Source organism: Emydura macquarii, unplaced genomic scaffold (assembly GCF_026122565.2).
Source record: "Emydura macquarii macquarii isolate MOO-44397 ecotype Brisbane River unplaced genomic scaffold, CSIRO-AGI_Emac_v2 contig_3220, whole genome shotgun sequence".
In the NCBI taxonomy this organism is placed as follows: domain Eukaryota; kingdom Metazoa; phylum Chordata; order Testudines; family Chelidae; genus Emydura; species Emydura macquarii.
Window position 1 is genome coordinate 368,391 of NW_027133357.1, and position 70,072 is coordinate 438,462.

At 52.2% G+C, this 70,072-nt stretch overlaps 2 protein-coding genes across 3 annotated transcripts; one reads left to right on the forward strand and one right to left on the reverse strand.

Moving 5' to 3' along the window:
- Nucleotides 1-294: 294 nt before the first annotated feature.
- On the forward strand, nt 295-29,038 carry SHISA4 (shisa family member 4). Its single transcript, XM_067531649.1, has 5 exons — nt 295-759; nt 15,610-15,781; nt 19,731-19,864; nt 23,128-23,307; nt 26,159-29,038. The coding sequence occupies exons 1-5, from the start codon at nt 687-689 to the stop codon at nt 26,203-26,205; spliced, it is 606 nt and encodes a 201-aa protein (XP_067387750.1). The 5' UTR covers nt 295-686; the 3' UTR covers nt 26,206-29,038.
- A 9,473-nt stretch (nt 29,039-38,511) lies between these two features.
- Nucleotides 38,512-48,094, reverse strand: LOC137142345 (myb-related transcription factor, partner of profilin-like). 2 transcript variants are annotated; one of them, XM_067531655.1, is made up of 2 exons: nt 47,389-48,094; nt 38,512-39,954 (listed from the first exon to the last, which is right to left on the reverse strand). In XM_067531655.1, exons 1-2 carry the CDS (start codon nt 47,831-47,833, stop codon nt 39,395-39,397), a joined length of 1,005 nt encoding a protein of 334 aa, XP_067387756.1. In that variant the 5' UTR covers nt 47,834-48,094; the 3' UTR covers nt 38,512-39,394. The 2 variants fall into 2 exon arrangements, with proteins under 2 accessions (XP_067387756.1, XP_067387755.1); XM_067531654.1 differs by having other exon boundaries at nt 38,512-39,960; nt 47,389-48,090.
- Nucleotides 48,095-70,072: the final 21,978 nt, after the last annotated feature.

Below are 70,072 nucleotides of genomic sequence, written 5' to 3' on the forward strand. Positions count from 1 at the left end.
ACATGGGGGGCATGCGTGCCATGTCTCACACCCACTCACTGTAACCATGTACACACACAGTGGGGATGCGAGCGTGCACATGCCCCCTGTCTCAGACCTGCCCACTAGGGCACACACATACATACATACATGCTCGTGTCACATGTCCACACATTTGTGGCACGCCCTCCCACACACTGGGGGCAAACACACAGCTATGTACACACCTGGGGGCGTATGCACACACACTGGGGACACGCATCCACAGTGAGACCACACACGCACACTGGGCGCATGCACATACATTCTGGGTGCACGCACTGGGCACACACCCATACATACTGGGGACACATACACTGGGCACTTATGCACACCCACACCCGGGGGACGGTCGGGCATAGGGGGCGCACGCATGCGCGCGCGCACACACACACTGGGGACACACTGACAGCTCTCTTCTTTTTGGGGGTTTGACTCCGGATTGGCCTTGGGCACCGCTCGCGCCGGACCCCGCTCCCGGAGGGACCCGCAGCCCTGCGGCAGCGGCTGGGTTAAGCTGGCCGCCGGCCCCGCCCGGCCCGGGAGGAGGGGGCAGCGGGGCTGGAACTGCCTCCTTAGCTCGGGCCCCGCTGCGGATCGCTCCGCCTGGCCGCCGCGTCCCTCGGTGCCACCGGCCTCCTGTTGTTTTCTGCGGGCGCGGGAGGAGGATGGGGTGTGGGACCCCCAGAACCGCCTGGCCCCTGCTGGGCATGGTGCTCTTCAGCCTGACCGCTACTCTGGGTAAGAGCCTGGGGCCGGGTGAGGGGGTGAACTCAGAGCTGCGTGTGGGGCTGGCTGCAGGGGGTGAATTCCCACTCGGGGATGTGGGGCCGGGAGCATGGGGCTGTGAGAGGGGAAGGAAGAGTATGGGTCTGGATGAGCGGTGTGAACTCAGAGCTGGGTGTGGGGCAGGGTGCAAGGGGGAAAGTGTGGGCTGTGGGGCTGGGTGTAAAGCAATGTGGAGGTGAAAGTGTGGGGTTGGGTGCAGGAGGAAAACCACAGGGGGGGGGAAATGAGCATGGGGTTGGGTGTGGGGCAGCAGGAGGGAAGAGTGTGGAGCTGGATATAGGGGGAGAGAGCTGGGGGGCTATGTGCAGAGCAGCAGGAGGGAGCTCGGGGTTGTTGCGGGAGTGCTGAGTTACTGGAGGGCTAGGGGGGAGCGTGTGTGGGTGTGCTGAGGTAACCAAGGGAAGTCGGGGGGAGCGTGGGGCTGGGTGCCGGGGGGCGGGGGAGAGCATGTCCTGAGGTAACTCAGGGGCATGAGGTTGTGTGGGGCTGGGTGTGGGGGGAGTGTGTGGGTGTGTTGAGGTAACCGAGGGAAGTCGGTGGGGCGGAGAGAGTGTGCTGAGGTAACTGAGGGGCGTGGGAGAGTATGGGGCTGGGTGTGGGGGGGAGCGTGTGCTGCATAACTGAGGGGTGTAGGGGAGTGTGGGACTGGGTGATGGGGGAGTGTGTGTGGGGTGCAAAGGTAACTGAGGGGAGTGGGGGAAAGCGGGGAGCTGGGTGCGGGGGGAGTGTGTGTGGATGATGAGGTAATCGAGGGGAGTGGGAGGAGTGTGGGGCTGGATATGTATGTGGGGGGAGCATGTGCTGAGGTAACTGAGGGGCGTGGGGGAGTGTGGGGCTGGATGTGGGGGAAGTATGAGGGGGTGCTGAGGTAACTGAGAGGTAGTTGGTGGGAATGTTGGGGTTGGGTGTGGAGTCCTAGAAGGATGCCAGAAGAGGTGTTTCTTGGGGAGAGCTGTCCATAGCATCCACACGAGGTTGGGTGTTTATCTGGCTCCTGTGGATCATGGTGTCTACAGGGTCACTGCAGTCACCCCAGTCTGGGTGCTGTGGGCCCAGCCCAACCATGCTGCCCCACTGAGGCACAGCGCAGCTAAGAGATTGTCCCACTGATCACAGGAGGGGAGTGGGGAACAGTGACAATACCCCAGTATAGGGGAAGTCTTGTACCCCAATTTCAATATAAAATAAAGCTTCAGTTTAGCACTGGATTCTGGCACGACTTCCATAAACAGTCAATATGAACCCTACAGTAAGAAAACAGCTACATGGTTGAGCCAAGAGCATTTTGTATTCCATGTCCAGAAACTTGGAACAATCTGATTCCTACAGTATTCTTGGTAGCTATATGTGCTATTGCAAACCATGAACTGCCCTGAGTGAGCCTGGCATTCTTGCTCCTTATTCCCTCCATCAGAGAGAGTAAACAGGATTTATCTTAGCATTGTACAGGCTCTAGTTCCTCCTTTGGTAGTCAATCTCTCTGCCTCTAGCAGTGTCCTGCTGCTTATTCTTGGTGTACCCTCGTATTGTCCAGCTTTAATTCATTTCATATTTGTGATCACCTTAAAGTTCTGTTGCAAGACCCTAACTGATGTTTAATTTAGCTACTCTGCTTCCCCTTTTCCTACTTTTGTCTTAAGTTATTCAGCATTCTTCCAATCTCTTTCTCATCCATCAATTTCATTGGTAGAAATTAGGAGAGACTTGTTTAATCTCCATACCTGGTTTTAATACACAGGAATGGGAAAATCAGGTAAGTGAGGATGTAGTAATGGATAAAGGAACACCAGAAGATAGTCCTTTTGCTGTCCATACCCCTATGCCAAATCTGGCTAGGAAATTGGGTGAGATCAGAGAGAAAACAATTGAGATGTTTGTGTGCTAATATGAGGAGCCACGGCAACAAAATGGAGGAACTAGAACTATTAGTGCAGGACATTATAAGGGTAATGGAAACATGGTGGATTAGCACTCAAAACTGGAACAAAAGTGTTGAAGAGTACGTGCTGTTCAGAAGAGGGGGAAATAAAGGTAAAGATGGTGGTAGGGCCTGGATTATTCCTGGGTGTAATATAGCTGACACATTTCTTCACCAAACAGTCACTGAATCAATCAGAGGGGATGCTATTTTAGACTTGGTTTTGATAAGTAGTGAGGACATTGTAGAAGAGCTGGTTGTGGAAAATAACTTTGGATCAAGGGATCGTGAGTTGATTCAGTTTAAATTAAATGGAAGGATAATCAAAATCAGGTCATAACTAAAGTTTTCAATTTCAAAAGGGCAGAATTTGAGAAAATAAAGGAATTAGTGAAATCAACTGGACTGAAGAGCTCAGGTATTTTAAATGTGGAGGAGACTTGGAATTTCTTTAAGTAAAAGGTAGAAAAACTATCTGGAATTTGCATCCTAAGAAAGGGCATAACACTTGCGGAGAACGGCTCCGGACCTAACTGAATGAATAAACACACTTCAAAAATGATATCAGGAGTAAGCAGAGGATGAATGGATGAAAGGATTGATCAGCAAAGAAAGCTGTGTTTTGGGTGTCAGAAAGTGTAGGTATAAAGAGAGTTGCTGGAAGTCAAGCTGAGTTAGGAAAATAAAATAAATAATAAAAGGTTCTCTAGTCATATAAATAAAATAGAACAGGAACAGAAGAAGTGGGGCCCTGGTGCAGTGAGAATAGGTAGAGAGGGCATGTCTACATAAACAGCACTGCAGCTGTACCGATGTAGCTGCACCACTGCAGTATGTCTGGTGAAGATGCTCTATGCCAACAGAAGAGCTGTCCTGTTGGCAAAATAAAACCACCTCTTCGAATGGCAGAAACTATGTCAGTGGGAGAAGCTTGTTTATTCCACCCGAGTGATATAAATTATGCCGACATAGGCTGTAGTGTAGACATAACCTAAGGATAATCTAGGTACAACCCCAAAACTAAATGAATGGTTTTCCTCAGTTGTCAGTAATGATGGTGATGGAGAACACAGGGTCAAAGGCGGGATGGATGATGGGAATGAGTGTATAGAAATGGAAACTACCAAATCCATGGTGGAAGGAAAATGTAGTGCATTCAAGTTGGGGAGGAGGTGTCTCCAGACCAAAATACAGAAAGACCTAAAACATGAAAGTATAAATTCAGTGACAAAGATTTGTAATAAATTATCAAATCAGGGGAGGTACCATATGTTTGGAGAATAGCAAATGTTGTACCTATATTTAAGAAAGGGGTGAAAAAAGTAATCCAAAAAACTACAGACCCACTAGTCTGACCTAAATAGTATGCAAGGCTTTAAAACAAATTCTGAAGGAAAAAATAATTAGACATGGAGGTAAATGGAATAAAATACAGCATGGGTTTACCAAAGGTAGATCATGCTAGACTAACTTGCTATCTTTCTTTGATAAGGTAACTGATTTTTTAGCTAAGAAAAATGCAGTGGATGTGATCTGTCAGGACTTCAGTAAAACATTTGACATAGTATCACATGGGAAATTATTAGTTAAGATGGAGAATATTTGGCTTAGTACAGGCATTGTAAGATGGGTAAGGAACTGGCTAAAGGAAAGAACTATCAGGTTGGAGGGAAACTACTAGTCGAGGTCCTCAGGGAGTTAGGACAGAGCTTATTTAATAGTTTAATGACAGTGGCATACAAAGTAGGACATGTGCTAATGAATTTGCTGGTGACACAAAGTTGGGAGGCATCACTAATACAGAGAAGAATTGGAATATTGTACAGGAAGAATTGGATGATTCTTAGAGAACTGGAGCAATAGAAATGGGATGAAATTCAATAGTACAAAGTGTGAGGTCATGTACTTATAGACTAATAACAAGAATTTCTGCTATAAGCTGGTGCCTCATTATTTGGACATGGCAGAGGAGGAGAGAGACCTGGGTGTATTAGTTGATCGCAGGATAACTATGAGCCACAAATGTGATGCAGGTGTGAAAAAGGCAAATGTGCTCCTAGGATGTATCAGGTGAAGCATTTCCAGCAGAGACAGAGAAATATTAATGCAATTATAGAAAGCCCTGGTAAGACCTCATTTGGAATACTATGTACAATTCTGATCACCCACGTTCAAGAAAGATTAATTTGAAGTGGAACGGGTGCAGAGAAGAGCTTCGAAGACGGTCAAGAGAATGGACAGTCTATTTTTTGTGAGGAGATTGGAAGAGCTTGGCTTGTTTACTCTAGCGAAATAAATGCTGAGAGGAGATCTGGTTGCTCTCTATAAATATATTAGGAAGGCAAACACCAGGGTGGGTGAAGAGCTATTGAAGCTAAAGGACAATATTGGCACAAGAAGAAATGGGGATAAACTGGCCATGAGTAAAAACAGACTGGATATGAGAAGGTTTCTAACCATCAGAGGAGGTTAGGGGGCAAAAAACCTAACTAGTTTTAAAATGGAGCCTGATAAATTCATAAAGGGGATTATATGCTGGGGTTGCCTGTGATAGAAGGGACTGGACTAGATGACCCAGGAGATCTCTTTCCATCCTATGTCCCTATAATCTGAGCAGACACCGGGGGAGGGGGACTGGCTTGTTAAAGGGGAAGAATTTTGGATATGTAGTCATCATAAACATTAGTGCTGAACAAAAATTAAGGGAGAATGGTTGCTAATTTCAGAAACCACTTTTCTCTAGTATATGACTGTGGTATTGAAACAACCACAAGTTCGAAAGAGCTATTCTATTCCACACATCTATGTGAGTTTGTTTTGGTTTTTGCTTAAAATAGTCTCATCCGTTTCCTTTGGGGCTAGTATTTTCATACCAGGTATGAATAATGCTGAGAAATTGCAACAAACTTAATTTGGCCCCTTTTGAATTGTGTGAGTAAAAACAATCTTTTTGTGCATTTAAAATTTTGTTCAGTTGTGGTTTTGCACTTGGATAGCTAAAAACAGTTTTTTTGAGGTCCAAACGCCACATGTTCTTAAACATGAGTGAGAGACAGGCACCTCACTAAATGTGAGGATCTTTGCTTTGAAGAGAAAAGAGTTCTGAATGTTTGAAAATCTTGGGTCCCAAGCCCAACTTCCTTGGAGTGTGTGCATGCACATGCAGATTTTAAGATCTAGACCATCACCAGTGTAGGCAGGTGTCAGAGTTTTAAACATGTGCACACAGGTGTGTGCATTGGCACAAAGCTTTCTCAAAAGTGGGACTTGATCATCATGATGTACACTATTTTATTTTCCATAATAATAATTAATAATCAACAGCTTGCAGCCAAGTAATTCAAAGCATTTCACAAATATTACTATTTACAACTTCTAGGAGGTAGCTAAGTATCATTATCTCCTTTTTACAGATTAAGAAACAGGAGTACAGAGAGGACACAAGATTTGCTCAACTTAAGTGGCAGAGAATATAATTGTGATCTCCTGACTCCCACAGCTGAGTTCTAGTCATTGAACCAGGCTGCCTTTTTCCCAAGGTCTGAGGTCCAAATGTTTGCACTGTGATATTGGATTTTTCCTGTGGTTCCAGCTAATGATTCCAGGGGACTCTGTAGTCTAGATTTGTGGGGGGAGTTGGCTCTGCAGATCTTTCTGGACAGCAGACAACAAGATTCTTTCTTCTAACGAATGAAGAATCTTGCTCAGTTGTCTTCCTTCAGCAAATATATCACCCCACTTAACTATTGTACTTGTCACTGTGTTCAGTGTTGTAAGATGTTAAAGCTAGTGCTATAACAAACTCAGTTATTTTGCAAATGTGACAATGCAGTGTGTGTGGGAGGAATAAATTATGGGAAACACAGGACATTGCAATGGAAAAAGCTGCTTGGAAGAGCACACAGCATTTATCCCTTAGCTTCAGGTTGAAGGAACAGGACTGTGTTGGCTGAATGTGCATGATCTCCCTGCGTTTAAAAGTTAGGAATTGCTGGTTGTGGTTTGTGCTCGGCTAGGAGGCCTCCTTAGAGACAGAGTCTGTGGAACTGATGCAGGTCTTGGAACGCATACCAGTAAGCAGAGACTGAGACTGGGGAAAGTGAGTGGGAAGGGCCAAAGTAGTGCCCCAATAAGCAAAACTGCCCGCTGTTGTGAAGCTCCAGATGTGTCATGCCAGGCGCATTATATAGATATCTAACTAGCATTTTTGAACACTAGTTTGCCTATCTTCCAGTTCAGTTTTACAATAATAGTGTGGATATAGTGCTGGTAACTGCCCTGGGGATGAAGCCCTTGGTTTATCAACAGGGCAGCAACAGGGTGAGCTCCCAACCTCCCCACCCAGCCAGGCAGAGACCTGGAAGCCACCTTCAGAGTAGAGCTCCCTAGCCTGACCCAGCAGCAGTAGCGTCATTTATGGGAGGAGAAAACCCCTATAAGGGTCCCTCACACCCAGCCAGGCCAAGACTCAGCTGCGGAGTTTGGGTGTTGTGCCCCTGCAAGATTTACTTGATCATGGCCTGTGTCTTTCAGCTGGTGCTTGGTGCTTTGCCTACCTGAGGGGAAAGTCTTCTCCACATTTAGGTGGCTGAGAGACGTGGCAGGTAGATGGGTGGGTACCTCTCTCTATCCCCCTCCTCTGTGAGGATGCTCGCTGCTGTGAGCAGAGCTGGATACCCTGGTGCTTGTGAACCCAGCTCTTCCCTGGTGAGAGACTGGGATTGAAAGTGGTGGGGGATGTGTGTGGTATGTTTGGTGGGGGTCAGTGCACCTAGAAGGTGTGCATATATGGGGTCCCTACTTCTATGCCTCTGCGAGAAGGAAGCTGGGGAATTGGTGGTCACAGACCCTGCCTTGCATTTCCTGGTGTGTAGGAGACCCAGCTGTAAGTGTGGGTAGCATGGCTATTCGGGGGGGACATGTAGGATGGGGTCTTTTTGTGCCTCTGAAGGGAGCTCTGCAGAGGGATGCATTTGTTTGAGAATGAACTTTATGGCTTGCACTAGAGGTTCCTGCTTGGGTGCCCAGCTGTGCACCTTCGATAACCACCTCAGGGTGGAGAAGTGGAGGCCTGGGGGGACAGAGAGGGCTGGCTGAAAGTGAAGCAGGGCCCTCAATCCCTGTGGTAGAAGGCAGCAGGAGACAAGGTCATAAGAAATGTATGAGAAGGTCTAAGCCAGAGTCTACGACCTGGTCTACACTTACCCTGGATTTTGGCAGCAGTCGATGGGAGATATGCAAGTTACATAGAATAGCTTGTGTATCTCCCGTCAACTTCCTAACGTCTACTTACCGCAGCGTCTCCATTGCACTGTGCCGATGGGAAATGCCCTCCCATTGACGCAGTGCTACGCTTCTTGCCGGGGTGGATTATTGGCGTCGACTTCCATGTTCAATTGAGCGAGTCTTCACTGCCGCTCAATTGAACCTGCAAAATCGATCCTGCACTAGTGTAGACATAGCCTAGGTGTCTGGTCTCGATTCCTGCAATCTCTCTGCAAGATGAGGGGTTGGTGGACAGGGATCCCAAGTGGAGTAATTATTCCAGAATAAAATTGCTTTAATTCCAGAATGGAGCCATGTGGAGTCATAGCAGCATAGCTATAGTGTATAATTATTCTGTTATAGCTATACTGATCAATTCCCCCATGTAGACAAATCTTTATAGAGATGCTTCTCCCTGTGTCTCACTTCTGTAGCTCTGGTCAGCAGAGGCCCCTGGACTGAAGGCCCTTCAGTGTAAGGGAGAGTGGGCAACTAGCAGGAGTTTTCTGTAAGGACCTTTGTGACTTGCTTTTCTCTTCCACCCTGAAGCCCATCACAGCCCAAGTGTGTCAGCCTTCAGGGTGCTCTGCAAAGCCCACATTGTCTCCAGGCTCGTGAGGAAATGCGGACAGGGTGGGATTCTGAGCGTCGGCTCACTGCAGTCACATTTTCTTGTCACTGTGTGTCTGAGCTGATCTAGCGTTTACTTTAGTGTATTTTAAAAAACATTATCAAGGACACCAGAATGTGAGCAATAACTCTGTTATTACACAGTATACATCTAAACTCACCGCCCTGCCAATAGGCTTCCTGTGAGAGAGGCAGGGAAGTTGAGTCTCCATGCGCCATGAGTTCTTGGCCTCGACTGAGTCAGCCAACCAGGGCTTGTCATCACAAGGAAAAGGCATGTTTTGAAAATGTGATCACTGACAAGTTTTGAAATCCTAGCATAGGCTTGGCCCGTTGTAGTTTTCAAACTAGCTAATGTCTTAAAACAACAGTTAGACCTGTCTGTAGTAGGATTGAAAATGTGTAATCTATCACGTTCTCCAACAAACACATTTGTCTAGTGTGGACAAGCCCTTAATGCAAAGTAAGGAGGGGAGGTTGTGATGTAGAAGCTGGAACTGGGATCCCCTTCCCCCCATCTCATCTCATATGGGGCCACAATTACGTGGGAGTAATCTTTACTGAGTTGGGCTGAATTCGTGCTAGCAACCTCTGTGCCACAGCTCTGTAGTTCAATCCACTCCCTGTGGCATCCATTCACCATCAGCGCTAATGTGACATCTTCAGGAATGATGCTTGTCTGGGGGAAAGGGTGATTGATACCTGTCTCGCCTTATGGTAGGTGTACAGGGCCATGATTAATAAAAAGGATTGTGACGTGCACAGGAATTTTACCACCAGTCAGTGGAAGAGCTAGGACTAGGATTCATGGTCTGTGCACTTTTCTGTAAGTTACAAGGCACCTTTGAGCACTCTCACCTAAACAGTGATGTTTTAAAAGTAGACTTAGCAGAATTTAATTTTTATTTTTTAAATAATTTTGATGGATAATAGCTGGTTTTAAGCATCTTTTAAACCTGTATAGATTTAAATTTTCACAGCTGTGGGAAATTATAGGAGGTCAGACAATCATCTAACGGCAGCAGATATTTAATGGTAATAGATGTTGATATTCAAAAAAGTTAATGTTTTATAACTGTTAAAACACAAATTGTATATTTTGACATATGATGTTGACAAAGTAAATATCCTTAAATCAACAAATTATACCTGTTCTTACTATTCATTCAGTAGTCCATTTGTAACAATCCTAATTCAAAGTCTAAATCACTGGATTTTGACTCTGATAAGTTCTCAGGTGGCATTTTCCTACTTCGCCTGTCGGTAAATTGATTTTATTATTGTGGAAATATTTTTTCATTGATTTGTGTGTGTACAGTGAAATCAACATTTACCGATAAACATAAGTCTTCCAGGCCCATTTACAAGCTATGTGGGCAGGTGTGACAGCCCTGCCAAATGCACAAGGAGCATGCTATGTGGCTTGGCAGATCTGGAGGGGAAACCCACCTACCCTCAGAGGCTGGGAGCCTTATCAGGATACTGCCTGTTGGTGCTGCATGGGACACCCGACTTCCACATCTGCCTCTAGCCTCACATTGTCTAATAAAATAAACTGTAACTTCCCTCAGCCCTTTGGCTCCTGGAAGGAGCAGGAGCTTTACCTGCATCTCAGAGCTTCCTGACTGATGGGGAGAGAGCTTAGGCAGAGATTTACAGCTGGGAGAATCCATCACAGGCCAGTGGAATTTTTTGTTTGCAACAGTCTGTGGCATACAGGCTGTAACAGTAACTGCTGTATTCACAGGAGTAACCTGACCCAGAATCAGGAAATAAATATGAGTCTCTTATCAACGCTCAGCCTTTTATTACACAGCCCTTAAACAGGGGCAAAACTAGGGCCTGGGCTCGTTTGCTTCTTTAAAAATCTGAAGAAATACTTTTTTGTGAAGAATCCTTCCAGGCTATCTCCTTTTCATTGTTGTTTTTACATTTGAAATTCTAGTCTGCTACCTGGGCAGATTCGTGTGTGACAAGAGAACTGATAAAATTATGACATCACCGCACTGAGAAAGTGAAACCCCTGGGCCAGTGAGGTGGTCAGCCTGTTTAAAACTCTTATTTAGTGTCAGTGTCCAAGAAACACATGACTAAAAATAGCCGTTAAGACCCCTTCTGGGAAAGCTCACAGCCCATGATTCTGAGACCTCCCATAAATCCTTCAGCATAACCAGAGAAGGCCAGACTTAATATTTGTAACCTAATAATAATAATAATAAAATCAAAGCAGAAAAAAAATGAAAATGTAAATGCCTTCCAGGTAATCTTTCTGTAGCAGAATGAGGCAAAACAACAAAACAAAACGGGCACAATCTTATCTTTCCATTGTAGGTCATCAGTAGAGACAGGAAAATCAGACTCTCCTTTAGCCTTCTGTGTAGCCCTGACACTTTTTGGATGTTGCTTTTTTAGATGCTGTGGTTTAATAACTTGCTGCACTGGATTGTGTGTACAAACAATGACAATCATTCAGTGCTGGCTCATTTGCAGCCTTCAGGCTTTGCAATTATTTGTTGTTTGCTTGCTAGAGTACAGTTATTCTTGTAATTACAGCTGGCCAGATACTTCCCTTCCAACCCCTTGTATGTAATGATTTCTAGTCTCCCAATCAATTGTTTCTGGGGCTGTATTGTTTCAGGCTAGCTCTCCTGTCTGCGATGTTCTGTGTGAGCCACATGTGAGGACAGTTGTTCAGAAAGTTCTCAAAAAACTCCCAAACAAATTCCACATTTCAGATTGTGTTCAAATGTAGGTGCTTTTCCCTGCTGAATACTTATGACAAACAGCGTCTTAGTATTTAAAGCTTGGAGTGAGCTCCTTAGCTGAGAACTTCCCAGCCTTTATGGTAACCCTTACCTGCATGTGAATAAGGTTTTCTGCAGGGGTTGCTATCATACGGAAATGAAGTAGGCATCTGTGTATCCAGGAGCACATTCCTTGTTAGGATTCTACTGTATTTATCACACTGTTCTGCAGCCTTCTATTGCAATACCCCAGAAAGTGAGCAAGCCGTCTAGTGACTATTATCAGTGCACATTGTATGAGGTAGTGTGTGACACTGCTTGATGTTATATCTTCCTCTTGTGCTTCTCTGGATTCGAAGGTCTAGATGCCTCAAAAACATCTGTGGGTTTGTCTCTGTTACAACATCAGGGTGGTTCAACCAGTCTCAACCTGAGGCAGTGCATCCACACTCACATTGTACACATGTTCAGTGGGTGTTCTGCTATGCCTCATGCCCATGTTGGTTTGCAGTTATTTGTCTCAGTTGAATGGCTTATGCAGCTCCTGGTCTCCGTGGCAGCTGAGCTGGCTCTCATAGAAGTTAAGGCCAGAAGGGACTGTTATGATAATGTAGTCTGTCTTCCTGCCAGCTTTTAGGAGACTCTTTTCTAAGCTCCATCACTGCTCCAGTCACAGGCTGTTGCTCTCAACAAGGCTCATGAGCTGTGGCAGGGAATAGAGGTTTCAGGGAGGGAAGTCATCCATGGGGTTTCCTGCAGCACAGCACTATGCTGGGACATAGCCTTATGCTATAGCCTTCCCAAAGGCCAACACTTGTCTAGCATAGCAGGAAACTTCCTGGATCCATTTTCCATGGAGTACTATTTACAACCTCCCAGATGACTGCCGAAAGCACTGGTCAGCTGTGCCAGCTGCAGGCCGTAAATAGAGCAGGCTCAGCAGCAGCAGAGATGTTCCTGAAATTGGAGCTGGGGCTGGCTCTGTGGGTGTCACTGGACACGCTGCAGGCTCAACACGATGCAGGATAAAGGACACCGCAGCCCCAAGTGTTCAGTTGTCAGCAGGCAGGCCCCCAAATCATCAGATTTAGAACATCCTAAACGCTGGGGTTCTTTGCCTTTTGGTTCCTAAGCATTTAGGGGTCCCATCCTCAGGGTTTTCCTCACAACTAGGGGGCTAGAAATGTGCTTGGGAAATTGTAAGTCTTTAGAGTTGGGATAAAATCGCCAGAATTGGCAGCATGGACTGAGCTTTTTAATGGGAGCTGCACTGAGGATCTTGCGGCCTCTGGCCAGAAAAGGGCTCAGTACAGTAACTCATTCAGGGGCTTGAAGTGCAGTCACAGGCCCCCACACCCTGCTCCACACCCCGTTTATGTGGCACCCAGAGCCTAACCCCCCAGCCCCCACAGATTCATAGAAATGTAGGATTGTAAGGGACCTTGAGATGTCATTCAGTCCAGCTCCCTGCGCTGAGGCAGGACCAAGTAAACCTAGATCATCCCTAACAGGTGTTTGTCTAACCTGTTCTTAAAAACCTACAATGACGGGGATTCCACAGCCTCCCTTGGAAGCTGCTTCTAGAGTGTAGCTAGCCTTATAATTAGAAAAATGTTCTTATTATCTAAACTCAATCTCCATGGCTGCAGGTTAAGTCTATTACTTCTTGTCCTACCTCCAGTGGATGTGGAGAATAATTGAGCACCATCCTCTTTATAACAGCCCTTAACATATTTGAGGACTGTTATCCGGTCCCTGCTTTGTCTTCTTTTCCCAAGGACTGGGTTCAATATCTAGCAGTTTTTCTTAACATTACAAAACAGAACTGGCTCAAGTCCTCACCCAGTAATCTGGGAAAACTAAACATCACCACTGGGCACCTCTAAGAGGCAATACTTCCCCACTCGTAAGCACTGAATCTGTATGTAACAAAAGAAAACTTTTATTAAAACGGAGAGGGATTTAGCATGAATTTGAGGAAACACCATAATAATGAGTCAAAAGTATGCAAACCATAAGTAAACACCTGTCCCACAGTGTCCCCACCCACTTTTGCTGTGTAAAAGTCTGAAGATGAATGTCCCTTTAACACACCACTTTCCTTTTCCCTCTGCTGCACCACACTCACAGTTGGTTGTCTGAGGTCAGTGAAGTCCCATTGTTCAGTGGTGCATGCCACTCACTGCCGCCTCTGCCTCTCGCTGCAAGACTATATTCTGGGATTTCACCACTTAGCCCAACTAGTTCTTAGTGGTTTCACTGGGTAGTGGGGAACCTCATTGCTGCTGGAACCTCTCCGCTGTCTCTCACTGTAAGGGTAACGCCACCCCATGTCCAAGGTTCAGGCCCTTACAGATGCTCATCAGTGATTTCAACTCTAGTAATCATTGAACAGAAACAAAGATTCTTAAATGAGTGTGATCGGCGTTATCATTCATCACTTTGGCAAAGGAGGTCTGCTGATCACCTAGGGAAAGTAGGTGTTTCTATGCAGATATGGGCTAGTCTTGAAGTCTTGTCCTCCAGTTCATCAGTAGATGTTGAGGAAAGCTCATTTAGACTCTGCTTACATACACAAAACCAAGTCCTGGGCCAGGGACATCCTGGAATCCTCATTCCTGTAAAGACCAGGGCCTCCCCCCTCTAGGAGTGAGGGCAGAGCACCAGGTTGGCCAGCCGGCCTAACAATAGCCACAGCTCTCCTTATTTGGTACCTTGCACTGGGGGCAAAGATTAGGTTTGAGTTTTTTAAACCCTTTCACGTTTTTTTCAAGGTGACACCACTTCTTTATGCCAGTATGGTAATGTTGCTATGGTAACATAATAGCATCACACAGCCACATCCTAGGTTACCCCCCAGAGTGGGGATGTTTGGGAGACGGCTGGCACAGCTTGTGTATGGGGAAGTGTGTGCAGGGGAGCAGCCTGTTCTCTTACAGGACACAGGTCTCAGGAGGAACAATAAGTGGGAAGGCAGCTGTCTTGGGGGTGGGGAAGGGGAAACACAAGAGCCTGGGCTGGTAGATATTAGAGGTGGGTGACATTTTTTTGCTTGAATCAAAAATTCACTGAAAAATGCAATTTCGGGACAATCAAAACTATTTGCAAATGTGGGTCAAATTCAGTGAATGGTTTCAGCTGAATAAAGAAAGAGGAAAATGTTTAAACGGTTTGTTTTGACACTTTCTAGACGAGATGTTGATTCTGACTGATACTTTTGAATCGTCGTTGCATTTGGAAATGTTTGTTTTTTCATTTCAGTGAGAAAACCTGAAAAAATTCAGTTTGGTTTGAAACAAAGCACCCACTACCCCACCCTCCACTGTCCCCCTGCCCCGGTTCAGCCACCAAACTGCAAAATCAGTTATTCACTGAGCTGGAGTGGATCTCTCCATGGAGGAGTGGGTCGCCAGTACTCCCTGCCTAATGGATCGGCCCCATGAGGGGTCCAGTCCACCTGGCCAATAAGCTCCTCCCCACAACATGGCTCTCTTTTGAAGGAGGAACTGGGCAGGCCTCTGCTTTTCTTTCACGCCTGAGGCATTTTTACCTTATGCTTTTGTGTGTGTGTGTGGGTGTAGGTGTGTAAGTGTAGATGTGTGTAGGTGTGTAAGTGTAGGATGCCTGGAGTCCCTGCTTCAACCCATATTCTATGCACCAGATGCTTGTTGCCATATGAATCTCATTGGCCATGCTTACCAGGTGCTTCTCAAGAACACTTCCAGGATGGGTGCCCCAGTCTGAAAGCAAGGCAGTGAGAAAGGGACTCCCTATGGGACTGTTGCAGAGGCTGTAGCTTTCAGGGAGGGCAGTTCATCTGCCAGGCCGCTGAGCTGTGCCCCCAGGCAGTCCAATTATGCCGTTAGCTGTGAACATCCTGCTCCTGCCACCTTCGAAGGGCAGTGACTCTGCATGCACAGTCTATGCCCAGCTTGACGGACTTGTCCTGGGAAAGCATGGCTGAATGCTCCCACAGCGTGTAGCGTTCAGAAAAACCTGAGCTGATTCTTGAGCAGAGGCCATGGCAGCCTGCTGCAGCAAGAGCCAGGGCTGTTCTCTGTCTGTACACCTGCTCTTTGCAATCATCACTGAACTGGAAAACAGAAAGGGGCAGCAGAAACGCTAGACCTTGTGTAGCGCTCCCCAAACCCTGCCTGCATTCTAAGTCGTGGGCTGGAGGGTTGTTGTGTGCAGCGGCTCTGAAGGGTCCGGGTGGTGGCTGACAGTTGGCTTCTCTTTCTACAGCCTTGGCGAATGAAGACTGCTTGTGGTACCTGGACAAGGATGGCTCGTGGCACTCCAGCTTTGACTGCAACTTCTTCACCTTTTGCTGCGGCAATTGTTACCAGCGCTACTGCTGCGCTGACCCATTGAAGCTCATCACGGAGCGGCAGCAGAAGCACTGCCTTGCTTTCAGGTGAGAGGGGCACAGAGCCTGGCCAGAGCTCATGGCTGTGTACACTGGTCCCACTTGAAATGACTGTGTTCTGGCCCAGGGAGGGAGTTTCGATAGGGGTCATGGACAGGCTACTGGAGGCTGAGACTCCTGCCTCCAATCCCAGGAGTTGAAGACATGTGCCCACCTCCCTCTGGAATTTGGATATTGTGGCCTTTGACGTCTCTTCTCCATTACTGTGACCAGCTCTCTGTCTAGCTGCTTGGGTGATGGCCACCAGCACAGGATGTGGACACCTCCCACAGGTTAAGACTAGCAAACAGCAACAATGTCTCTTCCTCTCCCTTCCCTGCAAATAGGAGCAGGTGCCTGGCCGGGTATTGGTGCATCTGTGTATGAGGAGCTCAGAGAGAAAGAGGCGAGTGTTGCAGGTGGTTCTGGATGTGGTGATGCACGTGGTCATTCTGGGAGAGAGCTGCACTGTCTGGATTGGGCTCCCATGGAAGTTCTGTCTCCTGCGTTTTGGGCCAGTTGAAGCTTTTCCAGGCCCTGTGTTTTCATTCCCAGGTGCAGCAAGTTGTGATAATCAGGCCTGGGCATCACCTTATCTGCCTGGAGCTGTGGGCAGTGGGGTGCCCGGTGGGTGCATTTGCTGCTGTGACGCTTTGGGTGCCCGGTGGCTTTGAGGAGCCCAGAAGGACCCCAAGGCCGCTGACCGATGTTACAACCTGCGGGCAGATGCCTTTAGTAGAAGGGGTCAGAGGAAGTGAGTTGTTCAAAGTGAATCCCACCAGCATCAGCTCTGCATGGGCTGGCATCTGCTCGTCTAGCACGTGCTGAGCTCAGCCAGGCACAGGAAGATGTGGACGGGTGGAACTGCTGGGCCTTCAGGCCATCCTGTCTCCCCAGCTTTCTTTGTGGCTCCATACAGAGGCTGAGTAATGTAGGGGAGGACTGAGCCCCAGGGCACTGCATAGGTGAGGGTCCTGGGGATGGAAGAACTGTTGCCAATAATGACCCTTTGAATGGGTAAAGGCAGGAGTGGCCTTGTTACTGTTCATCCCAGGGCCTCGTGGGGGCAGGACCATGCTTGCTGACCAGGGGTAACCAGTACTGTGGAAGGTGGCTGTTCCTCCCTCCATGCTCTGGTAAATGCAGGGCTGTGTTTGTGCCTGCCTTGGAGCCTGACTGAGAGAAGCAGAGCACAGCAATGCTCTGGCCATGCCCCTTTTGTCCTGGGCACATCCCTGGGCCAGAGCTGTGAGGGGCGGTGCAGAGCCATTACACAGGCCTTGCTTTGCCTTCTGCAGGGCTTCCCCCAGTGCCAGGATAATTCCCCTGTGGCTGGCTTGTCATGCTGCCGTGGCTGGGATAAATGGGCTACAGTGCAATGCAGAGTCAGGGTCTCTGTGCTGAATGCCTTTGCCCTGAGTTCCTCCATGTGCAAGACAGAGATGAGTTCCCAGGGGTGAGTTTGTAACATGATGAAAAGTTCCAGAGGGATAGCTGTGTTAGTCTGTATACAGCAAAAACAACGAGAGTCCTGTAGCACTTTAAAGACTAACACATTTAATTTCTGCAGGCATAAGCTTTCGTGGGTTGTAACCCACTTCGTCAGACATCTGACAAAGTGGGTTACAGCCCACGAAAGTTTATACCTGAAGAAATTAAATGTGTTAGTCTTTAAAGTGCTACAGGACTCTCGTTGTTTTTTTGTAACATGAGCTGCTCTTGCAATAGGTCTCCAATGGCTGTCACTACTGAACACTTGGGTCAAGTGGCCAGGGCACGGCTGGAGCATCACATGCCTACCTCTGCTGCTTAGGCGCTAACCAGAGTAAGACAGCACAGAAGGGGGGAGAGAGAGCTGTAGGCGCAGGATAAGCTGAGGGGGATAAGAAGGTTGGTGTGGTCAGCAGTGTTGACCAACCGGAGGGGCTTGGAGGGTGAGACTGGAGAGAGGCCACTGAGCTTCTGTCTGGCCCAGTATTGTCTCCTCCTTACCACTGTGCTCACAACATCTAAATCCCCCTGCAGGCTCCCTGGTCCTCTGCCCCCGTGCCAGGCTCCTTGGGTTGGATTGTGGGAAGAAGCAGCTGAAATCAGTGCTTGTTGTGATCTCTCCCAGCAGCCAGCTTTGTAACCAAGAGCTCCAGCTCCTGCTCTGGTGAACTTGGCATTTCTGTTGTCCTGTGACACATGCCTGTGCTGGGACAGCAGGATTTGATAGCAGGAGGGGGATCCTGGGCCAGTCCAATGCAGGCTTCGAAGATAAGATAATTCTTTCTTGGGTGTCTGGCTGGTGAGTCTTGCCCACACACTCAGGGTTTAGCAGATCGCCATATTTGGGGTTGGGAAGGAATTTTCCCCCAGGGCAGATTGGCAAAGGCTCTGGGGGGTTTTCGCCTTCCTCTGTAGCATGGGGCACGACTCACTTGCTGGTGGATTATTTGTACCTTACAGTCTTTAAACCATGATTTGAGGACTTCAGTAACTCAGTCATAGGTCAGGGTCTATTACAGGAGTGGGTGGGTGAGGTTCTGTGGCCTGCGTTGTGCAGGAGGTCAGACTAGATGATCATATTGGTCCCTTCTGACCTTAGAGTCTATGGATCTATAAGCAGTGAGCTTTGTGTTTGGTCCCAGTGGTTAGCCAGGAGCCTGTGTGGAGTGGAGCGCAGGTGGGCTGCTGTCTTCATCACTTCCTGCTGGGTGCATTGTCTTGAAGCCTAGAGATCAGGAGTGTGGGGATGGCCACCGCCACGTGGGTCACACAGGATGGGGCTCAGGCTGCTGACCAGCCATGGCTGGAAGAGGGCAAGGTTTGCAGCTGTAGCTGGTTGGCTGCCCAGCCGTGGTGACGAGCCCGAAAGGTCCCTGAATCAAGTGTGTGGAGTCGGTGGGGTGGTGGGAGCAGCCACAGGGGAAATGATAGAAGGGGGAAGCGAGAGCTATGGGAGGAGGCTGCCTGCTTGGGGAGAAGGTCACAGGATAAAGGCAGAGAGAAGGGGCTGGAGGAGTGTGGGGGAGGGACAACTGAAGGATGGGACGGAGTTGGGGGGAGGGGCTGAATAAGGAGGGGGAGGAAGGGGACTTGGCATCTGGTAGCACTCAGGACTGAAGATTTCATGCAGTCTGCTTGCCATGTGTGTTTGTGTGTGCGCGCGTGCGCAGCCAGTGCAGGTGTGTGTGTGGCTGTATGTGAGGGGGGTAGTAGTGCATGGTCATATGGGGGGGGGGGGGGGCAGTGCGTGGCCATGTATGGGAGGGTGTCATCTGTGTGTGGCCGTTTACGGGGATGGGTATGGGGGAGTGAAGGCAGTGAGTGGCCGTGTTTATGGGGGTGGGGGCAGGGCGGGACATGCAGTTTGCTCCAGTGCATGCCCGTTCCCATGTGGGTCCAAAAGCTCCAGTGGCAGCAGGTCTCTCATTCCTACAGCGGAGCCCTGTGTGGAATCAACTCCTGTTCCCACTGAGCTGTGGCTGTAGTGTGGCTGAGGTGTGGGGCAGGGACATTATCTGACCGCTCTAGGGAAGCTCTGCACAGCCTGCCTTTCTCTTCTCCATTTCGGTCTCTTGGGAGGATTTTTGCTGCTGCTGTGATCTGGGTCCCCAGTGACTCTCAGCACTGCTCCGTCAAAGCCCTGCCCAGACTGAGGTTGGGCATTCCCAGGGTTGGGGAAGGGGTCCCAAGTCCCAGCCATGCACAAACACCAAGCCCAACCATTAACCTTTTCATCTCCACAGCCTGGGGGAGGGAGGGCAGGTCCCGGTGACCATCCTGTGCAGGGAGGTGGATCCATCTGGTGTGCAGAGATGACGCGCTCCCTGTGAACTGCACGTCTTTCTGTGTGCAGCAAGTGGCCAGCATGAGTCTGTGAAGGATCCGTTTGGTCCAGGGAAGGGCAATGTTGGACGCTCAGGACAGTGCCTGAGACTGCCCCATAACCACGTCTGCTTGTGTCTCACAGCCCAAAGACCATTGCTGGCATTGCCTCGGCTGTGGTCCTCTTTGTGGCCATCGTCGCCACCATCATCTGCTGCTTCATGTGCTCCTGCTGCTACCTGTACCAGAGACGGCAGCACATGCGGACACCCTTCCAAGGTAGGGGCTGGCGGTACGACTGCCCTCTGCGCTGCTATGGCCTGGGAAGAGCTGGGTGGGCCCATGAAGAGGGGCAGAGGAGGCACCAGAGGGGGCTCACGCACAGGAAGTACTAGTTAAATGTTGATTGGTTTAGTTCTCTAGGCGGGGGAGAGATTGGAGGGTTGCGATTAGAGTGGTTGCAGTGTCCATGTCTGTGTCCGTCCAGGAGGGAGGTAGGGGAGGAAAATATTGACTAAGTGCTCATTAACTGAGCACTGTCCATCCTGTGCACTGAATGAGGCATGGGACCTGTGGAAAATATACTACAGGATCATGTAATTAAAGATTGCATCATCATGCATACACATGGGGGGCGGGGCTGAATTAAGATTGCACAGGCAACTTTATTTCTGGCATTTCCTACCTTCTGTGTTTTTGACTTTGTAATCTTACTGGTTTTTCACCATAGCTTTTTGTGTGTCATTTTCTAGGCTTTTAAAATAGCAAACTGAAAAATCAGAAATTACATAACATGCCTCTTATTGGCACCCACATGAGTCATCGTTGGGGTTGGAACCTTTGGATGCACTGCACAGACCTCTGGCACTTGAGCTAAGGAAATAATTGATCACAGTAGTAGGTCGTCATCCTCTATATGGACAGCATTAGAGAGACATTTTGCTAGTGGGTTTCACCGATATTTGTTGACAGCAGAGGAATGGTGAGACTTGGGAATCGTGGATTCCATTCCAGGCTCTGTGGGGGAATATTCTCTAATGGTCACAGACACTTCTACCTGTTTCCTCCCATCCACCCATGTTTCACCCTTTCTGCCCTATTTCCTCTAGCTTGTCCCTAACCCATCTTGTCTCTTCTGCACCTCCAGCTCCTGATCCCTGTCACGCTGTCCGGAGTGGTTTAGGAGCATGAGTACCAACCTCAGGGCAAACTGTCAAAAAGCAGGGCACACACCCAAATTGGTTGTGAGTTCTATACTTATATTTCACCAAGCAATCAAGTGTGAACTCCTTAGGCACTACAGCAGCCTCAACATGGAGTCATAGACAGTCCCCTTAGGTACACTGATCCATCTCTGGGGATTAGACTAAATGACCCTTGTGGTCCCTTCTGACCTTCTGATTCTATGATTTTGTCACACAGAGAAGCTTCCCTTTGTGATAGATGGTCTCTTACACCAAAAATCACAATAATATTCAGATTACTCCCAGTCCCAGAGGACTTACCACAGATCAGTTGCATCTCAGATCTCACACCAAAGACAACACTTGTAGCTAATACTGTAATAAATTAACTAAAGAGATAAGAACTAAGAAAAAGAAATTAGTTATTTACAAGGTTAAAGCAGATAAACATACACACACAAATGAGTTCCAGTGTTAGGTTCCAAAAAGTAACAGAGGCTGCTGTAATATGCAAACTCTGTATGTCCTCGTAAGGCTAACCCAGGCTAAGCAGCTGGGGATCCCTTGCTTATGCTTAGAAATCTTGCCCTCACAAAGTCCAACCAGTGAAGAGATTCAGTTTCTTCCTGTCAGGGATTTTTACTCTCTTCCTCCAGAGCTCAGGCTGATGGGATGAGTCCTTGTTCACGTCTCCTCTTCGTGGTTGTGGGGGGAGCAATCAAGAAAGTCTTTTGTACTCTGATTTTCCAAAGTGGTTTCTCTGGCCTTCTTTTGTTGGGCAGGAAATGACATTGCCTGTGGTAAACTAGTATTTCACACTTGGTAATACTTCTCACCTGTCTGGTGGTTTTACAGGTACAGAGCAAACACTTAAATATTATCTTGTAATATGGAATACAGATGTTATAAGTGAGATTAATGCATATAGCAGTTTACAAGCATTCCATAAAGTGTGAACACCAAACACATTTTCATAAATCTAATTCCTATTTTACAAATAAACACAGGGGAGCCAGACTGGTTTCCAACTATTCATTTGTCAATGTTTAGTTGAGGCTTAGGGGCTTTGGCATGAGTTGGCACCTGGTCTGCCAGTGTCACAGTCTTGGTCCCAGTCTCCACTCATCTATATAAGAATATTCCAGGATTGTCATTTTGATGCCTAGAATGTCTGTTGAGTCAGTATGAAGCAATGGAAACAATGGGCCTGCTTGAGGGCTTTTTTTTGTTTTAGAATATCACTAGATTCAGTCATCACTGGGATTCGTGGTCTGTTACCATCCAGTTTGAAAGTTCTCGACCATTTTCAGCTTTTTTACACGTGACTTTGTGAATTGCACCTCAGCAGAGACCAAGGAATGAATGGGCCATAGAGACTAAGTATACCACTCCTTCCCCGGAACAGGATGGAGGGACATTCACTGGGGCTGGGGGAGCTTGCTCTACTGCTTCTGTATTTGTTCTGTGGCTCTTTGTCCGGGGTTGTCAGCCCAGCAGCACTTTTCTGCACTGTAGTCACTCTACAATGGTGAGGCTGGAAGGAGGAAATCTCTGCCCTCTGCAGATAGTGAGTTTTGTGGGGCATATGTGGGTCCGGGGCAACCTCTGCCCAAGTGCTCTGTAGCATCTGAAGCAGGTTCCTGGGGCCCTCAGCTGGTGCACTGCAGAGGGGTTCACTCGGGATGTGGGTCTCTAGCCCAGCAGAGCTTGGGACATCACAGGGAGAGAGCCCCAAAGAGATCACATCCTTTTGAAAGCCCCATGGGAGGTTTGGAACAGTCATCTCCCATCTCAGGGGTGAGATTCTGTAGGAGAAGGTGGCTGGAGGCCTGGCCTTTGTAGCTCCCTTGCACCTCTTCGCTGGCTGATCCTGTGGTGAAGCTTGAGTCTGTGGCGCTTGTAAGGGCGGGTCCAGTCCAGGCAGGGATCTGGGGCAGTTGGGCCTAGGATTGGATCGGGGCCTGGGGATGGCAGTGATTTCCCTCCCTGGGCATTTTAGCCCCAGTGCACTGTGCCGTTTTAGTGCATTGTGCAGCTACAGGCGTGAAATGGTCCCCCGGAGCTTGGGTGTCTCCGGGAGTTGTTTGGGACGGAGTCTCTTGCAATGGGCATCTCTGGCGATGGCCACTCTGTGTGGTGGAGTCTTGAGGTAGGGTATCCTGGAGGTTTGTTAGAGGGCCTGGGGGATTTAGGAGTCTGAGGTGTTTTGATGACTGGTTGGGAGAAAGTCTGCTGGAAGGCTCTCGAGTGGAGATTGGAGGGGGTGAATATTCACTGCAGAGTGCCCTTGTTCTGCAGCTGAAGAGCGGTGCTGCACATTCTAGGGCTTGAAGAGTGGACCTTGTCTTTGTCGCACAGGCCAGGAGATCCCGCTGTCCAGCTACCCAGCTCAGCTGCCATGCACCTACCCTGTGGATCCCAAAGCAGGACCTGCACCCCCCCAGCCAGGCTTTGCCCCCGGGGCCATATATCCACCCACTGCCCCATCTGCACAGTACCCGATGTACCCAGCAGGCCCCCCGCTATACAACCCAGCAGGTAAGAGCAACAGGAACCACAACACTGCTGGAAGATTTCTTCTTTTCAGAGCTGTGACCCTCCAAAACTTGGGGCCCTTGGGTCTCCCCCGCACCCATCACTTAGGGGACAATCTGTATCCTCCGCCCAGAGATCCAATACTCACAGCCATATTCTCAAAATGGCTCAGCACCCAGCAGCACCCATTATGTGCCATAGGGAGTGGGGGTTCTCCCTTGTTCTCTGGGTGAGGGGGGGAGGTGGTGTATTAATTGAGATGGAATAAAGGGGAACCAAAGAGTCAAAGGTGTTAACATGACCCTATCATTGTCCAGTTTTAAACAGTGTTTACCAAGGTCTGGGGTTTGGTATATAGAGATGTCCGCCTGCTCAGTATCATGGCAAGCACACCATTAAACGTCTTTAAACCCTTTATTAAAGATATAGAAAAGACGAGGTAACAGTAAAGCATTTGAAATGTAAAGTAAGGCTTTCATTTTAACAACCTCCCTCATTCCCTTTCCCTTTTAGCTGGAGAGTCTTTAAAGGGGGAAAAAAACCTTATCTGCCAGTCTCTTAGATGGTATCAATGTTGGTAATAACTTTCCGTTTGGGGCAAAGAGAATTTACTTGAGCTGGGCAGGAGCTGTCGCTGCTGCTGTTAAAGTCTGATCCTGCTTCCTAGACGACAAACCAAGCCAAATGCACAGAAGCGGGGAAAGAAAAGAGCAGCCAAGAGAGAAAATACAGCTTCTGTCTCTGGGGTTGACTCTCACTTGCAGCCTCACTGCTGGAAAAACCCAGACCCAGCACAGGATCTGATCAGCCAGTCTGGCTATGTCTACCCTGCAGTTAGACACCCACGGCTGGCCCGTGCTGGCTGGCCTGGGCTCACGGGGCTCAGGCTGTGAGGCTGTTTAATTGCGGTGTAGATGTTCAGACTTGGGCTGGAGCCCACGCTCTGGGACCCTCCCACCGTTCAGGGTCCTAGAGCCTGGGCTCCAGCCCAATTCTGAATGTCTACACCGCAGTTAAACAGCCCCTCAGTCAGAGCCCTGCGAGCCCGAGTCAGCTGGCATGGGCCAGCCATGAGTTTTTATTTGCAGTGTAGACAGACCCTCCGAGACCTGGCAACTCGTACCACCATTGGCCTGTTTAGGGCATTGCTTTTAGCTGCCTCTTTCAGGTCACAGGCTCACAGCAGTGTTGCACAATGTACAGTCTTGGCCGGCTGAGCCAGACTCTCATTAGACAGAAGGATAAAGGAGAGAGATTGGAAAGAGAAGAAATACGGTAGGGAAGGAAGAAAATCACATGGGGGTATGGGAATGACAAACTCTCACATCCCAAGTGGTGGTTGGGATTTAGCTGGAGCCAGTAGAGGTGCTGCTGTCATATGGGCCCCTCTCTCTGCCCAGTCTGGTCAGGACATCTCTCAGAATTAGGTAGAAGAAGATCTGGGGTCCCTAGAGAAGGTGGGGATGGTCAGCCATGACAGTCGCTCCTTCCCCTTCTCTCGTCTTTCAGTCCCCCAGCGTGGTGGGAGCCACCTTCCCCTCAAAGTCCCCTTCTGAGGACCCCAAAAGGGGAGTGATAGGTGGAATAGCCCCTCCCCTCATTATTTTACTTATGAATTAGGTCTAGTTTTGGACACACCAATTTTGGTTCATCGGTTTCCAGTCCCACACTTCTTTTGATTACCAGGCATGTTTTTAACACAATCCTTTTATATCAGGAGGCCTTTTTGATTGGGCTAATTCTGTCTTTCTGGCTTACTTCTGCACCTTTCCCCATAATTTGTTATCGGTTATTGTGACATTTTATGAGCCTTCACTCACGTTTTACAGTTGAGCTTACAATTAGGGTAAATGTGTAGGCCCAGTTATCACAATGGGGAGGGACTGTCTCTGTTGTTCCCCATGTGGGGAGGGCAGGGCTGGGGAGGGTCTGTGCTGTTCCCCATGCGGGGAGGACTTGGGGGGAAGTGGGTGGAGTCGGTGTTGTTCCCCATGGGACCTGAGCACTTTGAAAAGCCTGGACCCACAGGTCTGTCCCCTTGCCTGAGGCTCTCTGGCAATGCTATCACTTGCACACTTTTCCCCCAGCCCTGCTTCCTGGGGCCTGAATACACCTTTCAGCCTATGAGTGCCACTCTCCCAGGCCTGTGCTGGAGCTCAGGTCTTCAGAACTTGTTTGTTTGCCTTGTGGGGAGGCAGGCAGCAGCCCCAGGGAGCTTGTCTGTGGGTACCATGGCACCAGTTAAATCCCTAGTGAAGGCAAGGGCCTGGCATGTGTTACAGGGTTAGTTAACTGGAGATAGTTTGTACAGGCTGCCATGGGTACTTCACAGCCAAGCGTACACTAGACTAGTGTAGACAAGCCCTTGGTGATAGCGTGACGCCTGCAGAATGGCAGTGGGGAGGGTGGGATTCTGGGTATGGAGCAGGAGAACGGTCCCCTGACCCTGATCTCCTGCCTCAGGGAGCAGAAGGCAGGTTCCCAGCTCAGTGCCAGAGTCAGAGAGCCTGGGCGGCTCGTTTGTAGCCCGGTGATGCCTGCATGTTCAGGGATGCCCATTGCTACTGAATCCCTGGATACAGACACAGAAGTGATGGCCCTTGCGCACTGAGGGGAGCTGGGCTAGAACCCATGCCTTGAGTCTCAGAACGGCAGGAAATTGTCCTTAGCTAGCCCTAGCAGCAGGTCCCTTATCATATTGGCTGTGTGTGCTGCAGCCACTACAGGGTAGCTTTGCCCACTCACACATTATCCCAAAGCCCCTTAGGGCTGGTAAAGTGGAAGCCTTCTCGCCCGCAGGCACTCCCTGCACTTTGTTCTGCTGAACGATGCTTTCCATCTCTTTCCTCCACAGCGCCCCCACCCTATCTCCCACCACAGCCCACCTACCCTGGAGCCTGAGGAGATCCCAGAGAGACTGCAGCGTTGAGCACCTTGTCCCCTGAACTGTGAGCTTGTGAGCCCTGTGCTGCGGGCTCCTCTGCTGCTTTGTGACTCCTGCGTACCACAGACACCAGGGGCCTGGCCCCAGACTAGCCATTTGCCACCTCTTTCCTCAGCTGAGCGGAGCAGCATGCCCCTGTCCTTTCATGCCTGCTTCACTGAGGGAACATGCCGATTAGGGTCCGAATGGAGTGTCACCAAGGCATGCTAAGTGGGTCTCCCTGGGGCATGCCAAATGGAGTAACCCACGGTCCCTAGGGCGTGCCAAGTGGGGTCCCCTGGGATGTTCTGAGTGTGTGTGGGGGGGGTCCCCCACTATCCCTGGACCATTTCCGAGTGGGTCACACAGCTCTCCCTGGCCCTAGTGAAGGAGGCTGAGTTATGAGGGATACACAGACATGCACAAAGGAAGCTCTTGTGCAGTCAGACACTGGCTCCTTTGTGGGATGAGTTCCCTCCGCTGCAGCCACCTCTGCCAAGGCTCCATCTAAGCCCAGCGCTCACAGGCACCGGGATCTCAATAGCCCAATTGTGAGGGGGAGCAGTACTGTATTGGTGTGACTGTGGGTCCCTCGTCATCCCGGCAGAGGTCAGCACTTCCCAAGGGGCAGGTTAGCCTAAGGCCCATTGCCATGGAACCAGGGTCTGGGGGCTCCTGACAGCATCTCCTCTGGCATGGTGAGCTTTCCCCAAACCCGGGACAGAAACCTAGCACAAGGGCCCTACCCATTTCCAGCTGCAGCAGGACAGGTGTGGGCACCAGGGCAGAGCAAGGTTTCACTTGGCAAGCACTGACGGTTTTGCTGTGTCCTGTTGCTGAGCTGGGCATGGTACAACTGATTGCCTCCCCGTAGGCCCCTTCTCCAAGGAGGATCAGGAGCTGCCATTGCAGCCTGTGGGTGTATGAGACACAGGGGCTGGGCACAGCACACTGACAGCAGGATGGCCTTGTTCTGCACTAGGGGTCCAGGGTCACTTGCCAGGCCCAAGAGGGCTCCTCTCATGACCCCTGGATGGCAGGAGGCTTCTGCTTCTATCCAGCTTATGGCCAGCATCATGCAGCTCAGACCCTACAAAGCAAGTGCAACCATAGCTCTTGCAGGTGAGCTCCAGTGCCCCCCTGCTATCACCTCCTATGTCCCTTTGGCCAAGGGTGCAGCGCTTGGCGCCAGGCCACCCATAGGGATCTGTTCCAAGGTTAGGGGCTCACTGGGTCTAGGTGGCTTATGGGAGTAGTTGCTGGGGAGCTCATACTCAAGCTTCACAAGAATCACCTAGATCTGGAGTGGGAATTCCAAAGCTGAGATTTTCCTGGAGAAATGCCTTCTCCCCTGACACTGATCGGCATCGCACTTCTCAGCCCCTCAGGCTAGAGGACACACAGCTGTGCAGACATACACAAGCACTCAGCAGGGCAGGGCAGGGCAGGCCAGAGGGAAATTCTCCTCCTCCTCCCCACTGCAGGCCAGGTTGGCTTCCCTTCCTGACCCCCTGTTCTGGAGCCTGAGATTTTTCTTTTCCCCAAGAAGTAGGAGTAAGGCTTCGAGGCAGGTGGTGAGCTGCCTTGTCACCCTGTGTGTGGTGTACTCCTGCTCCCGGCATGCACCTTCCTCCTGCTACCCTCAGGACTCTGCACTGTCATAGCTGGAATGACAAGTGTGTCTGTTGGTGTGCACTAAAAACCTGGATTAAACCTGTGCACAAGTACACGCCTTCTGTGCTCCGAGATTTGGGAGTGGGATAGGGAATAGGTGTAGGGTGAGGCCTGTCACAGGCAGGGACCGCATTCAGTCAGGCTTCAGGCTGTCAAATATCCCAGTCCCTGGCCAAGGAGCAGGGACAAATCCTTGGCCCTCTGGATGAGGGGAAGGGGCTGCACTGTGGGGGTGACCACTGCACAGCTGGAAGGGTGAATTTCTTTACATGGTCCCTGACAAGAGAGGGTGGTCCCCTAGGGGGCCCAGTCAGTGTCTCTGCCTTCAGCTGCTCAGGAGGCCCAAAGGGAGCAGAAACCAGCTTGCAAATCCCAGCCTGGCTATCCCTAGCAGGCAGAGTGCTCCTCCTATCCCTGTCTCCCTGCGACCCCAGCACAGGGCATCACCCCAACATGGCTGGGCATGGCAAATCAAGGAGCTGGAGCGGGCACTTGCTTCTCACCTCGCCTAAGCTCCCCTGTGAGTGTGTGGGGGGAACAACCCCTCCCCACTTGCTCTGGCAGAATCAGCCAAACTCCTGTCCTGCTTTCCCTGGGCCTCTGTGCTAGCCAGAAAAACCTCTTTCCCCATAACAATGGGGCTGCTTCAAACCCTCCCTACTAGTCCCAGGGAGCCCATTTGTCATCTTAACCCACTGATGGGAGGCAGCATGGAGTGGTGGATAGAACACCAGACTCAGGTGCTGGACATCCGAGTTCTATTTCCAGCTCTGCTACTGCCGGTTGTGACCTTTAGCAAATCTCTGTGCGTCTGTTTCCCCATCACCGTTTGTCTTGTCTTGTGAGACTGTAAGCTCTCTGGACGCGGCCTGCCTCTCACCATGTGTGTGTGCAGCACCTGGCACCCTGCTGGGGCCTCTAGGGGCTACTGAAATACAAATAACCTTGAAGGTCACTGATGTAAAAGCAACAAAGCCCCATCATACTGAACTGGGAGAAGGGTGTGAGGCTGATATGCGTCTGCCATGTCCCACACATGCAGGTGTGTATCACACACTCCCAGACTCCAGAGGCAGCAGCACCAGGAGCTGGCTGCCTTGTGTCTCTGCACAACTACCCTCTAGGGATGGGATCACATCAGCACCACTACCCCCTGCTGGATAGGATCCACTTGCTCCACATGCATCCCTACGGGACAGCTCCCGGTTGGATGGAATGTAGGCCAGCAGTGACCACGTGTTGGCTGACCTCCAACATAACGTGGACCATAGAATTTCACCCAGTAACTCCTGCATTGAGCCTCTCTTGTGGAAGAGCTAGCAGTGGTTCCCCAGCTGCACTGGTTCTTAAAGATTGTTGCGGAGTGAATGGATGACACATGGAGCTCACACACCACGCTTGGACACATCCCAGTTAGGGAGCCCTGGAACGACAGCAAATCTGTTTGAAAGACACCCACTCTTGATTTAAAAACGCCGAGTGAGGAGAATCCACCACAGCTCTAGGTGAGTTGTCCCAAAGGTTAATTACCCTCACTGTTAAAAATGTGTGCCGCCTTTCCAGCTTCAACTTCCAGCCATTGGCTCTTAGGTCTTTGTGTGCTGAGGTTGACCAGCCTTCCAGTGTCAGCAATCTCCCCACACAGATACTTACAGAAAGCAATCAAGTCATCTCTTAAGCTTCTCTTCGATAAACTAAATAGATCGAGCTCCTTTCATCTAACTGTGATGCAGGTTTTCCAGACCTTGAATCGTCCTTGCAGCTCTTTTCTGATCCCTTTCCAATTTTTTCAACATCCTTTTTGAAGGGTGAACACAGTAAGGTCTCCCCAATGTTATACTGAGATACACCTCCCTACTCCTCAGCATTTCCATGGCCTAATCCCAGGGTCACCTGATTCTTTCTAGTAACAGCATTGCCCTGGGTGCTCATGGTCAGCTGCTTTCCAGCATGACCCTTAAGTCCTTTGCATTTTTCTAACTTCAGCTTCGTGTACTGCTTTTGCCTGATAGATTAAAGAACCCTCTATCATCAGAAATCGATGGCCCATGTTTGTTCTTATGGACTGGATCAAGGGGACAAAGGCATTGCAACGCTCAGTATTGCTGGTCCTAAGTTTTAGATACCTAAAAAATCACTGCAATTCCCAAAGCCATAGTTGGGTGCCTAGGTTCCCTATGCAATGAATATATATATCTGCATTGCAATTAAATGCCCGCCATTGGCCCATGCCACCTGCCTGGGGCTAAGGGGCTCTTATTGAAGTGTAGATGTTTGGGCATGGGCTGCAGCCTGAGCTCTGGGACCGCCCCTCCATCTCACAGGGTCCTAGTGCCTGGGCTCCAGCACAAGAAAAAATGCCCAACAGCCCCTTTGCCTGAGGCAGCTAGCATGGGCAGTGTAAGCATACCCTTAGAATGCCATCTATGCAAACCAGCTGGCCGCCTATGGAGAAGGGGTATGCTAAGCCCAGCCCCCTCTGGGAGTTTGGTATCTAAGTCCAGTTGCAGGGAGGCACCTAGTTCTGCTAGTGATTCTCAGCCAAGAGCCCTCTGTTGGAGCCAAGCGTTCCTTGTGGGGATGTGCTAAGTGCCCGCCTCACTTCCCACGGAAGGGCCAGAGGAGGAGGCAGCCAAATTATCATTTTTAAACCAGTGGCTGGAGCAGTCACCTGAGATGCGTGAGAACCCCCTGATCAAATCCTTCCTTCCCCTTAGGTGAGGGGAGGGGAGGCAGTTGACCCAGGGTCTCCCACATCCTGGGTGAGTGCTCGATCACTGGATTAAAAGTGATTAGCACCACCTCCTGCTGCCAGCTTTTGAATGTGGCCCGATCCATTACGTGGCCTCTGAGCATGCCCACTGATCAGGCCCCCCAGGTGAGTTAGGCGGAGAAGCGTCTGTCTCCTGGTTCATGGCTAGTACTGGGGCTTAGACGGAAGACAGGCATGCAGATGCTTAGTCTGAGGCAGCAGTGCACATGCCCCAGGCAGAAACATGGGTGCCCAGGGAGCGTTTACCTTGCAAATTTAAGTGGAGTTTCGACACCTACAGAGTTAGCTGGCAGCTGAGTGGGGGTTTTGTAGATCACAGTGGTGCCTGAATCTAGGGTTTAGGCAGAGGCAGATTAAGATTTATCGATGCCCTGCGCTCAAAGAACATTTGGGCACCCCATACCATGGAAGCCCAGGGGTGTCAGAATGGGGGAACAGGGCATGGCCCCCCACTTTTTAACATGGGCATAGTAGCCTCAGACAGGCATGGAGCAGTGGCAGCAGGGGCTGAGAAGGTGATCAGCTGTCCCATCACAAAACACAGCCCCTGCTAGCGATGCCAGCCTCTTTCCAGTGGTGGTGAGGCTGAGGTGGGACATAGCCCTCCCTTGGTCCTGCCCCCTGGTCCTCATGTTCCTTTCCAAGGCCCGGTCCCCCTAAAGCCAGAGCTGGGCCATGGTAAGAGCCACCCAGGGAGCCCAAGCCCCGTGGGTAGCCCCGGACCTTACACCTGCCCTGGACAGCGTGTCCTAGGGGGGCAGGTGGGTACCTGGGCCGGGGGCTGCTCTCGGGCACCCCAGCGCCCCACTCAGGGCAGATGAAGGGTCTGGGGCTCCCCACAGCACCTTGAGTTCCCAGGCGGCTCTCACCACAGCCTGGCTCCAGCTTCCAGGCCCAGCCTGTACAAGGGGGGGTCTCAGGGGAAGATGAGGAGCAGGGAGTGGGGCACAGTGCTGGTGTCAGTGGCCACCTCCCCCCCCCCAGGTCTATACAGAGTCTGACACGCCTGCAGAAGCCCCCAAATTGTCTGGGCCCCTGGACCTGGGTGCCATGCATTAATACACCACTGGGTTTTGGGCCCAAATACACAATGGTATTTAGGTTCCAAACATTCATTGAAATCAAATACCTTTGTTAATCTAGGCTCTTAACTTTCTCTTGGATAATTTAAATAACATGAGCACCTGGAGTCTCTCACTGTGAGGCCAGTTTTCCAGACCTTAAAAAGGGTGAACCAAGTGATTAGAAGCCTATTAGCCTGAGATTGATCCTGCATAAGATAACGGAGCAGTTGATATGGGACTCTATCAGTAAAGAGATAAGACAACAGAAATATTGGAGCCATATAGTTCCATAGGAAATAGGGCTTGTCGGATGAATTTGATATCGTTTGGCAAGTTAGTCTGGTTGATCTGGTAATTGGATGGCATAGACTTTGACCTCTGTGAGGAGTATGATTTAGTACCACATAACAGTGTGATTAGCAAATCAGCAGTACTCAAAATCAATATGGCCCATACTTAATGGATTTAAAAAGTGGCTACTGAGAAATCTCAAAACACAGTGGTTGTTAATGGGAAATCATGAACTAGTGAGACTATTTCTAGGGGGGTCCCACAGGGTTTGGTTCTCAGCCCAATGCCAGTCAATATTTTTATCTATGATCTGAAAGAAAATATGAAATCTTTGCTGATTTCACAGAAGACACAAATTAGGGGAGAGGTAAATAGTGATGGAGCCAAGTCAGTTCTACAGAGCGATGTGGATCACATGGTCAGCTGGGCTCATTTGAACGTGATTTAATACAGCCAAATGCAAGGCCATACATCTAGAATCAGGATGGGAAAGGGTATCCCGGAATGCCGTGATTCTGAAAAGGACTTGGGATCTTGGGCCCACCTGGCCATGAGCTCTCAATGCCATGCTGAGGCTAAGAGGGCTCACGTGATTTGTGGCTGGATAAGCAGAGGAATGTAGAGTAGGAGCAGGGAGCTGGTATTTGGCATTGGTGAGACCAGGACTGGCTATTGCATCCACATTTCTAAAGGGATGTTGACAAATTGGAACGAGGTCAGAGTAGAAGAGCTACAAGAGCGATTTAAGGACATGTGTCCTGGATAGCCTGCAGTCCCCTCCATGACAGCAGGGTCCAGGCTAGGGCTTCGAGGGAGCCTGCCTGGCGACAGTAGGCAGCCGGGCCTGGGACTGTGGTCAGGCTAAGAGGCAGAGAGAGTCACGGGGCCTGTGTGCCCGTCCTCAAGAAGCCCCTTAATATTCATCACAGCCAAGCCATGGCTCTGCTGTGTTGGGCAGCCCAGCCTTGGAGTCTCCCAGAGGAGGAGGCCAAGGGAGGCTGGAGCTTCTTGTTCTCCATTGCAGCTGAAGCCACTGCATGAGCATAACGCCGCAGAATCTTTGGGTACGTCTTCACTCACGGCAGCACTGCTGACACCACTGGATCGCCTCTTCGGGATCGACTGAGCGGCAGTGGAGACCTGCTCAATCGATCCCAAAGTCGACAGTGTTAATCCACCCCCACAAAAAGAGGGAGGGCGTTTTCAGGGACGCCGCGCCAGGTAGAAGTTAGGTAGTTGACGGGAGATATGCAAGCTACTGTACATAGCTTGCGTATCTCGAGTTGAATTTCCCAGGCAGGGTAGACCAGGCCTTTGTTCTCCGCTGGCTGAGCCCCACGCCAGGGCTTTGTGCTCCCTCCACTGCTTGCTGCTCCGTGTGCACTAGATGGCAGCACAGGCGCACATTGCAGTCTCCCTGTGGCTGTACCAAAGCACTGGCAACACACAGTGATGGGACGAGGGGATTTCTCAGGGCGCCCTGCTGGTTAAATAGAGGGGCTTTGTGCCCAGGGGCAGTGGTGATTGGGATTCTCCACTTCCAGCAGGGGAACGAGGGGCTGGGTGCTTGTACCAGATGCAGCAGGGGATTTTTGCTTGAACACGGGCTTAAGACACCATCTGCCCCAGTGACAAGGCCCTTGCATCACTCATTGTCCTCTTATGACTTGCTGTAGGAAATGGGAGCCCTAAGGGGGCAGGCTGCCCTATTGCAGGTGGGAGGAGACAAGTCCATGGGCCAATGAGCCTGCACTAGCCCTAACCCCAGCACTGACATGCAGAGAGCTGAGCTAGCCAACGCGCACATTGCAGGAGCCCTGAGCGACCGCCCACAACAGGAATTTCATTCCCACTGCTCCAGTGTTGCAAACCCAGGAATTACACAGTGAGGGTGACATCTGCTGGCCAGCACAGCCACACACAGAGGGTGCCAGGGACCAGTGCTACAGGCATTGCAGCCGGTTCCCCCGCCCAGCAGCCCCTGCCTGGGCTTGCTACATACTCAGGGCTGTTTGAGGGCTCACCCATTACTGCCTTGTCCAAGTTACCAGCTCCCTGGGGTGGAAGAGCAGAGTGCAGCAGGCCCAGGCAGGGGCTGTGCGCAGTGCAGCCCTGCTATCACACAGCAGACCCAGCTCCTTGGTCACCAGCGCCACCCACTTCCCCCCGGCAGCTGAATCCGGGAGCAGGGCTGGAAGACATCGCCTGCTAGGGGCAGGAGGCCTGGGCCATGCCAAGCACCAGCCCCGCAACCCTCAGCAAAGTTCCTGGCACATGGATTCCTGCTACCACCACCACAGAGCTAGTGAGGGACCCCCCCTCCTTTCCTGCCCTGTGCCTCGGGGAGGGGGGGGGGGGCTGAAATGGGTACAGCTACCAGCTGGAAGCAGTCCTGAGGGGAAGGGAGCCCGCATCTTACTACCCAGAGCTTGGAGAAGGGGGCTTCGTGCTCCCTCAGCCCCCAGGAGCGGGTGATGCTGGTCCCCTGCCGCAGGATTGCAGCTCCCCGCAGGAGCAGAGCTAGAACTAGGTCTGCCAACAGTCCCTTATTACAAGGGATGTCCCTGATTTTTTCCATCTCTGTTCAAGAAGATCAGGAGTTGCTGAGTGCTGCAAAAAGCAGCAAGAAATACCCCTGGTGAATGGAGGTGAGTACTGCTTATTATTAAAAATAATGATGATAATATTGGGAGAAGGGATGGGCAGGTGGGCTAAGAAAACAGTCCCTTTTTTTTTACATACAATGTTGGCCTCCCTAGCTGGATCTGAGGGGGGGACCTGTGCTGGCCAGGGCACGGGCAGACAGGTGAGGCCAGCATCACCTGGAGCAAGGGATGGAGGGCAGCAGGTGCAGGAGCCAAGCTGCTAGCAGTCCTCTGGAGCCAGCTGTAGCTCCCTGCCCTGCAGACTGCTTGGTGGGTGCAAAAGGGGAGGTGCTGCTAAGCAGAGCAGCCCAAAGAGCAGGCCCTTGAGCTAGCACAGCACCCTTCAGACAGCTCCCACTGCAGCCCCGGTTTGCAGAGGATCCAGCGTTGAGCGGGAGCCCTGCGGTGCAGCCAGCTGCACACACGGGAATCCCAGCCAGGCACCCACTCCTGCCAGCTCCCCACCCCTTCAGCCCTGGTCAGCACCGCACCTGCCCCATGCTCCCTGCAGGTGACCCAGCCTCCCTGGGCAAAGGGGGATCAAACCAGAGGTCAGCCCTTTCCTTTAAAGGCTTCTTGACAATGAAACAACTAACCCTGACTCCTAATTAAGGCTGGTGGAAAATTTTCCATCAACTCTTTTCCAAAATGGAGCCTTTTGTCTACCCCAGACAGGATCTGTTTTCTCTCAAAAGTTTTCAATTTTTTTATTTTTATTTTTTTGAAAAAATTGAGAAATCAAAAAAATTTGCAAATATTAAAAATTTGCAGCATTGGGCTCAAAATGTTTGGTTTTCCAACAAAAATCCAAATTTTCCGCTGGGGGAAAAGCCAGTTTTCCCAACCACCTATTCTCCTTAACCCTAAATGAGCAAAAAAAGAGGCCGGTCAGGCTCCTGAGAAGCCCAAATACTCTACAGATGGGGAAAACTGAGGCACACAGATTACGGAACTTGGGTAAGGTCACTCAGCAAATCTCTGCCGGAGATGGGAATCTCTCCCCCATCCAGTGCTTTAACCACAAGACCATCCTCCCCCTCACATCTCCAGGTGTGTGGGGTAGAAGCATCCACCTCAGAAGAGGGACCAGTACTGGTCTAAGGTCCAAATTTCAAGGGTATTTAGGGGCCTAACACCCTGACTTGCCCAGCCTGCTGCTCAGCCTCATTGGCCTGGCTGCTCAAAGGTATTTAGGCCCCGTTGATTTCAAGTGAAGTTGGAGCCTAAATACCTTGGCAGATCTGGGTTATCATCTCACCCACTGCATCGTAACTCTAGCCTGTGAAATGATCTGCTGGGCCAGTTCAACTAGTCACACATCTAGCACTGGCGCACCTTCCCTGCCAAAGGCAGCATGGGTGGGTGACAGATTTGGTTGTGCAATAATGGAGAGCTGGGCTCCAGTTGCTGCTCTGGTACACAATATTCTTCTCTGCACGCGGGGAGAAGGGATTGATAGTTGCCTTCTTCTCAAGCAGCCGGAGGAGGGCGTGGTCACTCAGAAGGATTGTGGAGATCACAGAAATATTAGCAGCCAGTAGAAAGTAACACTCCCACTCACAGCTTCCAGGATCTCAGCCCTGAGCACCTTCTCTAGACTACAGGATGGTTGGTGGGAGTCTCTCAGTCTACGCACCCTGCTGCCATTTCACACAAGGAGGCCAGCAGCCCAGCAAGCGATAGGACCAGAAAACAAGTCCAAATCATTTTTTATTAATAGGATTTTGGACCTACCCTTGGTAACAGACACTAATTTCAGAAGGAGCACGCCCGTAACAGCTGTTTCATGGTGATCCCACCTGCTCAAAGCCACCTCTGAACAAAACCCATTATACAAAGGGGAAATTTGATTGTTTTTTTTTAAAAAGGTCAGTTTTTAGATGGCTCCCTGCTGTGAACTCCAAGACCAATTCACACCACAAACTGAGGCCCAGAAGGGGTATTCCAGATTTCAAGCAGACCATAGGCCAGAGCTGGATTTTAGGATGGATTGAAAATGAGTTTCAAATCAGAAAGTAGGTTGCAACTGTAACTACAGGGCAGTGAGCCTTGCCCCATAATGGGCCAGCCACACTATGAAACGCTTGAGAGCGGAGCTCTGGAGCATCCACTGTGGATGTCCAGCAAGCAACAGCGTGTGGCAAGGGGGAGGGGAAAGAAAGCCCTCGATGTCGGTTTCACCAAGGTTGGGACTGGGGGCAGATCTGTCCTGCATAGAAAAATACGGGTGAGTTTTGACAGTAGGAAGTAATGAAGAGCTGGTAAAATGAGAATGCTGGGAAACATGAACAACTCCACTGGCTTAGATCGTACTGGACTAGAGGGGGTTGAAGGAATTAGTTAACAAACATCTGACAATTATTGTCAAAGTGTCAGGAGACTAGAAGAAAATTCAGTAGCAAATATTCACAATGGGAAGGAATACAATCCTGGCCCAGCCAGTAAGTCTAAAATTTCAGCCCTAATTAAGTAAAGACAAAAGCAACAGAGGATGTAGACCAAAATTTTCACCCCAATTACGTGGGCTTATTCAGCGGTGTTGCACGTTCAGTCTCAATTGAAGCAGATGGGAGCTACTGGTTGCCAGCACCTCTGAAAGGGAAGGCACTTATTGGGGTGCCTGATGGTAGGGTCCCACAGGGGAACATTTTTGCAAACTGGCCAGTGTTCAGAGCAGCAGCATGAGGGTTACAGACAGTTGCGGAAGATATCTGATTGCAATGTAGCAAGTGCAGAAATAGCTGCATTTTAGTGACGCTTCTGATAGTGTCCCTCAAAGATCTTACAAGAAAAGTTACGCTGGATAAGTGAGCAGGAGAGTCCAACAGGGACTGAAGGAACGGGGGTCGGGTCCTTATCTGGGAGGGGGGAGGGAGAGGCACAGGTGACACTAAACCAAGGGAGCTGACAATGCCTGTGAGGACAGGGAAATAGTACTAAGGACCCTGGAAAATCTGCAAACGGGAGCAGAAAGCAATTAAAAAACTGCTTGGGAAAATGCAGCCAATGCTGCAGGGAGGAATAACCGTAACTGTACCACAGCCAGAGGGAGAAGGCCAGGGGCCAGACACACCTCGCTGGGGGGACATAGCCAATGCCAGTTCGCACAGCGTCTGCATAGGCTTGCGAGCAGAGAAAGGCAATAGGGCTGCAGGGCGCTGCACTCACGCTACATCCCTCTCCGGACCAGGCACCACCTGCCCAGAGGGGAAGAAGGAAGGGGAAAGAAGTCAGAGGAAAGCAACACAGCAAAGGGGCTGGAGCAATTGTGGGCGCATTTGGCCAATCACAGTTAAGCAGCAAACTCATGCCAACACAGAGCAGATGGATCCAGGGGAAAGCCTCAAACCCGCTGCCAACCCTGGACGTTTAGTTTGCTTCTGCCTCTTTCAGAAGGATGGTGCGTCTGTTCAACACCCGTTGCCTTGGGCTAGATTCTACCCCTCCCCCTGCGAGAGGGCCCTGTTCCCCCCCTAGTCCCACTGAAGGCACTATGGGAGAGCCAGGAGTTCCTGAGTCAGGGAAGCAGACGCTGGTCCCTTGGCAATAGGGAAGCATGTTACCTGGTCCGTGCCAGGAGAGCCCCAGAAAGATGCACCGTAGGACACCTCATTCCCTGAGCCTGGCCTGGCTGAGATCAGTGGGCCCTTCCCATCTTTCTGGAGACGTGGCAGGGGAAGAACTGGCCCCAGAGCTGGGCGTGCTCCAGCTCCATTTCAGTGCTGACGCTTCAGGCACCCAGTGGGTGATGCAGCAAGGGTGCAGGCCAGGCGGTCGCCCTGGAAAAAACTGCAATGGACAGGCACAGCAGCCCAAGCGGTTCACATCAGAGAGTGCAGCACGTACAGTCAGCACTTACCCAGCTTGCCAGCACTAAGGAGGCTCTGGCCCGGGTGGGAGGGATTGGGTTTAGGGTGAACAGTCACGTTAGTATCCCTCTAAGAGACTGATTTCCCTCACCATCTATCCCTCCTCCCCTCCATATAGCTATAGCTCCAGAAGCACCCACTGATCTCAGGTGCCTCGGTTCCCAGCGTATCCAGTGCACGACAGCGGGGCTGGGATCTCACAAGGGATTGAGCATCCCCAACTCCAAGGGAGCCAGAGGCACCTGTGAAATCCTGGCTCCACGCGTCTCAAGCTGGAGACCCAGGAAATGCAGCACTCACAACCAATGGACGCTTCTGAACATTTCTGGCTTGGTATCTCTCTCCCACCCCCGGATCTCCTTATCCACCTCCCCACCCCGCCTGGGACAGTCCCAGCCTGAGAGAGGCAGCCACACTCCAGTTCCACGCAGAGCTCTGGGAACTCTCAGCGCCAGTGTGACGGACCAAGCCTTCCTCCGCCAGGAGCCAGGCAGGGCTGCAGACGCGGCAGGGACAGGCAGCAAAAGCAAAGAGGGCAGTGAAAGTAATTAAGGGTTTAGACAAAAATGCCACGGCCATAACCCAACTACTCTTCCTAGTGTGCACCTCCCGGCACAGGCCCTGCCTGGAACAGATACTGGGGAGCACATGGCCAGTTCAGAGTTTTATTGAGGTGGGGAAAGGGGGAGTGTGGGAGAACCACGTCCCCAACCCAAGATTTCGCTCCCATTGGCTGAGGGGTCGTTCATGTCTCTGCTCCATGCAGCCCCCTCTCAGCACTTCCCTCCCTGGGAATGGGAAGTCCGGTCCCCCCAGGTCCCAGCTGCATTAGGACACGGCCTGGTGGCCCCTCACTGCTTGGGGGTCACTTGCTGTCGGAGGTAGAGATCGCGGATCTCAGAGAGGCTGCTGCTCACGCTGCTGAGCGCCTTGGCGATGATGCGCAGGATGGAGGCAGTTTCCCTGCGGCTCTCCGCGTACTCCCTGCGGAAGGCTCGCATCTCCTGCACCAGCTGCTCGTTGGACTGGATAATCCGCTTCTCCACTGGGCTGAGATGGCCACTCTCCAGCCCCCCGTCCCGCAGCGACACAGTTACGGGGGTCACAGTCTCACTCACATTACAATCATTCAGGTGCTCTGCCTCTTGGTCAAAGATAATGCTCGTGAAATCTGTGCCCAGGGGCTCTTGCTGTCCCCCCAGCTCATTGATGGAGAGTTCAGTTTGTGAGGGATTCTGCGGGCTCCGGCTCCAGCCTTCACACGGATCGTCCGGCACATGGCCAGCGCTCCTAAGGAGCCGCCTCTCCCCTCCCCGGGGCGCTTGCTGATGGATGGCCTCAGCGGGAGGGGTACGGAATGGCTCTGGCTTCACGTCCACGGGCTCCTCCTTTACCGGCTCCTCCTTCACTCCTGCCCCTGGCAAAGAGGACAGATCAGATCAGACTGGAAAGAGAAAGCCAGGGTCAGCAACCGTGGGCAGCTTCCTGCCTGGAAACAGGCCCACCAGGGAAAATACAGCCCAATGCTTCGGCTCTGGATAGCCAGGGTTATCTCTGAACCCCCACCCGCACCAAAAGCAAGAACGGGAAGGGGGGGGAGGCACTGAGGGGTGTCCCTCATAGCCTCCTGTGCCCCCTGTCCATCGTGAAGAGCCGGCCTGGTGCTTACCCACTGCTCCTGCCCCACAGCTTGGCTCTGGCTTGGACGGGACGGCGTCACCCAGGCCAGCCCTCCACAACCTCATGGGGGAGATGGGGGGGAGGTGCTGAGGGTCGCCCCTCAAAGCTTCCTGCACCTCCCGCCTCCTGCGTGTGGTGAAGGGCTGGCCCGGTGTCCCCCTTCAGGCCGGTGCCCAGGGGCCTGGCCTCTCCGCCCCCCTCCCTCGGTACGTCACTGGGTTTCCAGTCCTCCTGATTGCAGGGAGAGCCAAGGCCCAGGCCTGCCCCCTTCTGCCAGTCTCAACCCATGCCAGTGCTGGCAGCATTGCCTTTCAGCTTTAGAATCAGCTATTCAACTGCTGACCAGGTTAGCAGAGGGGCTGGGTGCAGAGCCCCTGACGAGCAGCTAGGAGTTGGCAAAGGAAAGAAAACCTACAACAGAGGAGATGCTCAAACAGGGAAAGCAGCAAAGCAAAGGGCAGAAAAAGCCGTGACCTAACGGGGAGCAGATTTATATCGATCTCTGGGGCACACCCTCTTTTTGTTAGGTCTGTACAATGGGGCCCCCAGACACTACATGCAACATCCCCTTTGCTGCAGGGTGCCAGCCAGCTAACCAAGTCACGTGTGCTAGATCACCCTGAGCCTTATAGGTCTCCCGCTGGCCAATGCACGTGCATTGCAGAGAGCACACTGTCCCACGCTCCTGCGCTGGACCATCTGTCACCTGCAGTGCAATTTGGTCCTCTTCTCAGGAAGTTTGACTGCATGGCCCTGCCCACTATGTGGACAGCAACATACAAGTAGGGGATTTAATTCCTCTCCCTCATTCCAGTTTTGGTAACAGACGGCTAGTACACAGACTCCCTGGTGAAGCAGCTGAGGTGCATTCACCCCCCCATATCTGACACAAGCCCCACAAAAGCAAGGAAACTAAATTAAGTCACCGAACAGCACATATCCTGGGTAGATCAGGAGGCCCATCCATCCAGAGATTAGCAGCGGATCGCATAGAAGGGGCTACCATGGTTGCAAGCCTCCAGTAATGGAGAAGCCACACAAAAGACCATTCCCTCTCCTCTCCCACTAGTAGTTGTGGCTGTCGGGGCGGTGGGGGTGGGTAAAGGGGTGCGTGCAGAAGGGTGGTTAGCGGTAGCAATGGAAGGCTGGTATCTCAAGGGGACAGATGTAGCCTGCACTGCGTGGCTCATGGCAAAGGTAAGGCGTGGGCTTGCAGAGGGAGGAGGGGGAAGGTACATACTGTTTGTTAAGTGGCTTAATTTCATTTCCTTGCTTGTGTGTCAGGTACGTTGTGTGTACACAGTGGCGTATGGAGGGTCTCTGGTGCCCGGGGGCTAAGCCTACATTTGTGACACCCTCCCCCAGACCCCCCCCGCGCAGGGCAGGCGGGATCCCAGGCTTGTGGAGGAGGGGCAGCAAATGCAGGCTTGGCTCTGCCGTCCCTCCCCCCCTGCACTTACCCACTGCTCCAACCCCGCAGGCCGGCACCGGCTTGGACAGGGTGGCCTCACCCCTCCCCTCCGGCGTGGGGGGGGCCCGCTGGGCCAGCCTTTTATTACGCGCAGGGGGCACAGGATGCGCTGCACCCCTCAGAGCCTCCTGCGTCCCCCACCGCCTGCATATTGTGAAGGGCCGGCCCAGCGCCACCCCACAGCCTGGCTCCCAGCAGCCTGTCCCCTCCGCTCCCTGCCCCACCTCCAGTACGCTACTGGTGTAGCAACCTTAACCGCTTACCAGCAGAGTTGTGTGCAGGAGTTTCCTAGCATTTTTTTAAGTGGCATCTTGAGAGTGGAGGGTTACACACTATGGGATGGGGGGGAGAGCAGAGGATACAGGTGTTTGAAGTACAGCTGCTGACAGAGAATACATCTGAAATCATTCAGCAGCTGCACACGAGACCCTCTCAGCTGCAGGATCAACTCTTGACACAAAACCATCATGGGGAAAGGCTCATGTGCACCTGAACCCGGTCAATCAAGTTCGGATGCTCTGTGCACATCAACAAACAGCTAAAATGGTTCCTATAACACACCTCCAAACTCCGCCCTGCACCAGCTGTATCGACGGCCCAGCTCTCTCCACGTTTTGTGGAGCCAGGCAAGGTTTATTTAAGAGACAGCATCAACAATAACGTACCAAGAAAAAATGTCAATCAGTGTCCAAATACCAAGTTTCTCATTTAAACATTTTTAAAGAGAAAAAAACCCAAGACTGCACTAAATGGCCTGAAAGTGACCCAGCCAGGTGAGCTTTCACACCTGCTTTTCCACGGGGGAGAACCCGCACAAACCTGCAACCCACAAAACAGGATCATGGTCCCATTTTAGAATGTAGCCCCAACAAGGGAGCCTCCAGGGTCCTCCAATATATTTTTAGCCTGACAGCATCTTTGAATGCCCTTCGCAAATGACAAGTAATTAAGGCTCCATTCATGCAAGTCTTCACTAACGTGGAGTCCTACGTGAAGCCCTCCAAAGTCAATGGGGCTATGCAGGATCTGTGCTAGAAGACTGCAGAGTGGATGCCTCAGATTGCAGGGAGATAGGGAGTAGCTGTCTCCCTTTCAGAGAGAGGGAGAGTGCAGACAAGTTAAGTGACTTGCCCAAGGTCCGGGAAGCACTAAGGTGCGGGATAGCCAGCTGCAGAGCTTAATTCAGTGCCGGTGTAAAACACACAACTCCACTGGAACTGTGCCTGCATGGGGTGAATTCGGCCCATGAGTTACTGTATATATGCTCCTCTGGATCTAAACACTAATAAACTTATTGCAGAACACTGAGCTGTCTGGATGGGTTTCCGTGACATGGGGTCAACTGTCAAGTGGCATTTCTGAAAGAAGTTGCCAGTTCTCAGCCTCCACAGCCCTTTGGCATGGCCAGTCCTTCAGTGGCCAGAATGGGAAGAGATTTTTCCACATTAAGGACAGCTCCAAAGGGCTCCCCCACCCCACAGGATAGGGGTCCAGGTGAGCTCACTTATCCCTTCACAGGAAGCCAGGCGGGCGAAGGGTATTTTAACCCAAGAGGAATACATAAGAGCAAAACATCAGTGTGCCAGAAGGCAGGGGAGACAACTGAAGTCTCAGTACGCAGATCTGTATTCAACAGCTGCCTGTGGCCAATCTGGAATCAGAATTCCTCAGAACATCAGATCACGGATGATGTGCAAAGCGCGAGGGTACTAGTTAAAGCACTGAGTTGTTGAAGAGCTACGAGGAACTGAGGAATTATCAGACTGTAGAAAGGTAAATTTTCCAAAGAAGGAAGGATAGTAACCAGCCAATCCCTGTTCCTTCAGCCTAGCTTCCCTCCCCAGGACGCAATCGGGGCAGGGAGGGGAGTTGCCAGACAAGTTCAGGATCAGTAATGGGAGAGGGACAAGATCACATGCTGGCATCTTTCCTGCTCAAACCCACCGAGTGGTGCCAAAGTCCCAACCCTGTCTCCTGACTGCTTGCCCCAGCCTCATTCTCCTGCCCTTCAAGAGATAGACGTTTATGTATGGTCTCTCCGATCATAAAAAAGCCATCTTGACTCCAACTCCCCCTCCACCTGCCTTCAAGTCTAAACTTAATGAGAACATGCTGCTACAGCCACAATCTGAAATTCCTCTCTAATTCCATTCAGTGCCCTTCCCAGCCAGCATGTGTCCCCTGCAGTGCCCTGAAACAGAGATCCTGGCACGAATCAACAACCACTTCTTGGTCAGATTTCAGGGCTGGAGAATCCACCAGGACCCTTGCCTCAATGTTAATTTAACAATTACCTTCGTTATTAAAAATGTACATCTTACTTCCAATCTGAATTTGTCTAGCTGCAACTGCCAGCCATTGGATGGTGTTAGACCTTCCTCTGCTAGACTGAAAAGTCCATTTTTAAATATTTTTCCCCATGCACATGTAGGTACTGACAGACAGTGATCAAGAGATTGGGCTCCTTGAGTTTATCACTATAAGGCTTATTTCTAATCCTTTAATCATTCTCTTGGCTCGTCTCTGAGCCTGCTCCAATTTATCAATATCCTTCTCGAATTGTGGGCAGTAGAATGGGACACAGTATTCCAGCAACAGTCGCACCAGGGCCAAATACAGAGGAAAAATAACCTCTCTACTACTACTTGAGATTCCTTTTTTATGAATCATATGATTGCATTAGCCTCTTTGGCCAGTGTCACATTGCAAACCCATGTTCAGCAGATTATCCACCACAACCTCCAAATCTTTTTCAGAGTCACTGCTTCCCAGGATAGAGTCCCCGCACCCGGCAAGCATGGCCTATATTCCTTGTTCCTAGAGATATATATTTAGCTGTATTAAGACCATGTATAGTTTGCTGGCACCCACTTATCAAGCGATCTGGGTTGCTCTGTGTCAGTGGCCTGTCCTGTTTGTTATTTACCACGTTGTGACAAGTATTTGTCGAACCCATGGATCTTGAAAGGTGTGTTGTGGAGGGTATTGACCATTGTAGCTGTGGAGATATGTCTAAAGGCTTTGCATCTGTTATGGCAGGATCTGATGCCACTTTGAGTAGGGCCTGTGGGGAGCTTGCTTCCCATGAAGAGCTTGGAGAGGCTGGGGGGGTTGTTTGAAAGCCAGAAGTGGGGGTTCAGAAAGATTTTTCATGATGGGGTCCAAACTAAAATCTCAGCCTGTCTTTGTGACATTTTCTTATGGATGTTGAGCTGCCAAATGGAATTTAACACAGCTAAGTTAGAGCTCCTGCTCTTTCACTTTTTCTATCAAAACGGATGGCGTTGCCGTCCTCCCCATCTCTCAAGCAGTTAATCTTGTTTTATGTTTTACATGGCCCTCTCCTTTGGCTAGGTTGTGCCTAAATTCCTCCCGCAGGAGATCTCCAAGACCCAGTCTTCCTACTCCCGTCTTGCCAAAAGTCTCATCTGAGCCATGATCATCTTGCACTTCCCCACTTTCTTCCATGCTACCCCTTCCTCCCAGTCAGAATCCATAAAGCCTCAATCACCTTCTCCTCCTTGGGAGTCCCTCCTCAAAGTTCACCTGCCATAATGCACACAAAACATACGAGCAGCCAGGTTATTACAGCTATTGATTAGCTAAGAATTGAGCACACAAACTAGCCTGTACCAAGACATCCAATTATGTTTGTTTCCCCATCCTTCTCATCCCCAATTGTTTGCTTCATGCACCTGTTATGTCCAGTCTTTGAGAATGTAAGATCCTTGGGGCAGGCACTGCCTTTTACTATCGGTTTGTACACAGCACGGGGTCCTGGCCCGGTTTAGGCCCCTACGCACAACCACAATACAAGAATTAGACAAACAAACCTCAAGAGCAAATTGTAGACAAAGATAAGGTGTATGGTTACATACTCGGACTTACTAAAGCACTCGATCCTGTGTTTCACTGAACCTGTCTCACAGTTATGTCAGAGTGCTTGGCCAGAAGCACTGTCATTTGTAACAGAAACTGGCTGAAGAACTGCCAACAAAGGGAATCACTGAGTTGGGAGAAGCACCTGGCATGGCATTAGAGACAGCAGCATTAGTTCTCCTTTTAACATCTCCATTAGTGATCAGGAAGGAGAGGGAATGATGTATGCAGACCATGCCAGTTTGGGAAGAGCTGCACACACCAGGGAAGACACAGGAGTGATCCAGAGCGCTAGAAATAAAAGAGAAAACTGCGATAGCTTTAAAAAAAAAAAAAAAGCGAGTACCATGGAGGGAAAGAGAGCCTGAAAGAAAGTACTCCAGGGCAGGGAGAAATCTGAGAAGCAGCAGTGCTGCAAGAGACAGAGGAAAGAGAGGGAATAGCAAGACAGATGCGAGTTTGCACAGCGATATGGCAACAAAGCGTGTGGCATTGGGCAGCAGCTGCCGAGGTATCATGTTCCCAAGCACGGAGGCAAGGCCCTCTTTGCACAGCTCTGTGCCAGCCACACCTAGATCACAGTGTTCTGCTCTGGGAGCCTCTTGGAAGCAAAGATTTGCTTGTTAAGGCTTATTATGGCTAATCGAGAGATCTGGTTTTATTCCTGGCACTGCCAGATTCTGTGTGAGAGCTTGGACAAGTCAGTTCACCCCCACATGCCTGAGTTTGCCCCTCTAAAATGGACACAATACTATGCTGTGATGGGGGCTTAAATCCATTGATGTTTGAGGTGCTTGGATATGATAATAAGCACCATTGAAGAGCCTACAAACAGCACCAGATGGACACTGATCAAGCAGAGAGAAATTCTACTCACTGTCTATTAAATGCACCTGCTAGGGTGGGGCTCAAAGAAGGGACTATGGGTAGGTACATGGACACATGAAGCCGGAGGTGTGATTCAGCTGGCGCAGACATACCCATGCTAGCAAATGTAAAGCGGAGCCACAACGGCACGAGGGGCCAGGCGCCCCAAAGCCATGCTTAACATCTCAGCCAGGTATGTATGCAGGGAAGCTAGTGGCTCGTGTTATGGCAGATATGCTCCATTTTCAGCACCCTCCCTTGATCAGAGCTAGTGCAGGCATGTCTCCTCAAACCTGGACTCACACACCCCAGCTTGAAGCGTAGACCTCCCCTGTCTCTTATAACATAGCCTATCTGCTCAGGGCTTTGGTCAAAGGCACCAGAACCATGCATCACGTGCCCAGCTTGTGCGCCCAGCGCTGCAGGCTTTGCTGGGCTTAGGGACAGGTTGCTGGCTTTGCCATGCTGAATGAAGCAGCTCTTCCAGACTCATGCAAGACCAAGGTTTTATCTCCCCCCTCCCACGGCTTATACACCTTTGGGCAGTAGAGACCTGTCCTGGAACTGCCCTCAGGCTGTGTCAACCCCACAGACAAGGTGCCTCTCAGCCAGCTGTTGTCCTGCCCATCACACAGCAGTGGGCTGCTGCTAGGGGAGACCCAACCTATGGGGTGATGCTCTGGGGTGACCCCCACTAGGCAGCGGCAGGCGCGGGCTGGGGGAGAACTTAGGGGGAAAAGACCTGGGAGCCCCCCCCGGCCAACCCAGCGCAGCGGGTCCGCGAGGGGCCGAGCCCCCGGGGAGCGCTCATGGGGCGATCACCGCCGCCACCCCTCCAGGGCCGGGCCGCAGTTGGGGGCAGCCGGGGCTCGCTGGGGAAGCATCGCCGGGGGGGCCGGGCCCGGCCCACTGGAGCTCGGCGCGGCCGGGCCTCCCTCCCTCACTCACCCTGCGGGGCGGGCACCTCGCCGGGGCCGAGCGGCGCGTCCAGCGGGCACACGCCGTGCAGGCCCCACTGCGGGCCGAGCTCGGGCTCGCGGGGCGGCTCGGGGCCGCGGGGCGCGGGGCAGGGGCGGCCGTCGGGCGGCGCCTGGCGCTCCTGGCGGTGCCGGGTGATCTTGTCGTTGGCCCGGCGGCGCAGGCCGCGCCAGCGGTTCTTCACCTCGCCGATGTCGCGCTGGTTGCGGCCCGCCGCGTTGATCTTGTTGGTGATGCGCCACCAGATCTTCTGCTTCTCGTAGGCGTTGACGTTGGTGGAGCTGGCCCCGAAGAGCAGCTGCTCGTAGCGCAGCACCTCGCTCATCAGGATGTCGATCTCCTGCAGCGTGAAGTTGGGCTTGCGCTTGGGGATGCCCCGCCGGCCGGCCCTGGCCCCGGCCCCGGCCCCGGCCATGCTGCTCGCCGCCGCCGCCGCTGCGCCCGCAGCCCGCGCCTCATGGCTCCGCGGGGCCCCCGGAGCCGCCCATGCCGCGCGCGGAGCTCGCTGCGCCGGCGGGACGGGCGGGAGGGGAGGCCGGCCTTTGTCTGCGGCCGGGCGGGGACGGGAGTGGAGCGGGGCGGGCCGGGGAAGCGGCTGCTACGCAGCGCCGCCGCCCCCTGGTGGAGAGGGCGGGCCGGCCGGGGGGACAAAGCCCGTGGGCGGCGGGGCGGCCCCTAGCCCGCTCGCGCCGGCTCCCTTGCCCGGCCTTGGGGCACCGACTTCAGCCCGGCCACGCTCCGGGGCCCGGCTTCCGCGGGCGCTTGCTGGGAGGGTGGGTGGGAGGGAGGACAGAAAGCGACGCGCTGGGACTTGGCCGGGGAGGCGCCAAGGGGCCCTCGGGGTTTGGCAGCCGGGGACAGAGCGAAGGGCCGCCGCGGAACCGGCAGGACGGCACCCGAGGGGTGTGGGGCTGGCGACTATCCCATGTCCTCTGCTACCCCCAGCAAACCCAGGGCTGCCATCCCAGCTCCACCGGGGGCACTGTGTCAGCCTCACCCTGACTACGATGGGGTAGCCTACCCCTGCCAGCAGCCAGGAAGTCCTCCGCGCCAGCCCCAGCTGGGCGATGGCCCAGCCCCATGGAACTGGCTGCTCTCCAGACCCGCCTGGCCCTTAGGGGTGACTGACCTGCTAGGAGGCAGGTAAATGTTGCTGCCCTGCTTTGCAGCTGGGGAAACTGAGCCCAAAGAGTCCAGGCCAAACTCCAGGGCCTCTGGTTGGGGGTGCCTTGTTTACAGGCTGGATTTTTAGATCTGCTGAGTTCCTCCCGCTCCAATTCAGGTCAGCCAGAGCAGTGGTTTAGCAGCTCTGGAAATCAGACCCAAGGGATCTCAAGTTGGCCACCTAAAACGTAAGGCATCCAACATCAGCTACTCTTGAAAATGTGGACCTCTGTGAGGTGCCTGAGGTCATGCAGTGTCTCCCTGTCCATCCAATTAAGATGCAGATCTCCAGGCTTCCAGTCCCATACTTAACGCATAGCATCGTGTAGGCACCTCGTTAAACTCTTGAGGCCTCTGCCTCTTCATCTGTGAAATGCTACTTACTTAACCCATGTAGCCAGTAACGGACATGTGGGCCACTTATCACAACCTGAATTGCCAAATGGGCCCCAGGAATTATTTTGGAGCAGTTCTCTGGCCTGTGTTATACAGGAGGTCAGACTAGATGATCATAATGGTCCCTTCTGACCATGGAACCTATGAATCTATGAGTACCCCAGTATGCCAGTGTTGGGGGCGGTAACTTGAACAGAAAGCAGGAAATCAATGCAGCTGCATGCAGCAGGAAGCCATACTGTGCGCAGGCAGCTTCTAGAACAACCTGTAGCCAAAGAAGTTGGCAGAGCCATTCTGATCCTATGGGGTTTGTAGCTTCAGGCATTGGGGATGTGCATACAATCGGGGGTTGCTGTTACATTGGTTTAATAAATCTGAAATGGGCGGTTAAGGGATGCAGCCAGTTCCCCACTGCCGTATAATCCTTCTTCACTCTTTTCTGCCCACTTGATTCCTACCATCCACTCAACTTTGTTTTGTTCTTCGATAGAAATAGGTTGTAGGATGCTTTCTTGTTTGGTAGGTGCCTTTTCCAATGTCTTTTTGCTGTCAGTGGAAGATCAGTGCACTGGTGCATTGGTCAGATCCTAAATGTCTACAACAGATTGCAAAAGAAATGCAGTTCCAGAGTACATCATGTTATGTACTTGTTCTATAGTTGTTCTCATTGTGGGGCATGTGGTAGCAGTAGGAGATTATCTGGATGAATAGGATTGGAATGGTCGATCTCTCTGGTGTTATGAAATGTGTTGATTATAGGGGTGTGGCAGGCTTAGAGATGTGCATGTTGAACACGTGCATTTGCCTTCTTAACTGTTTTGTAGGAAATAACACCTGGATGTTTTTTGTTCAGTGTTAGTTCACAGTTATACAGTAGTAGTGGAGATGAATTCCTGAGAGAGAGTTTTATCATCTGCTACTAATTTGTTCTATTGATCTGTTGTAGGCTTGCCTGCATTTTCAGAGGGAGAAAGGTAAGGTTGGCTGAGTGGTGTAGGTGGGATAGCGTACAGGGTCAGCTGCTCTCGGCACAGGCACTCTAGGTCTGTGCCTATGACCCCAGCTCCTGCAGTTGAGTGATTAAAAATACCCAAAACCTAGAGTCTTGTGTAAAGTAAGTCTCTCGCTCATAGTTACAAAGAAAAACTTGAAAATATGAGCAGAGTGTAATTAATGTAGCAGTGCCTGCCTGAGTCTGTGACAGCCGGGAGCTCTCAGAGGGTGAACTTACTGCCCTATACATGTCAGTGGGGTGTTAGCTTAAAGACCCCCCACTTCCAGGAGCCCTGCCAGTACCAGCCCAGCAGAGGGCTGTGTGGTAGGAAGGGAAGAGTGCAGAGTGTGCCTACCATCCACCCCAGCAGACACACTTCAGTTCCTAGGGTAGTGTTGCAGGTCCTCTGCTGTCACACCTGTCTCCCTGGGGGAAGAGGAGCACGACCTGTTGCCAGTCCTCCTGCTCCTGAAGGGATGGGGCCTGCTCACTCCTGGGAAGGAGAATGGGGCTCCACACTGCTGTACCTGCCTCTCTGGAAGGGGTCCCCCCCTGCCACCAGCACTCCAAGTGGGGCCCTGGTGCAGGGCTCTGCCTCTGTGTCTTGAGGGCCTAAGGACCTGCATTGCCTTCATCCAGTCCAGATGGGGAAGTAGTGAAAGATCCAGGACTGGGTGGCTGAGGAAAACTGGCTGGGCATGTCCCCTGGCCAGGCTGACTGGGTTTCAGGAACCCTTGGCCCCCCCAGCTGTCAGGTTAACAGGGCTTCATTCCTTCTGGGGCAGAGAATCTCCCCTTCCCTCCCACACCTCCCACATGGCCTGTGGGTTGTAGCCAGGGCTAGTCTCAGGGGTGTGAGCTCAGATCTGGTTGTGATCCTGGATCAGCTGGAAGGTTTCTGGCATCCTCCTAACCATAGAGACTCCTCCCCCCCCCCCGACCAGCTGCCTCCAGTGCTGCTCCTACAGCCGGAGAGCTAGGGAGAGCCCTGCTCAGGCTTTGGCAGGGAGGTTGACATACAACTTTCTAGGCCCGCCCGCCTGCCTGGAGAAGAGCTGTGGGGAGGGGGCAGGATGTCTCGGGGTTGCCGATGGGTGGAGAGGGAGCCCAGCCAAGGTCAGAGACAATCCCCCTTCTCACCATGGTGGGGGAAGGGAAAGGGGACCTGCCCTTGGAGGCAATGTCGTGATTAGACGTTTGGATCTGGACACTTGCTGGCACCTATGTAAATAAGATGTTGCTCATATGCAAATAGGCACATTAGGATCCTGACTCATTTGCATGAAGTCACCCACCTTCTGCACTGTGTAGCTGGCAGATGCAGGGAAGGGGAAGCCTGTAGCCCTGTGTGAGCTGCTCTTTGCCTTGGCCTTTGTCTTTCTCTCCCCTCCTCCTCTTGGGGGCTGAGGGAGAGGGGCAGCTGGCTTGTAGAACAGGTTTCTCCACTCTCCCAGGCCTCTGCTGGCTATGGGGTGTGTTCTGGGTGGCTTCTGATCAGCCGACACTCCCTTCTGCTCTAAACGCTGGCTTATCCCAGTGAGCATTAAACCCCCAAAAGGATAGGGGCATCAGCTGACATTATCTGCCGGCTGGGCACCTCCTGATAAACACTGGCTGCTATGACCCCACTCACCCAACTGCTCGCTGCCTCTCCACTTGGCACGTGCTTGCCTGTGTGAAATAACTCTTAGACTCGCCTCTGATCGCCTTTCGTGGCAGTTATCTTACTGCGAGCAATTTAATTGCTTCTGATGTATGGGCTTGCTGCCCAATTCTTGTCATTGTCATTTCTGGGCTTCCATGACTGTCCTCTCCTGGTTCTCTTCCTATCTTCGGTGTATTGGCTCCTCTTCCTTTTTCTGTGGGGGTCCCTCAGGGCTTCATCCTTAGCCCCCCCCCCCCCTTCTGTCTCTGCATCCTCTCTCTGGATGATCTCAGCTGCAAATGTGGCTTTGACTATCACCTTTGTGCTTATGATCCTCACATCCAGTTCCCTGCTCCATAGCGGGCTTGGGATTTTTATATTAGAAAGGAGATGAATAAGGGGGGACATGATATAAGTCTATAAAATACTGACTGGTCTAGAGAAGGGACGCCAAGGAGTGTCTGTTTTCCCTGTCTCCCAACACAGGAACAAGGGGGACAGTCAATGAAACTGAAAGGTGGGAAATTCCAAACAGAAAAAATAATCTTTCACACATCATATAATTAGCATGCAGAACTCATTGCCACGGGATGCTGAGTCCAAGAACTTTCCAAGATTTAAGGAGGGATTAGACAGCTACAGCAACAACAAGAATAGCCAAAGTTAGAATAGTTACAAAAAATCTACATTTTTAGAGGGGATAAATTCTCCCGTTAAAGGGCTTAAGCCCGTCTCTAGCTAGTAGAGTTCAGGATGAGACTCCCCTGTGGGACAGATTATTCCCCTTCTGCCCACTGTGGGGTTTGTTGCTCCTTTCTCTGAAGCAGCTGGTGATGGCCCCTGTAGGAGACAGGACACTGGACTTGACAGACTCTGGGTCTGATCCAGTCTGGTAATTCCCATTTCTTATGTTTCCTCAGTTAGTGGAAAGCCAGGGCAGGGAGGTGGCTCTTGCAATGTGATCTTGTCAGGCCAGGCTCACAGCAATTTCTAGGGGGAGCAAATATATATATTATTTTTTATTTGATTTTGATTTAGAATAAGAAACCTGCCCATGCAGGCAGCCACTGATCCCAACCTACTCATCCCTCCCACCACAGAGCAGCTCTAATCCAGTGATACTCAGACCTCAGTGGTTCAGGAGCCAAATTAGCAATCAACATCACCCAGAACAGCCACAGTTGTGTGACTTCATTGTTTCATTTACTACAGTGCTATATATTCCCATTTAAACAGTATGGCAGGGGAACTGTTTTGCTTTATTTATATATTATGTATTTGACTTTCACAGCAAAATGACTGACCAGGTATTATTAATTTATCAACTACAATTGGTTAATAACAGTAAAAGCATCTTGACTGGTTAATACCTTAGACTGGTTAATAAAGAGCCACAGGAGACATGTTAAAAAGCCTCTTGCTGCACTCAGTGGGAGTGTCACTGGTCTAACAGGAGCACCCCCCTCATCAGAGTGTATCTCCAGCCAGTGCTTAATTTGCCCCGGCACCTTTAGACTCGGAAGTTCATAGCTCCTGCACCTGTGGGCTCCCACTCTCCGGTCGCCCAGCTCTGAAGGCTGTGCCGCTGCCAGCAGCAGCGCAGAAATAAGAGGGCAATGCCACAGGCCCTGCCACCCTTACTTCTGCGCTGCTGCTGGCTGTGACGCTGCCTTCAGAGCGGGGTGCCCAGCCAGCAGCCCCTGCACTCTGGCCAGCCAGCTTGGGCCCCAGCCCCTCTTTCATTTCAAATTAAGCGCTGTCTCCAGCCCCCTTCCTCTCTTCAAAGCTCACCTGAGTCCAGGGGGTCATGCAGCACGCCCTGAAAGACAGTAGATCTGTTTGATTTCAGACCAGGGGTGGCAGGGCGTGCCAGAACTATGGGTCCTTAGGGAAAACGCCCACTCTGTGATACTGAGGGAATCTGAGAGCCAGAGGATGGCCAGTGATATCATGGAAGAGGCATTTGTCAGGCCATTAAGAGTCAAAACCATCCCCATTAATCTACCCAGAACCTGAGCAATACTCTCTGAGATAGCTGGAAAGATCGTCATGGCAGAAGCCAGCTGTCAAATGCTTTGGTTGAATCTTGAGGTGACAGCTGCTACTGAGAGCACCGTCTTCCCTCCCTGAGCATCCATCATGCTCTGCTAGAGAGCTGAGGAGTTCTGGTCACCAGGTGCAGAGGAGGCCTCCCTGAAGTGATTTGGGACTAGGATATTTTGGGCTCTAGGGAGGGAAACACCTGGAATATAACCTGGAACTGGACTGGCAGCTGCAGTGGCATACAGAGTGAAGAAGGCTGGCCTGCTGGTTAATGCACTAGCTGGGCCTTGGGAGACCTGGAGTCAATTCCCTCCTCTGCCACAGATTCACTGGGTGACCTTGGGCAAGTCACTTAAGGCTAGGTTTTGAAAGGGATGTAGGCACCTAGGTCTCTAAAGAGGCAGCTAAGTCCAACATTTAGGAACCACTGACATTCACCAAACCACTGCCTGCCCTATAGGCACCTGAATTCCCACCAGTCAGCATGGACAGCCAAAAGTCCAACTGCTCTTGTTACCCATGTTCCTAGCATTGATTTACAGGCAATTAAATCATTTTTTCTCTTCATGTTCTTTGGTGCCTTGATTAATTTTGTGCTGAGTTTTATATCTTCTCTCTTTTTACCCTCCTCTTTTATTATTAGATTAACTCCTTCCTGACTGCTCTAGCCAGCCTGTCCCCAAGACTGGTCCCCCCTTTACTGAGATGGGGAGACCATCCAAACTATACAGCCCCTTCTCCCCATAGATGGTGCACCAATGTTCCACTAAACCAAAACTCTCCTCCCCTTCCAAAATATACTGTCTTCCTTCATTTGTGGGACAGGAAAGAGCGGAGAAGTTTGCATGGACAGTTTTCTTCCGCACGCTTCCAAGTTCCCTGAACTCATCTGTAATGTGTGAGCAACCCCCTGATAGCTTCACCATGACCTCTCACAGCTATTCCACTTTATATAAATAATTAAAAACAACGAGAGTTCTGTAGCACTTTAAAGACCAACAAATTTAATTTCAGCAGATTTAATTCCTCAAATGCAGTGGGCTGAAGCCCACGAAAGCTGATGCCTGTTGAAATTAAATTTGTTGGTCTTTAAAGTGCTACAGAACTCTCGTTGTTTTTGCTGTATACAGACTAACACGGCTACCCCTCTGGAACTCTTCTACATGGAAGGCAATAAATAATTAAGTACTTGTTAGAGTAGGGAGTGGATCCAGGGTATCCCACCCCTAACCAAGGGGCTATGGAGTCAGTCTCTTGCACTTGCTGGCCTAATCAGCAGTGAGGGTCAGAGAGGTTGGGACACTCACAGAGGACATGAAAGACCTGGGTGCAAATCAGGCAGAGCTGAGATTTGAACCCAGGTTTCCTATGTCTCAGGGGAGTGCCCTGACCCCCAGCTATTAGCTATAATGGGTGGGGAAGGGTCCTGAGAAGGGGCAGATCTGTCTTAGGCAACTAATCCCTAGTGGAGGGACATGCCTTCTTCTAATCTGTCAGGCACCTAAGGCCCAGCTCAAGGGGAGTTAGGTTCCTAAAGACCTTTGAGGATCTGGGCCTGTCTCACCCCTCTGCTCTGCGTTTCACACCTCGCTGGCTTACGCAGCTCCCTGCTCAGTGTGCTGGCTTGGATGATCCCTTCTCAGGTGCCTGACTCTCCCCATGCATTGTCTGGGGAGCCTGGGCACCTAGGTCAGGGCTGTGGGCAGCAGGGCACCTAGTGTTGCAATGCCCAAGTCAAGTCCCCTAGGCCTCAGTTTCCCATCTGAGAGCACTGCCTCACTTCTCAGGGGTGGTGGGAGGACAAATACGTTGCCCTCGGAGGTGCTTAGGTGATAGGGTCCAGATGCATCCCTTAGACAGGTGTGCGGCTGGTGGGGCATGCTCTGTCCAGCCAGTGTGTGCAGCCAGCTTCTGCCCCAGCCAGAGCGTCTGCGTAGCCATCACTCAGGGCCACATTGCAGTCACCTAGCCTAGCACTAGCCCACAGCCACTGAGTGGGAGGTTTAAGCCCCTCACCTTAAACGTGCCCACGAGTTGTGAAGCCTCAGCCTGACTGTCAGCGGGGCCAAGTACCAATTCCAGCTGCCGCCAGCTGGAGCTGCAGGGGCTCAGCACCTCAGGAAGCCAGGCCAAAGCTGGCTCAAATGGTGCTCCTCAAATCGGGGTGTAAATGAACTGGATTAGGAGAGTGGGAGCAGAGAATTGCCACCACACGAGGGCGCTGGTGCATTCACCAGTCACCGCTGGGCTCCGAGCCACATTTAAAATGACTTAAACGTGATCCAAACGCGCCCTAATTCCCTGCAGTTTCACGCGTGTTCAGGCTACTTCTTTGGATGCTACCCGAAGCTGTTGTATAGTGTGGCTGTGCACTGTTTCAAAGGCTGCCTCATGCCACCGAGAGGTGGCTGCATTATGATGAATGGGAAAGTGATTTCTGTACGTAGAGAGCTTTGAGATCCTTTGTGTTGAAAGGCGCTGTCTGAATGTGAGAGTGCTTATTCCTGAAAGGCGGCGGAGACGAGAAACACAAAGGATTGCAAACTCATGCCTCCCTCTGGGCTGTATCTGTGACCACCTAGGACCTCCCAGCTGTCTGCTTACGCAGGCTGTGCTCATTACTGTCGGACTGTGAGCTCCTCTCCTGCGTGCTGTGGCCAGGGCGACCTCATGTCAGTCATCCTGGCACTTAGCTGTGGCTAACAAGTGCCCTGGGTTTGCTTTATCAGTTTGTTCAGTTCCTGCTCCTCTTGGGAAGCTGTTCCAGAGCCTCCCTCCTCGGATGGTTAGAAACTTTCTTCTCATTTCCAGTCTTCATTAATTCCTGGCCAGTTTATCTCCCTTTCTTCTTGTGCCAACATTGTCCTTTGACGTCAGTAGCTCTTCACCCTCACTGGTGTTTCCCCCTGATGTACTTATAGTGAGCAATCAGATCCCCTCTCAGCCTGCATTTTGCTAGACTAGACAAGCCAAGCTCTTCCAGTGTCCTCTCATAAGATAAGCCGTCCATGCTCTTGATCATCCTTGTAGCTCTTCTCTGCACCTCTTCCAGTTTGAATTCATCTTACTTGAATGTGGGTGATCAGACTTGCACACGGGATTCCAAATGGGCTCTTATCAGGGCCTTATAAATGGCATTAATACTTTGGAAATGTCTCACCTGACACCCCCTAGAAGTGCATTTGTCCCTTTCACAGCCACAGCGCACTGGTGGCTCATAGTCATTCTGTGATTGACTAAAACACCCAGATGTTTCTCTTCCAACAGATGGGCTCCCAGCTTATAAAACAAATTCTTGTAATTAGTCCCTAAGTGCATGGCTTTGTACTATTACATTTTTATTCCTCCAGTCCTCTAGGTCACTGTTTCTCAACGACTGGTTCGTGGACTGGTGCTGGTCCTTGATATCTCCCTGAAGGCAGCAAGCCAGTCCCTGGTATTGAAGAGGTTGAGAAACGCTGCCCTAGGTCATCCAGTTTTTGCTGTCCAATATGGTGAACCGCCACAGTATTGATGATGCCTCCCAACTTTGAGTCACTAGCAAATGTCATTAGCACATTCCTGCTTTTTTTTGCCAAGGTCATTAATGAAAAGATCTATAGCGCCCTTCTCCACCCTGTTACCTTTATTAATGCAATCTGCTTATAGGTTTTGATGGACAGGCCTGGGTTCTTATGGATCCTGCCACCCACTCAGCAGGGTGTATCTGCTTTTATGGTTTTTTTCCCTACGAATTTAATTGGCGGTGCCTCCACCCCCCTCGCTCCTTCCTGGCAGAGTCACCAGGGCAGCTTGGGAAGAAAATGCTAACCACAGGATAACTCCTACTTACTTGCCAGATAGTTGGAGACTCCCAAGGAATATCACAAACACACACAATATATTCCACACAGCCATTATATTAAACAGGAGATAAATATAACATAACAAGGTAAAACACCATACTTAGGAGCACCAGTCACATGACCCGATGTAGCAATTGTAAAATTAGTGTCCCGTTGGTACGCGGACTTCGATGGGGCTCTGGATGACCTGTGGCCACGGTATCTTCTGGGCAGTGGTTTAGCAGTGTGGCTGACTGGGTTCACACAGCCCAACAGGCTCACCACTGGGACAAGGTGGTCAATCCCTCTGCAGATTTAATAGGCAGCAGATTATCAAAACCCCCAAAATCCGTACTCCCTGGCTTGAGGACACTGTTCAGGGAGTAGGGGGTTCCTCAAACAGTTTTCCTGACTGACTAACTAACTAACTAATAGATGGTGCACTCACAAACTCCGGGATTGATCCTCGGGGTCAGAGATGACTCTGGGCTCCTCAGTCCCTGCAGAGGGGCTGGTCTCTGCTGGCAGGGATCCTCTTCATGCAGGCGTCAGGCTGCTTCTGGTCCCAGGATTTCCCCTCAGCACCAAGGGGTGCAGCGCTCCAGGTGCAAATTACAAAACTACACCAAAAACCCAAACTTCAGTCTCCCACCCCAGCGCAGTCACAGCAGGCCACGGCCCCAGCCTAGCAGCCAGAGCAGAGCTTGCCATGTGGTGACGCTCCCTCCTAGGGAACTGGAGGCTAACTCAGCCTGCAGAGAGACCTTTTCATAACAGAACTCTACAAACTGGGAGACACCTTGGAGCGGGAAGGGCTGAAGGTGAGGAGTCTGGCTTTCCAGTCCCCAGGGGCCAATTCTCAGGGGGAACCCTGCATGCAGGCCTGGGCTCACCAGCTCCCACACAGCCAGTCCTGCCCCTTTTCCCTTGGCTCCAGACTGCCCCCAAAATGGCCTCTCCCCTCTCCTGAGCTCCCTGGAAGGGGCATCTCCATCCCTATTGAGTCTGCCTTGACTCCCCCTCCCTGAGCTACCAGCACACAGAGCCCCAGGAATGTAGGTAATCTCCTGCGGGGGTTACAGATGAAATAAAATTGGGCCCAAGACCCGTCCTCCAGAAAATAGATTAGACTCTGTCAGTGAGAAAAGGCAAAGGCAAAGGACAGGAAGTGCTTCTGAGAAGCCTGTGTAACTGCCCAGCACAGCTGAGCTAACACTGGATCAAGCTACAACTCCTGGGACAGAAAAGTGCCTGTTGAACACGGGGCAACCTCAGGGCAGACTGGTAGCAGCCAGGGCCCAGGGCCCAAACTGGCTGTCAGTTCTATATTTAGGTTTTACTAACCAATTATCAAGTGCGAACTCCTCAGGCAGGCACTGTAATACCTTACCATGGAGTCACAGACACTCTGATTTCTCCTGTCACCCAGCTGAGCCCGCCTTGTGATAGATGATCCTTGACACCAAGAATCACAGCAATATTCAGGTTATTCCCAATCCCAAAGGACCAGTCACTTAGCCCAGGTCAGTTGCACCTTAGATCTCACACCAAAGACAAGGCTTGTGGCCAATCCTATAATAAACTATCTATTATTAAATAGGAAAAGAAAATGAGAGCAATTTACAAGGTTAAATAGGTAAACATAGATACAAAAATGAGTTACAATCTTAAATCTCAAAAGGTAATAGATGCTTAGCTAATAAGCAAGCTCTTTTGTCCTGTAGGGCTAACCCAGGCTAAGCAACTGGGCATCTCTTGCTTATGTCTAGAAACCTTGCCCCCAGAGGCCAAGAAGCAATCAGATCCAGTTCCTCCTTGTTAGTGGTTTTTATTCCCTACTCCATTTCTGCTTTGAACTGCAAACTCAAAGGAGTAATTCACTTGCAAGCCTCATCTTCATGGGAGGGGCAGAGTAAAAACAGTCTTTTGTCCTCTTTAACGTTCCACGCTGGTCTGTCTGGTGTTGCTGGGCCTCTCTTGTCAGTGAGGACACAACACCTTCTGTTGGAGACCAACACTTCACACTAAGCCATGCTGCTCGCCTGTCTGGTGAGTCACACAGTTACAAAACAAACACTCCCATGTTACCCTACAATAAGGGATACAGAAGTTATAAGTGAGATTAATGCCAGCCGCAATTTACAAACATTCCATAAAGTCTAAACACCAAACCCATTGTTATAATTCTAATGGCTGTTTTAACAATACTACACCCTGGTCAGCCAGACCAGTTTCAGCTCTGCATTTGTCAGGATTCATCTGAGACATGGGGACCTTGGCATGAGTCGGCACTTGGTCTGCCAGCGTCACAAACGCTATCTGTAAGGTCCATCTCTGGCCTCCATCACTGTAGGAGCGGAGAGAGCAAGAGACGTTTGGCATTTGAGTTGTTGTTTAGTGAGAAGAACCCAAAGAAATGTGAGAAAAATGGCACCATTTCAAACAGGGTCATTTTTAAATGCTTCCCTGTAAAAGTGAGCCAGTATTTACTGAACAATGATATAGAAAATCCAAGCAGCCTCTGAAGGGTTACTGCCAAACTTGGAGATTAAATTCAGTTACTAAAGGCAGGGATTTGAGTCCTGCTTTAAGTGGAAATCATGGCTTAACTAACCATGGAATCACTCTGTGCCTCTGTAACTTATATATTGCAGCTGGAACATGTGAGATGGACGTCCCTGGGGCCTGGTGGCTCCTGTCCATCCATGAGAGAGGGGCTGGTACAATGTGGGCAGCAGCAATGCAAACTCATGCCAGGCTCTCTGCTGAGAGAGCCAGCGCGGTGTCACTCACTGGTAACTGCGATGAGGCATTTCTGCTGAGGACACCTGTTCTTTAGGAAGTGAGCCAAGCCATCCCTCTTGTCACCTGCTCCCAACTCATCACAGACAGGCCAGCAAACAACCAGCAGATGGAGATGTCCCTCAATCCGGGCTGGCCTGGCCTGGATTTGAACTGCGGGTTCCCTTACCTATCACCAGCAACCCTGAGGCAGTCCCATTGGAGGCAGGACCATTCTTGCTTTGGTGTCTCCATTTCATGCTGAGATCAGCATCCTCTGCAGATGACATCAGACCGTATTGTCATGGAGAAGCTAATGTCACACATCCCTTTGCTGGTCTGCAGTCGGGTGGGTTTGGGGGTCCCCACTCCTGGCCCAGAACCAATGCAAATGTCACCCCTGCCGCTGAGAAAAGAGGCAGAGGGGAAGGGAGCGGGGAGCAGAGCAGGATCTGAATGAAGTTGTCAGTGGGCAGGTGAGAACTGTCTATGCTACAGACCCTGCCCAGGCCGGGACCGGGCTGCAGCGTAGCTCTAAGCTGCAGTTCAGTAGCAGGCCGTGTCCCAGCTGGGTGAGTAGTGCAGGGATTTCTGCTGGGGGAAAGGCATCAACAATGCAGCCTCGCTGCTCAGTGAGGGTACATCTTCCCCCCAGGAATGTCGCTTTCCTCCCCATTTCCATGCCACAAACAATGCACCTGCGTGACAGCCTGCCCCAAAACACGGGGTCCCCGGATCTGCTCTTGCCACCGAGCCAAGGGGCTCTCGGACGAGCCGGCAGCTCTAGGCCCTGAGAACAGCTGGCTGGGCTGGAAACCAAGGGGAGACACGGAGGGCTCCTGCTATCGCCGTTAGCCAAGAGCGGAGACGAGCCCACCAGTTGTTGCCCTGGCTCTAGCCTTTAGAGGAAGCTCACCAAGAAAAGGGCAAGGGTGTGTGAGAGAGACGTCGGGGGCGGGAGATACACACACACACACACACACACACACATGTTGGTGTCGCCTGCAGTTCTCAGATGGTCCCTCTCAGTCTGGCTGTAGGCTCTGGGGGCGAGCAGAGACACTGCCCCAGGGGGAGAGTGCTGGGCCCACCCTGGGGGAACGGCGGGACTGTCCTGGGGGCACAGCAGAGACACCCTGAGAGGGGACAGTGCAGCGACTGGCCCGGGGCGTAGCGCGACCTGATGTACCTAGTTACATTCAACGGTGCCGCTCCATTCCCCATGCCAGCCCCTGGCAGGCAGCAGGACAGGGGTGGAGCCCAGGCAGGGCAGCCCCTCCAGGGATAGTTTTGTTGCTGGCCAAAATCTCACCGGACCACTAGTCAGCCGGCCCCTTCCCAAACAGCTCCCCCCCCCCCCCCCCCCCCCGAGAGCCCTGCCGTGCAGACCTACCCTGACAGTCAATGGCCCCTGGTAGCAAAGGAAACCTCAGCACCAGCCCCGCCTCCATTTACAGGGAAGGGGAAGTTGCAGCTGTGTTAGCTAAGCTCCTCCTAGCTTCTGCTCTCCAGATACACCCTGACCGTGGCAGAGCACCCCCCCCCCCCAACCGCGTTCCTGCCCCTCCCGAGAACCCCCTGGAAATTTACCATGGGGGTCACACTCTGCAAATTGTGGCCCAGAGGGAGGGATCCTGGTTCTGCTAGGCCCCCCCACACCTCCCTCTGGCAGCTGCCCCCCATGATCTTGGAGATGCGCAGGTGACGCCCATCTCCGTTTGTCACTTGCACTCCTGTCCCTTACCCCAAATCCCCCCACCCCCTCCTCCAGCATCCTCACTCAAGGTACCATCCACCCAGGAGCACCAAGGGAAAGCGCGTCAGCACATCAGGCATTAAAACAGCTGAAAGCACCGCTGGCTCCGCAGGCTGGGCCAAAGAACCGCCACTGCTGACGCCAGACAGTGAGGAGACTCGCACACCTGCACATGCTGCCATCTCGCTGGGGGCAGAGCCCCACCAGCCCCACTGCTTGCGCTGGCGCCTGCTTGGCCTTTCCGGCGCTCTCCCACCTGTCACCAGGGACACGGACCAGGAGCCACACGGGACACCCACGAGTGTGACATCCCCAGAGAGCGTGGCAGGAGCCGGCTAGACCAGAAAGGGGAGCACCCACGGAGGGGAGCCCAGTGGCCTGTGCAGAAAGGCAGGGCCAGGCGTTTAAGAAGCCCGCGGGCTGAGTGCTGCAGCTAGCTACTGATCTCACCTGGCGTAATGGGGGTGAAATCCCAGCACAGAGGCCTTGCGGAGAGGCTGGGTCAGTGGAGACCAGCCAGCGTTCGCAGTCCAGCGCCAAGACCTCCATCCATTGGGCCTCAGCACCCCAGCTCCCTGGGGAGTCCTGTGAGGGCCACAAGCCTGCTGCCCCAGGAGCCTGCCATGGCCAGGCCCCCACCTGCAGTCCCTGCCAGGGCCAGGACCCCCATCTCTTGGGAGTGCTGGGACTGCCCTGGCGCTGTATCAGAGGGGCGCTGGGCCTTGTTTTTTTCCCTTGTGGTTGCAGTGAGTGAATCCCCGGCGCCCCTCGCTGGCCTAGAGCTGGCCACCTGCCCACAGTTCGGAAGAGCCGAGGAATGAGACGCTGCTTGGGCAGCTCTGTGCAAAGTGCCCAAATATAGACATTTCGCTGGGTCCCAAGAAACCAGCGTTGGAGCCAGGCTCAGCAGCCATTAGCCTCTGCAGCTAGCGTGACACAGCCACCTCCAGCCGGGCTCCGAGCCCCAGCAGCGACCTGACCGGGACGGGCACCCTCTGGCTGGGTGCAGCCCCGATGCCCACCATGCCCAGGGAGCCATCGGGTGGTGTGTTTGCATGCGCAGGCGTGGGAGCGTCTGGCTGTAGGTGGGTGTGCGCACGTGTGTCTATGTGCACAGGTGTGTCTGTGTGTACTTTGAGGTCCGTGGGGCAAACGCTTATGTGGCAGTCCAGCCACACGCGACGAGCGGCTAAAGAAATATGGTTCCCACCAGCCTTTGCTGTGTTCCCTTCTGCAAATGCCTCTCTTATATGTGAGCTGAGCCCGGAGACCGAGTGGGTAGCAACAGCGTCGCTGTCAGTGCTGGATAATGCAGAGACGATCCCATTTCCTCCCACCCCACCACTTTAGGGGCTCATTGGCTAGCACAAGCGGTCTTGGGGCTAACGCGCCAGGTAGGGGCAGTGCTGAGGGACCCAGACGGCTGGTGCTGGCATCAGTGGCCTCCTCCCATCAGGGGGAGGGGATGACATGCCCGGGCTGATGTTTTGGGATCAGCCTTTGGTCCCATTGCCGGGGATGAGGCGTTGCTGACCCATGGCCGATCCCACTGGGCAGAGGAGTAGCTCTGCTCTTCCGTGGAGAGGACCCAGAGGACAGTGCTGGGCAAGTGCTCGTCTGCTGTTAGGAGGGCTCGCAGATGAGTCCCCCAGGTGTGTGTGTGTGAGCGAGTTGTGCTGTGTGTGTGGGTGTGCTCTGAGCGGCTGTGCTGGGTGTGGGTGTGTTGGGTGTGCTGTGAACAGGTGTGCTGGGCGCGGGTGTGTGGGTGTGTTGTGCTGGGTGTGCTGTGAACAGGTGTGCTGGGTGTGGGTGTGCTCTGAATGGGTGTGTTGAGAGCGGGTATGCTGGATGTGGGTGTGCTCTGAGTGGGTGTGTTGGGTGTGCTGTGAACAGGTGTGCTGTGTGTGGGTGTGCTCTGAGTGGGTGTGCTGGGTGTGCTGTGAACAGGTGTGCTGGGTGTGGGTGTGCTGTGGGTGGGTGTTCTGGGAGCAGAAGTGCTCTGAATGGGTGTGTTGGGAGCAGGTGTGCTCTGAGTGGGTGTGCTGTGAACAGGTGTGCTGGGTGTGGGTGTGCTCTGAATGGGTGTGTTGGGAGCGGGTGCGCTGGGCGTGGGTGTGCTGTGGGTTGTGCGGAGGGGGAGCTAAGCTGAAGCGATGGCTTTGTGCCCAGTGGAGACAAAACAGCCTCGGCTGTTCTCTGAGCTCCAGAGCAGGAGCCCCGCGCTGCTATAGCGCCTCCCATGCGCAGGAGCCTCCCCACACGGTGAGCTTTGAGCCACCTTCACCCTCCACTCCAGCTGCAGCAGGCTCAGCATCAAATCTCTGCTCCACCCTGGTGCCATTGTGGAAAGACTCCTACTCCGTTCCCCATCTGTACAGAGGGCCCAGGCCTGGTCTTACTCACTAGGGTTTTGTACCAGAGACTCTCCACTGGTTCAGTGGCCTGCCCCTGGTCTACACTGGGCACTGGGCAAGACTCAGTCCCAGAGCCTCCAATCACTGCCCTTTATTCTGCACTGTTTAGCTGGTTTGCCCTTGCAGATTTGTCCGGCAGCTCTGGAGTTTCCCAGCGGTTGAGCATTTCTCTCAGTGTGCCTGGCGCCCTCAGCATTCCACCATCAGGAGCAGGAGTTTCCTGCCAACAAGCCGCAGAAAAGCAGTAGAATTCATGTGGGGAGCTCCCGTTTAAACACACAAGGAACAATGAGGTTCCCAAATCTGACGTGTGCACAGAGGCAAGCCAGAGTTCCCTCTTGCCAATTCTCCCAGTGGTTTCGTTCCAAACCAGGCCAGTCACGTTAGCGTTAGTAGAACCCTGCAAATCTGTGGATAACCACTTAATATCTGCAGCTACCAGCTTCCCCAGAGGCGGATATCTGCAGGTCATTTCTGCAGCTCATGGGTGGATGCGGATCCAAATTTTTATACTTAAAGCCCTGCAAATCCGCGGATCACTTTTGCAAATCGCAGATTGGATGCGGATACAAATTTTGCATCCACATAGGGCTCTACTCATGAGTGCCACTGACACATCTACAGAGCGGGCCTTCTTCACCTGCAGCCAAGGGCAGCTTTTTGTCCTGTTGCTACAGCGCTTCCCTGCACTGTTAAGATCTGCAGCAATCCTCAGGTGGGTTGTTTTCCCCCACCCACAGAGCCGTCCATACTCATCACAGGCAGCATTTGGTGAGCTTTATTAGTGACGCAGTGCGTGATTTTGTACACGTTGCAAACAGGTTTTACATTCACAAAGGACAGAGCTGAGAACGGCAGCGGTGTTTGTTTGTAACTTCGCACTTTTCAGCTCCTTCTCCACAATCTTGAAAACCTCCCAGCGTCTGAAAAGTGTCCTCTCCTGCGTGGCAGAAGGGATCCCCTGCTTGGCAGTTCCAGGGGAATGTGACTCTGCTTTTGTTTATAAATCATCATCTCCAGTACTTATAAAGCCCTTTACAGACATTAATGAAATGTGAATGCCCCCCACAAGATGGGCACTAGCCCCGTTTTATACAGAGGGAAACCGAAGCAGCGAGATTAAGTGACTGTCAGGCTACACAGTGAGTCAGCATCAGTGGTGGGATTAGAACTGAGCTGTTCCTGGCCCGGAGGCCTATGCGCTGTTCGGTAGCACACGCTGCCTGTACCACTGGGACAACCGGGGCAGGGCAGCTCAGAGAATAGGGCTGGTTGGTCATTTTACTCTCTGCAACAACAGAGCAGGAAACATCGTCGAGATGCTGGTAGCAGGTCTTTGGAGCGGTTACTCATGAGCATCAGTGGGCATCAGGACCAGCTCCGTGGCTGTTTGGGTCTTGCTCTGCAATGCCATGTGAGGTCAGGGACTGGCTCCTGCTGAGGTGGGGTCTCAGAGGGATGCAGTGTCCACATGCTCAGCCTCTGGGATACGGGTGCTAATGGCGTTGCTTCCCCGCAGCTGGTTTGACTGAGCTTGGAGCAGTTTAGCTGGGCAGGCCACTTGTCAGGGAGTGCTGGGCGTCCCCTTCTGTGCCCATCTCACAAAGGACAGGAAGCTGTCGCAGCTCCCGGGAACAAAGCCTAGCTCAGGCTCTACAGGACTTTGGTTGATCTCTGGGGTCAGCCCAGATGGCAGCTGACACATGGGCCCAGCCTCATGAGGCCCTGAAGGAGGCAGGTGTTGTGTGTCCCTGGGGGTACGCGAGACACAGGCAGGGGGTACCCAGGGAAAAATAGAGTGAAGGGGAGGTGAGTGGCAGCTGCTGACTTCTGGGGAAGGCAGGCGGCAGCTCCCAGCTGGGAGGTGGGCGGCAGCCACTACAGTCCTGGGAAGCCGGGCTGCAGCCACCCACCTTCCGCCTGGTCCCAGCTGTGAGGCAGGGGGCAGCCACTGGCTTTTGGGGAAGGCGCGCGGCAGCCTCCCGCTTCCTGCCAGGTCCCAGCTCCGAGCTGGGAGGTGGGCGGCAGCCCCCCTGATTCCTGCCTGGGAACCCAGTGGCAGCCTCCTGCATCTTACAAGCTGGGCTCGCAGCTGGGTGGCAGCCACCTGCATCCCAGCTCCGAGCGGAGGGACAGCCTCCGCCCCCCGGCTTGAAGACAGGCAGCAGCCACCTGCCCACATCCATGGGTCCCAGCCACCGCGGAAGCCTCCTCTGCCCCAGCTCGGATTGGGTGGCAGTCGCCTACCTCCCAGGCTGGCAGCCAGGCGGCAGCCACCTGCAACTTGCCCAGGTGGCAGCTCCCCTCCCCCGCTCAAAGCCCAGCACCCAGAAAACTTGTCACTTTCACTGCTCTAGCTGATCAGTGAAATTGACAGCTATGACAGCCCCAGATTTCACCAGCTGAGTTGTGCACCCTGATGCAAAGCTGGTAACCTGGTCCACACTAGATCTGACATCTGTCATATCACGGCCTTATATACTCAGCCCTTCTGCCAACATGTGGCTCACATTAGTCTGTAAATCTAAAATCCCGTGGAAGATGGAGTGTTGGGTACTTATTAAGATTTTCAGAAGTTAGGGGGTACTTGCTACTTCAAAGGTTGAGAAACACTGGTGGGTCTGACCCGAGAGCTGGGGCGTGCAGGTTGTACCTAAAAGTGGGGGTTTCGTTTCTCAGCAGACGGGCTAGCAGTCCGTTCACTCCCCACCCGCTTAGACCAACCCCCGCTCGGCAGCCCCCGTGCAGGTGCACACTGGCAGCGTGTGAGATCCCCAGCTCGCTGCGGCCGATTCTCCCATCCAGTGGCAGAACAATTACGCCTAGACTTACACAGAGTCCCTTGTCACCTGCTCCATCACAGCCAGCGCCCGGGGCCGGCTTTCTGCTACTGGGCCATGCACGTCTCGGCCCCACACCCAGCCTGGGGTCCACAGCCCATTCCCTGCAGCTGCAAACGCCTGGCCACGGGCACCTGCACACAGCAGGACAGACAGAGCCCCGGGCGAGCTCACCTGCATGTCGCTCCACCGGGCTTTGCTGGGCCCTGCCCTGTGCTTTGGCAATCGCGGCTCAGGAGAGACCTGCCCCTCCCCAGAGAGGGCCGGGGGATGAGAAAGCAGCTCCCAGGGGGCCTCTCTCCCAGCCTGACGATGGCGCATTAGGTTTTGCGATTATTAGGGCACCTGGACTAGTGTGAACATGACGCTGTGCGCTGCCCAAGGGGATTTAATGGCCCACCAAGTGACGAGCCCAGAGAACGGGCTCAGACAGGTGGGCATGGGGCACAACACCGCCAGCTAAACACCTTCCACAAGGGCAGACCCCGCGGTGTGATTCCCTAGATCCTCCCGCTCCACCGGCACAGACCCCCCCACGCCTCTGACACAGACCCTCCTCTGCTCCCCAGGCACAGACCCACCCCACTCACTTCTCGGGCGCAGACCCCCTCCCCCAGTCCTCCCACCCTGAGCCACTAGCACAGACCCCTCCCCCCGTTCTGCTGGCACAGACCCCCCTGCTTCTGCTCCACCAGCACAGGAAGCACCCTCCTGGTCTGCCAGCACAGCCTCCCTCACCTCCCCTGCCCAGCACAACCCCCTCTCTGCTCCACTGACAGACACCCCCCACATTGGCCCACAGGCCCCACCCTCATCCCCACCCACTCCAATTCCCTGGGCATTGCATCATGCACAACCGGCAGCTCCGATCATTAACCTTCCCCGGGGATTAGGGGCCACTGGAACGCAGCACTGCAGCTGCAGCCGGTCCTGTGCTAAAGCCTTGTGAATCTCCTGGCAGATCAGAGCCTCCTCAGGAAGTCACAGTTTGGGAAGCCAATAGCAAGAAAAATCAAATCCCCCCGTGCCCCACCAGAAAAGCCGAGCGTGCGCCAGCCAGGCAGGGCCGGCCCCTGAGCTGCATGTGCCAGCGCCACATCTGAACCAGCGGCAGGTGTGTGGGGAGGGCGCGCAGCCTGATGGCGAAGGACAGCGCCGAGCTAGAGAGTGAGCGTTCCACATGCAGAGTGAGAGCCCCGGGCATGCTGGGTTACTGCCTCGGCTGGGTCCCCTTGGACAAGGGCCTGCAGGCCAGGAATGTCCTCCCCAGCGCGCCAGGGACAACTGCCTCCCTCGCCTTCCCTCTCCCATGGCCAGCTGAGTCTGAAAATGAGAAGCAGCGTCTCTCAGTTCAAACCCTGCTTTCTGCTTGCCAATCCCAAGCCAAGTCCCGGGCCATGTCCATCCCTAAAGGCAGCAGGGGAGTGACAGCAGGATCAGGCATGTAAAGCATGGCAGGCAGCGGTGTACTGAGCCTGGAAGGGACTGGGTGGAGGTTACATCTCTGCAAACTCTCAGCATCGCGCGCATCTCGCCAGCCCCTTTACACATTCAGCCGACACTAACAGTCCGGGGCAGACAGCATCTCTCCCCTTCCATCAGACGCTCCCTTTTCCTCTTCAGGGGAAGGGGAGATCCTGAGCCTGCAGAGAACTGGCAATTCATTTCTGCTCACAGCATTCTCCCGAGTTCTGCTCTGCGTCACTCCAGACAAAGTCCCGCTGCTGGTTCTCTCCAGCAGACTCCAAGACGAGAGCAAAGCAAGGCTCTTTGGGCTCACCGCAGGAGCCCGGCTTGTCCTTCATGCTGGTGACTCACTGGCTGCATGCTGGCCTGTACTGGCAGAGCTGTGCAGTTCCTGAGACGTGGATGCAGACATTCAGGGACGTTCTCAGTCGGGCCCATCCTGCATCTGCTACACTTGGTAACTTGCGCTCCAAAAATCTGTCAGTAGAAACAGGAACAAACAACAGTCGCAATTCCTGCCACCCCCTCCCCTCATCTTGCACTGGCACATCGCTCGCGGGTGCTGGCTAAAAGAAAGAGCTTTAAGATTGTAAAAAAAAAAAAAGTAAAAATGAATACCAGGCCTGCCGCACACACTGCATCCAATGACCCCAGGGCCCTTCTCAGGGCTGCCCACCTCAGTTGGACCCCACAGAGAACACTGCTCCTCCGGCTCTGGGGCAGGCAGGCAGTCACCCCAGAGTCCCCAAGGACTTGTCATGTAAACAGTCACGAGAAAGGCAAACGTCCTATTTTCTGCCACAGGTCTCATCCATGCGGGAGATCCAGCTTCCACGTCCTATTGCAATAATTTTGGCACCTCCACCTGCCAAGATAAAAGGGTCGGTTACCCTTCGGCACAGGGCGGGAACGGGGTGGGGACACGACTGGAACGGTTTGGGCTTGTTAGTTTTTAAATGAATTGAGCGTGAGCCAGGTGCTGCCTTAGGAGCCGTGGGGCGTGAATCTCTCTCTGCCGGGAGCAGGCGCGGCATGGGCAGCAGCAGCTCCAGACTCTTTTCTCTGTCCCAGCTCGAGAGGGTAGAAGGAAGTTCAGCTTCCACGGGGTCGGGCCGCTCAGTCTGTGCCTCCTGCCGATGCCAGCAAGCCAATTGCAATATGGACACCTGGCCTGTAGAAGGCAACTCAGGTGGGGCCTGCAATTTGTTTTACACAGCTCGCCCAGCCATTACTAGCTAGAGCTGAGAGATGGGCCAGTTCATGACCATTCATCTGAGCCACCAGCTTTTACACTTCCCACTAACAGGTGATCTCAGTTCCCAGACTGAGC

Excerpts from the sequence above, each read along its gene's own strand:
- SHISA4 (XM_067531649.1), top strand. The coding sequence starts at position 687 with ATGGGGTGTGGGACCCCCAGAACCGCCTGGCCCCTGCTGGGCATGGTG. Across the intron at positions 15,782-19,730 it reads AAGCACTGCCTTGCTTTCAG|CCCAAAGACCATTGCTGGCA; the intron begins GTGAGAGGGGCA and ends TGTGTCTCACAG. Across the intron at positions 23,308-26,158 it reads CCCGCTATACAACCCAGCAG|CGCCCCCACCCTATCTCCCA; the intron begins GTAAGAGCAACA and ends TTTCCTCCACAG.
- LOC137142345 (XM_067531654.1), bottom strand. The coding sequence starts at position 47,833 with ATGGCCGGGGCCGGGGCCGGGGCCAGGGCCGGCCGGCGGGGCATCCCC. Across the intron at positions 39,961-47,388 it reads CGAGGTGCCCGCCCCGCAGG|GGGCAGGAGTGAAGGAGGAG; the intron begins GTGAGTGAGGGA and ends CCTCTTTGCCAG.